Source organism: Perognathus longimembris, chromosome 6, assembly GCF_023159225.1.
Source record: "Perognathus longimembris pacificus isolate PPM17 chromosome 6, ASM2315922v1, whole genome shotgun sequence".
Lineage (NCBI taxonomy): Eukaryota > Metazoa > Chordata > Mammalia > Rodentia > Heteromyidae > Perognathus > Perognathus longimembris.
Window position 1 is genome coordinate 12,698,940 of NC_063166.1, and position 68,662 is coordinate 12,767,601.

The following is a 68,662-nucleotide window of genomic DNA, read 5'->3' on the forward strand; positions in this document are numbered from 1 at the left end:
GGCATGGCCGCCCTGCCCATGGTTTCCATGTGCCTTGAGAATCCAGCCTCCCCACCCACGGCCCCCCAAAGGGGGGATCAAAGGTTAATGGGCCCCAAGGAAGAAGGGCGGTATATAAGGACGGCGGGAGGACAGACAGCGTCCTCTTGGCGCGCTCAGACCAGAGGCTCACAGCTCACACAGTAAGTAGTCACCCGAGGGCAGGGCACAGACGGATGGGTGGCTCAGCCTGTGCCCTAAGGCCGCGCAGGATTCCAGCTGAAACTAGCCCTGTCCAGAACTCTCTGGGGATGGCAGCCCTCCCTGCCACTCTGCTCTCTCCACCTCCCAGCTGGGCCTCAGACCAGGAGCCCTGAGAAGATTCCCAGGGGGCCGAGTTAGTGATGTGTGCACCTGAGAGGCAGGAGAGAAGCAGGTGGGTGCCATTCCTCGCGGAGCAGGGGCTGTTTGGGGGTGATCAGCACCTCTCCAGCAGGCCAGGAGCCCCATTTGGCATGGTGGCTTAGTCCACCTGGCTCTGCCAGGCGAGGGGACGGACGCCCCCATCCAGAGCGGAGCACTCAAGTCCCTGGTGGTAGAAGCGGGGAGCCAGCACCTCATTGTGCTAAGCTCCCACTCCCAGCTTCCCAGAACACAACGAACGAACGTAGTGACATGCCGACTGCCAGTTGGATCAAGAAAATGAGCAGCAATTGGATTTTGCCTTTTTTTTTATTTAAAGTTTTTATTGATTCTTATGGAGCGAATTAAACTGGAACGCTGGAATAGAAAGAGACCTAAGGCATCTCTGTGAAGGAAATGGGACGTCATAAATGTGACACATTTGTCACTGCTGGGAGGGAGAACAGAGCCCAGGGACTCTACAGGGGAGGAGGAACACAGGATGAAGGAGAAACAGGACGGGGCCTCTGTACCCCACCTTCTGCACAGTTCCCACTCCTGGAGTTCTGGTCTCGCTCCAGCCTCCCCTGGGTGACCTTCGAGTGGCTGATGGTCCTTTTAGTCACCTGGGCATTGCATGCAGCTGGGATGGAGACTGGCTGTACCTGGTCTCATGTTCTGGATCATGGAATTTGAGCAAAATGGAGAAAGTGAGCTGAGGGAGAAAAGGGGGGGGGGGTGGCGGGAGAGGCAGAGCAAGAAGAGGAGGGAGTCCAGCTTGGAGGCAGGTGACAGCACAGGGGCAGGGTGCCAGCAGATCCTCTCCAAACGTCGTCTAAGGTGGCGTCAGACAAGCTTGGAGGCCAGCGGCCCAGGGAAGTCCCTCTTTGCCCATGGAATCAGGCTGGATTCACCCCCTCACCCACTACACCGTGGCTAACCTACCCTGGGCTCCCCTGCCAACCCTGGAAGCTGCATCCCTGCCCTCAGCAGTGCTCCCAGTGCAGGACAGTGCTTCCCAGGCCGTATTCAATAGTCTCATCCAGGACACCCTCATCCCCACTCTGTGGGCAGTAGAACCACCCCCCCCCTTCCCAGACCCCTGGAGCCACCACCTGCTCACCTGCTCCCTGCAGGACCTGAGCCCTGAAATCCTGTCTTCCTGCCCACCATTCCATGCAGTCCCGCTTCCCGACATAGGAGGGACTCTCCAGGACTGTCCCAGGGGATCACTGAGGCCAGCAGCCCGCATGGAGAAGGCAACCGCCCTGTTTTTTTGGGATGGTAGCCAACAGATTGCCAGATACACTGGAGCTGGGAAGGTGCCCATCCAGTAGGGTGGGGCCTGCTCTCAGCTCTTAGATGCTAGGTTTTTGCTATCTGGCTCCTCCTCCCCCTCCACAAAGGGAAAAGGCTGAGGACCCTTTGTGGAGGGGTTCAAGGGAGAGGGAGTGGGTAATCTTCCTCTGAGCAGCCAAGTCCCTCCTGCTTCCTGAGGGGCCTTGCAAGTGCCAGGAGACCTCATAGAACAAAGAGCAAGGCCATCAAGCAGAATGACTCTTCTCTGGTGTGGCAGGGGCGGGGTATCCTTTTCTGGGAGCCTGGTCAGTTGCCACTGCTCTAGGGCAGACCAAGTGCTTGGAGCTCATCAGGAAACCCTGATACAAATCCAGGCATTCAAGGCTCACACCTGTAATCCTAGATACTCAGCAGGCTGAGATCTGAGGATCAAAGTTCAAAGCCAGCCTGAGGAAGAAAGTCTCAGAGGCTTTTTATCTCTAATTAACCACCAAAAAGCCAGAAGTGGAGCTGTGGCTCAAGCAATTGAGCATAAAAGCTAAGGGACAGTGCCCAAGTCTTGAGTTTGAGCCCCAGGACTGGCACAAAAAGAAAACAACCCTGGTACAGATCCCCAGTCCCCAGAAGCCACACCTTTGCTCAGGATCACAAGCTGCAGGTGGGGTATGGACCCCATCCGGGCAGGACAGGAAGCCGTCGCAGTGTCTTACGCTTGGCGACAGGAGCCCCTTGTTATTATTCTCCAGTTCTCCAGGATGGTGTCCCGCAAGGCCGTGGCCATTCTGCTAGTGGTGCACGCGGCCACCATGCTGGCTTCTCAAACGGAAGCCTTCATTCCCATCTTCACCTACCACGAACTCCAGAAAATGCAGGTAAGAAACCCTGCTGCCAACCTGGCTACCAGTCTGAAGGAGGCTCTGCTACCTGGCCCGAGGGTGGCTGGTGTCTTTGAAGCACAGGGGGTGTGTGTGTGTGTGTGTGTGTGTGTGTGTGTGTGTGTGTGTGTGTGTGTGCATGTGTGTACTGGGGCTTGAACTCAAGGCCTGGGCACTGTCCCTTCGCTTTTTCACTCAAGGCTGACACTCTACTACTTGGGTCACAACTCTGTTTCTGGCTTTCTGCTGCACGTGCCCTCCTTGGCTGGTTTTGAACCAGGATCCTCAGATCTCAGCCTCCTATGTATCTAGAATTACAGGGGCACTACCTTGCTTTGGTAAACCCCTGTTTGATGACCATGCCGGGGACACCTGTAGTACAAGGGCCAAGAGAATGCCAGCTGTCCCTCAAGCACTATCCTCTCTATCCCTGCCAGCATCACCAAGAGGTGTCAGGAGCTCGCAGGAGTGACATCTTTTCCCACCCCTGCTCATCTTTCTGGGGAAGTTTGCAATCAATAAGCTGATAAATATTTACTGGGCGTCTCTGTGGTGCCAAGCTCCTGTCTTCAAGGAGCTGAGTGGAAGCCCCAGCACCAACGTATGAAAAATTAACTAACAATCGAAGACAAAAGAGAGATGTCACAAGGCGGGACAAGATTAATTTTTCCACAAGGGATGCCAGGGCTAAGTGCTGAGGTTCAGAGGAGGGAGACATCCCAGTGGCTGCCAGGGAAGGAGAGATGAGAGCCAGAGCAGGGCCTGAACAGCTAAGGATAGGCGTGAGCCACTGTCCAGAGGGGGCAGCAAAGACTGCTATCCACGTGAGGGGTGGCATAGCCTACCTCCCTGTGGATCCTAGAGGAAGCCGGGCAGCCCCAGATGGAACTCAGGCAGCAGAGACTAAGAAAAACTGCCTCTTAGCCCAGCGCCAGCAGCTCACACCTGTCATCCTAGCTACTCAGGAGGCTGAGATCTGAGGATCTCTACTTGAAAGTCGCTGAGACTCTTCTCTCCAATTAGTCACCAAAAAGCCAAACGCGGAGCTGTGGCTCGCATGGCAAGTGCCAGCCTTGAGCAATAAAGCTCAAAGACAGCACTCAGGTGCTTAATTCAAGCCCCAGAACCAGCACAAAAGGAAAAAGAAATGGTTTCTCAATATCTTGGACTTCTGAGGATTCTGTTGGCTGTGCAGACATTTGGATCCCTTTAAGCAAGGAGAGGAAGACAGGAACTGGTGCATGAGTTAGCTGCCCTGTGCCTCGATGGCACAGCGTGTCCTTGTCTTTACCCAGTATGGGACACATCTTCATGCTCCCTGCTGAGTGCCGCTGCCCTTCCAGGACACGTGCACATTCACGCGCACACACACACACACACACACACACACACACACACACACCCCTTCCTCCCGCTGATGGTTCTAAGAGCACATCATCACATCCCAGGGGAGTCCCACAGCAGAATCCCAGGCATACCATTAGACACAGCAGGGTCTGCCTGAGCGCAGGGCCAGCCCGCAGCATGCCAGGCAAGATCTGGGGCTGGACAGAAACGGTCAAACTTGGGCTGAGCACACGCCAGCAAGAGACAACCCGAAGACACGTTGCATTAACCTGCGCTGTGGTTTTCTTCCTGGTAATTGCCAGGATCCAGGATTTTTATGAAGAAGCTCCGAGCTCCTTCCTCCGTAACGCATCTCCCTGTCTCTCCTCTTATAAATCACCTCCCAGGGACTCCGAGCTGCGGGCCACCCTGTGGCGCCCTCTCGGGTGAGGCTGTCTCATGATACCTTCTTTTATGGGCTCTCTGCTAGGAGGGCTACATTTTCACGCTTAATATGCATGAAGGACGGCCATTATTCTCAGCGTTTTAACTTAATTAACGGTAACAATCTGGGTGCACATTTTTAAGCACAAAGAAATGAGCTCTTCCTCATAATGGCCTGTCAGAGGGCAACGCCAAGATCACCCTCAAGCCACTGGGCCTCAGAGGCTCTCCCTGCAGTCGCGGGTGGGGAGAGGCACCTGGGGAAGAGAGGTTTCTTGGTCTCAGGGAGCCAGGTGTGGGGGGGCGGTGTGGGTGTGTGGGTGTGTGCGCGCGCGCCAGTACTGAGGCTTGAACTTCTGTCCCTGAGCTTTTGTGCTCGAGGCTAGCACTCTACCACTTGAGCTACAGCTCCACCTCCTACTTTCTGGTGGTTCATTGGCCCTAAGAGTCTCACAGACTTTCCTGCCCAGGCTGGCTTAAAACTGTGATCCTCATATCTCAGCCTCCTGCATAGCTAGGATTATAGGCGCGAGCCACTGACGCCTGGCGAGGGGGCCGTTTTGTGCTATGCAATGCTCTGCCCCTAGGAAAAGGAACGGAGCAACAGGCAAAAGAAATTCCCGAACATCTGGCAGAGGTCTGAGAAAGAGGAGCCCAGTGAGGAAGAAGAAGAAAACTTCACAATCCAGGTGAGTTGGGGTGATGGAGAGAAACTTAGCATGGACATAGTTCCCTAACCTGAGGAGAAGGCAGGGCCCACCCACCACCAACAGGCATGGAATGTTCTAGAATACGGCAGTGAGCAAGGCATACAGCAAGAGGGCCATCCTGGGAGGGGAATGGACTCCAGCAATGAGATCAAGCAATCGTTTTAGGCACCAAAGAAGTAAATAGGGTAGAGAGTGACAAGAGTGGTCTGGGCACCACTTGCCCAGGGGAGCCAGGGGAAGACTTCCTGGAGGAGGCGCCGCCTGAACGGAAGGAAGCCTAGGAGCCACCAGTCAGGGCTGTCATCCCCCAGAGAACAGCTAAGGCCAAGGGAAGGCACAGAGAGGGCCTTCAAAGCCTGCAAGTCACATGACGTGACTTGGAAAGATCTAGGGCAGCAAGCGTGGAGGCAAGGAAGGAAGCAGCCTCCCCTCAGGAGGGGAGGGAGGGCCAGGGCACAGGAACTCGGTGCGGCTATAGCTCCCAGCACAGATCGCCTGCCTGGAGAGAGCCGGGAGAAGCTGGCCTGGGCAGCTTCTAGCCTCGCCGACTCCTCTGCTGCTGCAGCGAATGACCCAGTCTCTACACGTGCAAGGCACTGCGGACAGACACTGGGTTTTTGCACCCAGATACTGGAAGGACTTGGAATAGACAAAGAAAATAATCAAATGCTACAGCATGACAGAGAGGGATGGGTGCTGTGGAGGAAAATTAAGCGGGGCAAGATGAGGCAGGCTTGATTTAAAATAGGGGGAGCATGGCAGGGTTTCATGAGGAGATGGCATTGAATGCAAAGAATTGAAGCGAGCAAGGGAGAGTGAATCGTAACAATGTGTGGGAAGAGGGGTCCAGGCAGAAGTAGGAGCCCATGCAAAGGCCCTGAGGCAACCTCCCCGTGTTCTGCCTAATTCTACCTTTAACCTTTCAGTCTGTTCTTGACCTAGCAAAGCTTGTCCTCTGGAGAGGCTGGAGAGAGACTGGAGTGGGTGGGCAGAGGGAGACAGAGACAGAGGACACTCAGCCTAGCGTGATCAGAGTTGAGGCAGGGCAAAGTGGTTGCATTTCAGAAATATTTTGGTGGTAAACACCCTCAGGGTTTTCTAGAAGAATGGATATAGGATGTGAAGAAAGAGAAACATAAAATCTGACTTCAGGGCTGGGAATGCGGCTTAGTGGTAGAGTGCTTGCCTAGCATGCATGAAGCCCTGGGTTCGATTCCTCAGCACCACACTACCAGAAAAAGCCAGAAGTGGCTGTGGTTCAAGAGGTAGGGTGCTAGCCTTGAGCAAAAAAAAAGGCAGGGACAGTGCTCAGGCCCTGAGTTCAAGCCCCAGGACTGTTTTTTGGTTTTTTTTTAAATCTGCCTTCACAGCTTATGGCCAGAGCATCTGGCGGGGCAAATTTGCTCCCCACTGAGGCAGTGCCACCCATGTTGGGTTCCCACGGGCCAGAGGACCAGCAGGAGATCAGGCTGGCCATGGGTCCTGTGGGAAGCAGGTGGCATCCAGGCAGAGACAGAGCACACGGGCGGGTGGAAATTGGAGTATGCAGTTCAGGGCTAGGACAGGAAGGGGTAACTGAGGCCAGGCCAGGGTGAGCTCCCAGCAGCAGGCTGGGCAGAGGAAAGGAGAGGCCTTGGGTATGTGTTGGGCAGTCCACATGAAGGCACGTGGGAGGTGACACCCAGGGACAGCAAAGGCCTGGCCAAGGCCAGCCAGCAGCGAGGGAAGAAGCAAGCCTGACTCCTCACCTCCTCAGTTCTGTCAGGTGTAGCCATAAGAGTGGCCAAACTGTCACCGCACTCCATGGGACAGGGCTCTTTCTCTCCCCACCTTGCCTGGGAGAGAGCTGGGGGTGAGTCTGCCCCTCAGACCAGCCTTGGCCTTCACCTGGGACAGCACTGGCAGTGAGGACGCACGCACGCAAGCAGGGGGGGCCATTCTTCCTGGGGAAGCCAGGGGGAGGGGCCACATGTCCCTTTGCATCTCCTCATTATGATTGAACAGGGCTGGGAGGTCCTCTCTGGACAAATCTCCAGCCCTTTCATTTTCAAGTGGGGACACTGAGGCCTAGAGAGGCAGAGCCATAGCTAGCCCACAGGGGTGGCACAGGCAGGACTCAAATGAGCCCCATAGAGACATCCTTGAGGCACCTCAGGCCACCCTGAGTGTAGACAGCCCAGCCACTGTCACACCCAGCAGTGGGGGGAAGGCTCTGTGGAAAGGCAGGGAATCTCCTCCCCCACCAAAACAGGTTCACGCAGTAAGACCTTTGGCCCAGGACAGGCTGGGTGTTAGGATAAGATGGGTGAGCACCCTCAAAGACCCCAAACATCCCTCCTGGTGGACAGCCACCCATTCCTATCAGTCTCCTGTGCCCCCCACATATGAAAGGATAGTGATGGGTCTGGGGCCCCCACATATGAAAAGAGAGACGTATATTGGACCCAGACCTTGGAGCCTGGCCTCTGCGTATAACTATTCTCCCTGGGTTGTTTACTACTGGTGAACAACTTAGTTAACTTCCTTGTCCTCAGTTTCTTCCTCTGTAAACTGGGAACCCGAAGCCCTTGCCACATAGGTGAGAGGCTTAACATAGACCAGGCACTTAGAACATGTGGACAAGTGGTGGGGATCCAAGCTATAATTACTGGAGGGTGTGAGTTCCTGCCCCCAGGAGTTCCCAGGTTCTTGGGTACCCTCTTGGTGTCAGCACTCCTAGTGGAGCCCTAGAGGCCCAGAGGAGGAGGGAAGGGGGACAGCAAAGAAAGGGGGGGGGGAAGGAGGAAGGAGAGAGGGAGAGGAAGGGGCAGGCAGGGACAGAGTGGGGCTGTGGCTCCTGACTCCCACATCCACCTGTAGGGCACCCAGGGGTTAAGGCCCTCTCCGTGCCTCTCCCTTCGGTTAACTCTGCCTTATTTCACAGCTGACTGCTCCTGTGGAAATTGGAATGAGGATGAACTCCAGGCAGCTGGAAAAGTACCGGGCCGCCCAGGAAGGGCTGCGGAGGGAGGCACTGCCGCCCACCCAGCCCCGTAAGCTCTGCGGCCACACCTCATGGCTTGAGGAGGGCTCTCTGTGGCGCGGGCCTCTGTCCACCCTGGTGTTAATATTCTAAGAAGCATTTGAGCAGGACTGGAGTCTGGTGATTTCTTTTAAGGCTTTGTATTTGGAACCCTCGGCCTCCTCTGCCGGTCCAGGCTCAGAGGGGAGGTGGCACAGGGAGGGTAGGGAGGGGGCTCTGAAGTCTGCTGGGCTGTCTTAGCCCCCCTCCCCTCCAAGTCCTTCCGGTTTCTCAGCCCCTAGAGGGCCCTGCTCCCTCCCAGGTAACACAGAGGCTGGGGAAGAAAACCTCCTGCTTCAGCTTTTTTTTTTTTTCCATTGTGTAATTCTGCAGCCTATTTGGGCTTGCCCAGTTCAAGGTCTGCCTGAGTTACTTGAGCAAATCTAGATCTTGTCTGACAAACAGCCACTAATTACCTCTCCCAGTCCCTGCAGTAGCAGCAGAGATGGAGGAGGTGGTGTAGAGTTGGAGAAGCTAGGAGGTTAAATGACTTGCCCCAGGCTATAGAGAGCTCCCAGGCCCGGGCAGCGTGCTCAGCTCAGAGCTCAGCGCAGCCTCCTGCCAGCCTGTGGCCCTCCTCCCCGGAGCGGCAGGCAGGTGTAGAAAGCCATTTCCTAAGCAGATCTACCAGCACCATTGAAGGGCAAACCTGTGGTTTTTCCTCCAGCAGCTGAGTGAAGAAGGCTCCGGAGACAAGGTGGACTCCCCCTGGACACTCTGCCCACCTGAGCCAGGCCTTCTGCAACCACCAGCTGCATGGGGACACAGAACCCCTCTCCAACACAGACCCTTCCTCCCGCAAATAAAGCATGACATACACAGAGACGCCTCTTTGATGTAATATTCTAGTTCCTAAAAGGCCAGCTCAGGTCATGAGGAAGCACGGGGGAAGCTGAGGGACACAGCCACACATTAGCAAAAGCCTGCACCTTTGGGACATGCCCAGTGCAAGCATCAGCTAAGGTCTGGGCATGAGCTGAAGCACCTTTCCATTTCAGAACAGGAAACTGAGGCACAGAGACAGCATTTTTGGGAAAGAGGACTGGAATCCTGGTCTGAATCCTAGTGTGTGTGTGTGTGTGTGTGTGTGTGTGTGTGTGTGTGTGTGTGTGTGTGTGTGTGTGTGTGTGTTGGTTGCAGGGCTTGAATTCTGGGCCTGGGCGCCGTTCCTGAGCATTTCTGCTCAAGGCTAGCCCTCTACCACTTGAGCCACAACACCACTTCCAGTTTTTTTTTTTCTGAATGGTTTATTGGAGATAAGAGTTTCGCGAACTTTCCTGTCCAGACTGGCTTTGAACCTCGATCCTCAGATCTCAGCCTTCCGAGTAGCTAGGATTACAGACATGAGCCACCAGTGACTGGCTCCTACTCCATTTTTCTACTTACTGATGAGCTCGAGGTCTAATGGACTAGAGGATTTTAAGGCCTTTGCATTCAACCCCTTGCTGAGTAACTTCTCACCAGCCCTTTCGCCTCAATGAGCCTTTGCAAAAGCAAGGTGGTAATATCTGCCTTGAGAGCGGAGGGCAGAGGCCCCGGTGAAGAGCAAATGACTATTATTATTATCACCTTGTGGCTGCAGGCTCCAGCATCCACAGCAAAAATGCACAGCCAACCCACTTATTTCTGCCTTCTAAACAAAACTGGAAGTTTCTCTCCAATTTAATTTCACATTAATGAATGTTCACTTATTTCTAAACTGGGGCCATTAAGAAATTGCCGCTCCCTCCAGCCATAGGTTACCAGGAATTGGACACCATGTCCCCTCTGTATTGCTACTGGCCCACCTGCTGTGAGAGAGGACTTAGGCACTAAGAGTAGGCGCCAATTGGAAGGACCCCAACTACCAAACATCACTCTTGTTTGGAGTGCTCTGAATTCCCCAAGCCTTCTATGGACCCAGCCACTGCCCTGCTATAATCCCACACATTTGAGGTTCACACTCTGACCAACCCGAGTTGCAGCAAGTTCCTAGGCAATGCCACCAACCCACAGGTGCTTGTGGGGAGGCAGAGGGACAGGCAGGGGGAAAGGAGGAAGCCAGCACTGCAGATACACAGGGAGGAGCTGTATCAAGACTCCTGCTCACCCTTCCCAGCTCCCCCAGGCCAACTCACCCCATTACCTGGCACCGATTCTGAGAAGTAGAAAAACAAGAGGGAAACTGTTTTTGTTTGTGTGTTTCCCTAACTTTTAAGGTTATCTGTATTGTTTATACAGAGCAGTTTTGAGCCAACATGTCCATCCATGAGTACATCTTGATCATTGTCACCCAAGAGGAATATCACTCCTGTCCTTCCCTCATCCCTGATGAGGTCATCATCCCCCATCACCAGCAGAGAGTGAACATTTCTGGGGTGTGTGGCTGGTACCCTTTAGGGAATTGTTCTTAAGAGACTGGTGGTTAAAGAGCAGTGGCTTCACCCCAGCAGGTCTACATCCATCCATCTGTCCAGCCAGCCAGTCAGCACTGGGGTTTGAATTCAGGCCTCCAACCTGCTAAGTAGGTGCTCTGTCACTTGAGCCATTTTTGCTTTACATTCCTTTTCAGGTGGAATCTTGAGGGTTTTGCCCAGGCTAATCTTATATGGCAATACTTTTCCCTATGCCTTTTGTGTAACTGGGATTATAAAAGCGAGCCACTATGCCTAGCTAGTTTGCGGTTTTTTAACTAGGAATAGGTATTTCAAGTACAACCCTTGGGAAGGGTGGAGTGCTGTCTTTCTTGCAGAAAAACTGTTCAGTGCTCAATGCTGCAGCCCAGGTGTCCCAACCCTCACCCTGTGACCTCCGATATGCTTCTTTGTAATGAGCTGCAACAGGGACCCAGCTACCACATCTGTATTCACAGTGCCTGCCACCGGCTTAGAAGTGTCGGCTCCTTTCTTCTCTGGTTTTCCTTTCCTGCCACTATTCGATTGCTACCATCAGCTCAAATAATTCTGTTTTGCCAAGGAGTGCCTCTAGTTTCCAGGACAGCAGACTTGATTGCTTACAGGACATGCTCAGCGCTAGAAGAAATTAAAATTAGGGGGGAGATGGGAGGGGAGTAGGATTCTGTGAGCTGAGCCAAGAGAAAAATGACCATGTTTTCACAAAACAAGGACGATGGTGTTGGTGAAAGCCATAGAATATACGAGCCACAAATCAGCCAGGGTCAGAGACAGGAGAGTGCCCAGGTCAACCAGGAGGCCGGGTAACACCTTTCCGGCTCCCTACCCCTTCCTCTCTCTGTCTCCCAGAGGTTTCTCCAGCATAATCTGCTAGAACATCTGTGATTAGTGGAGAGGTACAGAGGGGTCCTGGGATGGTCTGGAATGTGCTTTTAAGTTAACAGGATCACAGGGCAACCTGATGCTAACTTCACAAGATGGAGGCAAGGAGGTATTTTCTCAGTAACCACATTGGTATGATTCCATAATTACTGAGCTACATGGATTTGCCATGAAATTGAATAGTTAAAAGCAAAGAGTAATTGCCTGATATCTGTACTCTATAATTTAGTATAATCTAATCATGGACAAAGCCCAAAAGAAAATGTTCTGAAAGCATTGCATTTTTCTTCATACACAATTTGTTATTGACATTGGGTAATGTATTCCATGCCTCTAAAGGAACTCTTACCCAAAGTGCAAGCTTGGCCAAATGAGGATTTCCTGTCATTTTCAACAGGCTCTTAGAAGGCTGCAGAATTGCCCATCAAACCTGATCTAGCACTTTTTTGTGACTCTATCTCCCCCTTCACCACCCACCCCTAGACATAGCAAAACCAGATAAGAAAACAAATATGAACCTTAAGTAATACCCACTTTTCAACCACTAAGTCCTCCAGTATCCCCAACCTGTGCCTCGGGAGGATGCCACTGCAATGTGGTTAGAAGCGAGCCCAGAACAGCTGAGGATCAAGGACAGATCCACAGTCCCCAGGCATCTTGGAGACCTGGTAAATGTATGCAGGGCTTTCTGCAGGAGGAAGGAGAACAACATCCACTAAAAGATTTATGGTCCTTATTTTGGGGCTCTGCTGGGACAGAGAGAGGTCAGCAGGAGGGGAGGCGGTATGGTGGCCCTTGGGGAATTCAGAGGGTGCTCCATGCAGCTCCTGCCTCTGCTAAATGTGTGGATGTGGTTACTAAGTACATGTAGATGCTGGGGCTTGTCTTTCCTGGTTGCCTTTAATAAATCAGGAAGACCGACCACAAGCCTGAGCTGGGTACCTTTAAAAAAACCACACAAAGTAATGGGAAGAAGGCCACACAGTGCAGCCAACAACTTCGCAGTATTTCCCTTTTCTTAAAAGATGCCTTCCATTTCTGACTGGCCTGGAAGCAGAGCCACTGGGAGACACAGAGGCAGATTACCACTGAGTAGCCCAGACAGCCTATGGGGCAGTTCCTGACAAGACAGGGGACAGTAGTGACCAAGCAGTGCTAAGTGGCTGCCACAGAGTCACCACACTGAACTGAGTAAAAGGGCTTTGAGGACAGAGAATGTCAGGGGCTAAATCCAGAGGAAGGCCAGGTGCCTGTCTCTCACACCTGTAATCCTAGCTACTCAAGAGGCTGACATATGAGTAAATGTTGAAGTTCAAAGCCTGCTCAGGTAGGAAAATCTCTGAGACTATTGTCTCCAGTTAACCATCTAAAAGCCAGAAGTGGAGCTGTGGCTTAAGTAGTACAGCACAAGTCTTCCTTAGTTGAAAAGCTAAGGAACAGCACCCAGACCCTGAGTTCAAGTCTCAGTATCAGCACAGAAGTAAACAAATCCAGAGAAGGGGCAGGAAGGGAACCAGTAATTTAGGGAAGAAAGTGGGAAGGCAGAGAGGGAGGGACCACAAGGGACCCCGGGAGGTGTTGGAGGGGAGTTGATGGGCAGACCCAGTGTGACTGAGTGGTTGGGAACTGTGTATCCACAGATGCACACCAAGGCTGTTAAGACTCAGAAGACAACAAGGCCACTGGCTGCCAGAAGTCCACATAGAAAGGAAGGGTGGTCCTGGGCTGCAAAGAGCCATGACCACCAGCATACTGGCTCTTAGGCAGGTTCAGGGCAGGTCTGAGGGCTAACTGGCCCTGGGTGTACAGGTAGCAGCAACAGTGACCTCCACACTGGAAGGCTGATAGAGCCCCCACTGAGTACCACTGCTGGGGGTGGCTCCAGTTCCCTATTTTTCAAGTGCTCTGAGACCCATTGTGATGAAATAGACCATCAGTCTGCAGAATGTTGCACTGTTCACTTTGTTTAAGCATCAGTTTCAAGCCCTCTTAGAATATACCAGGCTGGTATTGATGCCGAAAGGCTCATTCTTTATATATTGAACTGCACAGCTGCAAGAAGTTGCACAAATGTTACCAACTCATTTGTCATGCAAACAGTGCTTCAGAAAGAAATAAAATACTATTATGTGGTATATGTGTTAGGCAATCACTATATCAAATCCATGGCAGTCCGTGCAAACACAGGCAGAGAAAAGGAAAACAACACTTGGTGAGAGAAATCACACCACATGGGCGCAGCTAAGTCAGGGAGAACGTGAGGCTAACAATGGAAGCCTGATCGAGCAGAGGCTGTAATTTTCTCAGCAATAAGGCCAGCACTGGATACCCCTAAGGTAGAGCAAGTGGCAGGAATGCAAAACCCTGACAGAAGAATATGGTCCAGGGTCCCGGAGAGGGGAGAGACAGACGGGGAGGTCAGCAATGGGACCGCTGGGTAAAGCTGCCGGGAGGAGGGGACTCTGGGAGAAGGAGAACTGAAGGAGGGCGGGACAGAAACACTAGGTTGGCAATAAATGTTTCGAAAAGGGAGTTGATGAAGGGTGTGAAAGGAATAGAAGAGGTGGAATAAAGCAATAATCTACAGCTCTATTTCCATTTGCTATAGCTCCCCGTAGGGGGTTCCTACTAAGAGCCTTCATGTAACCGAATCACCTGCCCGCTGGGAGGCTCTGCAGCAGCGCTGGTGGCAAAGCTTTGGGTTAAACAGAGATGAGCATGCGCCAGGCGCTGTTCTAAACACTTCTAATCCTCGCCACCGGGGTTTCGGCGGACAGACTAGGGATGTTAATTGGATGTGATGACGCGTCTAATAGTTGTGGAACTGGGATTGGAAATCAAACTTGCTCTGGACCCCGTATCCTAAACCACAGTGGAAGGGGCCAGACTGGGGCTCACGGTGTCCCTCTCCCCATCTCCGTGGTGTCATTCCCACGGCCACGCCAAACGGGCAACTCGGAAACACCTCGTCTGCCCACTGAGCACAGGACTTCGGGCCCTTCTGCCTCCCCTGTGGCCGCCGCGTGGGCCGAGGGCGGGGGCTCACCGAGGGGCCGCGTGGGCCGCGGGCCGGGGCTCCGGAGCTCACCGAGGGGCCGCGTGGGCCACGGGCCGGGGCTCCGGAGCTCACCGAGGGGCCGCGTGGGCCGCGGGCCGGGGCTCCGGAGCTCACCGAGGGGCCGCGTGGGCCGCGGGCCGGGGCTCCGGAGCTCACCGAGGGGCCGCGGGCCGGGGCTCACCAAGGGGCCGCGTGGGCCGCGGGCCGGGGCTCCGGAGCTCACCGAGGGGCCGCGTGGGCCGCGGGCCGGAGGTCACCGAGGGGCCGCGTGCCGGGGCTCACCAAGGGGCCGAGTCCGCTCCGGGCCAGGGCTCCGTGCGGGCCCCTGGCATGCCCCAGGCTGGCCAGCAAGCGGCCCCGCGTCAGGACGGGCTCTGGGAACATCCCTGAAGCCTACTCGGCTCCCGGATAAAGCCCGATCGCACATCGGTGCCCGGACTCCGAGGCTGGCACGTCATGGAGGCCCCAGGCCCTGCTCCGGCTCGTCTTCAACCATTAGGCAGTGAGTCCGTTAAGTCAAGTTTACCGGATGCCCATCACGTTGCAGCGGCTGCGTGAGGACAGAGGCCCGGCGTAAACATGGCTAGAGGTAAAAGACGACGGGGAGAGAGTGGCACAAGCACTGAAAACGAACTATAAACAAATCCTGTACCCCTTCCCTTCCAGGCGGCCCCCACGCCGGCTCAGACCTTCTCAGCATGGCCGCCCGGCCGGTCAGGAGCGACCTTCCCAACATGGCGCCCGAGCCCGACCTTCCCATCATGGCGCGGGGCCCCGCCCGCTCCGCCGCGGCTGCCGGCGGGAGCAGTTCCGGGTGCGGAGCGCGCCGGGGGCGGGCGGGGGGCGGCGTCCTGGCCATGGCCGGCCTGTCGGACCTGGAGCTGCGGCGTGAGCTGCAGGCCCTGGGCTTCCAGCCAGGACCCATCACCGACACCACTCGGGACGTCTACCGCAACAAGCTGCGCCGCCTGCGCGGCGAGGCCCGGCTGCGCGACGAGGAGCGGCTGCGGGACGAGGCCCGGCCGCGGATCCCGGAGCGGCTGCGGGACGAGGCCCGGCTACGCGAGGAGGCGCCGCTGCGCGCCCGGCCCGCCGCGGCCGCGGTGCGGGCGGAGCCCTGGCTCTCCCCGCCGGCCCCGGGCCCGACCTACAAGAGCGCCGGGGCCTATGGCGACTTCGGGGCCTCCGCCGCTTCCTGGGCCGGGAGCCGCGGCCTCGCCCATCCCGCCCGCCCCGCGCCGCTCCGGCGTCGCGCCTCGGTCCGGGGCAGCTCCGAGGAGGACGAGGACGCCCGGGCGCCCGACAAGGCCGTCCTGGGCCCGGCCCGCCGCTGGTGGGGCGCGTCCCCGTTCTCGGCGCGGCCGCCCTCCGCCCTTCTCAGTCCGGACCTGCGTCCCGGCCTGCGGGCCACGCGAGCCGGCTCTGCGGGCGCGGCGCGGGCCCGACCCGAGGTGGGGCGGCGGCTGGAGCGCTGTCTGTCTCGGCTCCTGCTCTGGGCCAGCCTGGGGCTGCTGTTCGTCTTCCTGGGCATCCTCTGGGTGAAGATGGGCAAGCCCTCGGCGCCGCAGGAGGCGGAGGACAACAGTACGTCCCGGACCGGCGCAGGGGAGGGCCCGGGGGGGAGGGCGCGGGGGACCTGTCAGCCGCTCCCCACTGGACCCCCACCTCCAGACCCTCGCTTCCCTTCTTCCCAGCCTCTGCAGTACTTTGTGCCTTCGCTGTCCCCCTTTCCTGCCCTGGCCCTCCATTCTCTGGGGTCCCTTTCCAGCACGTGCTGGGAGCCGGCTCTACCCCACCCTCTTATTTTCTTTTTGGAGGGAAAGCCACACCCCCTGTAGAGATAGGCCAACCCCTCCACCTGGTTTTGATTCTTCCCTTTTGACGACTCACAATTCAGTCCCCTTTTGAAGACCCCGCCCCCAAACTTCGCTGGCCCCCAGGTAGGATTTGGCTGTGTGGTCCCATCTTTCCAATCAAAAAAAGACCATTCACTCCATTTGGGACCAAGGGGCCCTGGTTCTCAAAAGGACTCCAACCCCTGGGCCTGTGGATCCGGTGTGGGAGAAGCGTTTGGAAAGTTAAAGTGCTCTTAGTGAGCACTTTGTCACAGAGGCACTCTTGTGGAGGAGTGAGCTAGGAGAGGGTCTGTGGTTCAAGACACTGTCATCGCCCACCCCCGTCCACATGTGATTACACAACTAGACAACAGTGAGAGGTGTGTAGCTTGCAGTATGTCTCCTGGATAGCTGAGGGTTGGTGTTTCCCCAAAAGGAAAGTTGCCTGTCTGTTGTTAACTGTGGGTGCTAACAAATCACATAGAGATCATTTCATTATAAATTCAAGGCTGAATGACACCTCAGTTCGCAAACTTTTAATATCCTTCTCAAAGTTTGAGTGTGATTAATACTGTTCCCAGCCTGGAGTCAAGGCCACACCTTTTCATTTCTCCCCAGAACAGCTGAAACCCGAGAAAAGGCTGAATTATGTTTTGGCTGTTGTTGCAAATAGATAAGCTGTTTGAGTGGGCCTAGGGTCACAGATTTAGGTGGATACTCCGGTGAGTCTCCACTGTGAGAGCAGTCAGTGAACTCTGGGAGTCCTTAATGAACCTGCTAGAGAAAGGAAGCAGCCTGAGTGTCATGGCACCACAATGAGGATGTCATAGTATGGCATTGGTACTCACTGCTGAGATACTTTAAGACAAGAGTCCTGGGAATGTGTACTGGGCTTTACCTGGGGTTCCTGCCTCAGGATGGGATTAGTTCTTGCTTAACATTGTTTATAGTTCAGAAAGCTTCTGGATATTATTTGGGCCTGACTCCCAGCCTTAAGCAAGGAAGGCCCGTGTGACCCCCATCTTACAGATGAGGAAATAGGCTCTAAGTGGCTAAATTGCCCAAGTACCAGTGGCTGCTCATTTTTAGCTGGAAAAGGACCCAACTATCTAACTTCCTGGAAAATTCTTAACATCTTTCCTGCCACCTTCCAAAGTGCCACATTTAGATGCTGTCTTTCCAGTCCCCTCCCTCTTATTGACAATATTTTACTTCCCCTAGAGTTTGAGAGAGGTCATTTTTCCCCCCTCAACCCACACTTTTAATTCTGTTTCTTTTCTTGGTCTCAGTGAAGTTATTACCAGTGGACTGCGAGAGAAAAACGGATGAGGTGAGTTTGAGTTTTGCTTTTACTGTTCCCCCTGAGATTGTTATCCTCTATCAGGTGGTAAACTTCCCCAGAAGAAGATCCTAATAGGATCATTTTCAGGGAGCACTTCCTGTAATGTACCAGAATCACATCGTGTTCTGCGATGTTTGTGTCACACTCAATTGTGGCTGTGAAGCAGTACTTGAAATACATACTGAGCTCCCAGATCCACCCCTGGGCTTGTTGCGGAAGCTCTCCCATCAATTGCAGCCTCGGGGACTTTGATCTTCTGCCTGAGTTGATCCTGGGAGATAGAAGCAGCGGGTTGCTGAAGGGCCTCTCAAGCTCCCTGGCGCCGGGAGGAAGGGCTGGCAGTGTCTAAGCCTCCATTCTCAATTTCATAGCCTCCTCTCTGGTGGACATGTGTAGCTCTGAAAATGTGTTTCTGATTTGACACCTCCGAGGAGTTAGCTTGAACTGAGTGGCCAGTGGAGTTAGTCCCCTTATCTTAGACTATGTTTCCATTTGTTTTATGAAGCCCTAATGCTCCCTAGAAATAACATTTGGGAAAGGGAGCGGCCCCCTGCATTTATGAATCATGCAAGCAGCTGATTCTGCCAGTAGTCTGGGAAAGATACAAAGCTGTAAATTTTCAGGTCATAAATCTTACCCAGAAAAGTTGTGTGCTGCCAGAGGGCATGACTTAGTAGTCTAATCATTAAATGTGCAGTGCTGGGCCCACACAGCCCCAGGGCCAGGGAAGAAATGACGTGGTCATCGGGCCGCCCCTGCACTGCTGCTTGCCCATGTTAATGAAGGGCATCCTGCTGCAGGTTTCATTTGTCCTCGCTTTCTGATGCGTCATCTTTGGGGGTGTTTTATGACACTCATTTATTGTACTCACCCACCAAAGGTCTTTGCTTTCTAATTGTTTTGCCCAAACAGATTAGTAATAAATTTAATTTGTCTCCCCTCATAAAAACTGCAGTCAATGATGAAAGGAAGCAACCTAGAAACGAAGGTGGCCAAAGGGAAAGCTTGGCCTCTAAAGACTGAAAGCAAAACCAGGACAAAGTAGCTTTTCTGGAAGAATCGTCTTGTCTCCCGATGGTAGTTTTGTTTGCCTTTTGCATTAGGAAAGTGTTTGCTGGTACTCCCTAACTCTGACACCTCTCTCAGTGTGTCAGACCCCGAGTAAATGGTGCATTAGCTCCCTGACCCGCTTCTGAGCTGGACAGACTCATGCTGTACTTGAATGAGCCCAGACAGGCCCCTTTAGGTCCCTGCCAGACACGCTCGGCGAGCAGATGGCTTCTGGCCCCTATCAGACAGGGCTTCAGACTCCAAATACTCCAGCTTTGTAAGCCAGCCTGCCTCTGAGTACACAGCTGAGCCTGGGCAGGAGCCACGTTGGTTTATCGGGCTGACTTCCTGGGGTACCCTTGGCCTTCATGGGACATGGGCACTGGAACAGACAGGTGGGGACATGGTTCTTGGGTGTGGTGGGGCCCTTGCTGAAAGTATCCTCGGGGTGGCCTCTCACCCAGAACCAAGTTGGACATTTGAGTATTCGCTAAGTGTTCTTTCATTCTCCATGACTGAGGGCTCTTACTCTTTCTTTTTTCTTTCTGTGCTTCCTAGAGTGTGGGGACAGGCTGGGATGGGTTGTCCTAATCAGGCCATCTTGTCATCTGGTGCCTTCGGTCCTGTGTCCTTGAGGTGGTGTCAGCCTATGCAGAGTCGTTTGTATGGAAATTCACCAGCTCCTCACTGCTGTCCTTCCTCAGATGGGCCCTGTCGCCCCTCTTCATCCAGGTTCCCCATAAATGGCTAGGAGTGGCCTGACAAGCCCGCAGTCCCTAACATTCTGCCCTGACCAACGAGCTATGCCAGGCCAGGCTGCCATGACTCTTCCCTCTGAGGAAGCTGGGGGGCTGCGCTTGTTGCCCCCCTGCTGGTCTCTACTCAAGTGGCACTGTGCAATAGAGGCCAAGAGCCTCCAGATGGGTCTCTTTTGTCACTGTGTCTGCTTATGGCTGCCTCCACCATCACAGTGTCCTTTTCAGTCACTTCGCCTGATATTTATCACCTCTCTCCCTGGGCCTGAGCTCTGCAGAACTTGCTTCTCTTAAAATTAGATGTTCCTGGCTGTCACAATGGAGGGGGGAAAGCTGACTGCTTGTCCTGTATGCCTTTTCAGTTTTGCCAGGCCAAGCAGAAGGCGGCCTTGCTGGAGCTGCTTCACGAGCTCTACAACTTCCTGGCCATCCAAGCCGGTGAGTGGCGCCAAGCCCCTTTTGAGTCATGCTGTGACCACCATGACTGTCCCAGGAGACAGATTCAGAAGCCAAGCCTCACTCCTGCCTCCACCCTCACCTTTTTTGAGCCTTCTGTTGGGGCAACACATGTTTGGCCCTGATTCTCTTGAAGGCCCCAGGAGCCTGCGGGGCACAGGATGTACTCCCTTCTGTGGGATGCCAGAAGTCTGCATTGGTGGTGGAAAAGGCCCAGGGCCCCGAGTCTTCCCAGAGCTTGTGTTCTCCTGTGGACAGCAAAGGTGAACGTCACCACCCAGATAGACCAGTTCAGCCTAAGGAACGTTGAAAGGTGCCTGCTGTGGGGAATGTCTGAGGGGAGGCTGAGGCCCAGGGGGGTCTCACTGGACACCCAAGGTTGAGTGCCTTGAACTGGGTCTTCCTCAGCATCCTCATCCTTAAGGTTAGTCTTAGGGGTCCTGCTCTGGCAGCTTCTCCTTCCTGATATTAGAGACCAGAGATGGTTGGAGAAGAAAGGTCTTGGGGCTCCTGCCCATGACCACAGTCATCCTGGGGCTCCTCTCTAGCATCCACAAGGGAGTATGCGACCCCTCTACGGGCCAGGTGCAGAGGAGGAGACAGAAATAGGCCCACGCCTCTCATTTGGGTTGACTGAGTGTCTGAACCTCTGTGTCTTGGCTGGGGTCCAGGCGTCACCATCACTCTGCTGGAATGCAGCTTCACGCAGGCCCCATCCCAGCCTGTGGAGTCAGTCAAGTCCCAGGGGATCTGCGTGCACCCTGAGTAGAGAAGCTCTGCTTTGTAAGGGAGCAGCAGGAGCCGTTTCTCATTCCACCCTCTGTGGCCCTGGTCTGTACCAGTGAAGGCCCACAGGTCAGAGGCATCAGGAGGACATAGGTTTCCCTGAGGTCAATGGAAGGGGAATGTGGTCCCTGCCTGCTCCTTCTCCTCTTCCTCCTCCTCCTCCTCCTGTTGGACATCAGCTGTGGCCTAGCACTGTGCTGGCCACGTAGGGTGTGAAGTGACTCACCTGGAGCTGTTGTCAGGAGGCAATGGAGAGAAAGGCACCTGCTGCCCTGGTCACTGGTGATAAAAGGTTTGATTGGACAAGAACTAAGAGGCCGCACATTGCAAGGAGGCAGGATGCCTTCTCTCCAGAGCAGTCAGGAAGGCATCATGGGAGAGGACCTCTGTGCCAGCTCAGTGGGACTGCTCATGTAGATGTAGGCAGGGACAGGCCAAAGAAGCAGGGAAGTACTGGAGTGGGCAGAGATGGGGAAGAGAGGCAAGGAATGAAGTTGGCCAGTACTGGTTGGGCCCCACTGTGGGTAGTCGTGGGTACCAGGCCCCTGGAGCTTGATCTGATGGGCAGGAAGGACCAGGGCATCTTAGAGCAGGTACCGGGAAGACAAATGCAGTAGCAGCTTGAGTGGCACAGTGTCATTTACGCAGACTCATTGTCAAGCTTTATTGACAAAGCACGCAAACTGGGAGAGGACAGAAGGAAGGCAGGTGGGGCCATCAGGGTGCTCAGAGGTGAGGATAGCACAGGTGGGCGCAGAAGGATGGGAGAGGCCACCTTAGCCTGGGGAAAAGGGTGAAGAGACCTACACTGGACTGTGCAGTGGAGAACGTGGCTATGTCAGGGGACAGGCCTGAGTTCATTGTCAGGGAGGAGCTGAATAATACCTTCTACTGCGTTCTCCCCCAACCCACAGATGCTCAGATTGCCAGTTCCCCCATCCAGGTGGGCCAGGTGAAGGGTAGGGAGGCCATGTGTGAGTGTCAGGGATCTTGTACGTGCCTCCCCCTGTGCTCTCCCTGCTCTCAAGGAATCTAGTGAGCCCCAGGAAGCAGCACATGGCTGTAAACCATAGCCATGTAAAGGAGGGCGCAGGGCTATGGCAAGCCCCAAGTTACCTAAAGGAGGGCCCTCCATGAGCTGAGGGCTTGGGCTGGGCCTGGAAGCGTGGGCAGGGTCAAGGGGAGGCTCCACACTGGGTAGAAACTGGTCTCCCAGGGTGCTCAGCGTACCCTGGGCCTACTAGCCTAGGCCTTGCCACCCAGCATGGACGCCTGCTTCCTGTGTCCCTTCTGGACATCTCTCTCCAGGGCCTCTGGAGACAATGGGCTTGGTGTTTCAGGTTGCCAGCCTGTGTCATGATCAGAGTCCCTGTGGTGCCCGTGGCCGCCCTGCTGTAGCTTTTCTCAGGCTATGTTTATTTATAGTGCTGTTCCCATCCCTTCCCGAGCTGTCTGTCTGATCCTTTTAGGGATCAATTGCAAACAGACCTTGGTATTGGGCAGCTTTTTAGTCATTTAATGCAAATCGCCGCACTGCTTTGCAGGTCAGGTTTTAATGATCTGGAATCGATCCAAGCTAAGTGGCTTTTGATCTTGCTGTGGAGTGAAGATGCCCACAGAAGCTGGGGAGCACTGGGCCACATGCTCCTGATTAGAGCTGATGGCTTGATTCTTGCTGCAGTTTTAGTCCATTTCCAAGGGTTTTTTTTTTTTTTTTCTTTCTTCATCTCTGTATTTGAATATGTCTTTTTCTCTTCCAGGCAATTTTGAGTGTGGCAATCCAGAGAAGCTCAAAAGCAAATGCATTCCTGTTCTGGAAGCCCAAGAATACCTTGAAGTGAGTAGGCCCTGGGCTTCTGCATTCCTGGGAGGGTGGCTGCCTTCCTATTGGTCCTTCCAGCCCTGTGGGCGTTTTCTTTTTGTTTTGTGCCTGCCTGCCGGCCCACCTGCCTGCCCGCTTACCTGCCTTCCTTCTTCTTTTTTTTTTTTTTTTGCCAGTCCTGGGGCTTGGACTCAGGGCCTGAGCACTGTCCCTGGCTTCTTTCTGCTCAAGGCTAGCACTCTGCCACTTGAGCCACAGCGCCACTTCTGGCCATTTTCTGTATATGTGGTGCTGGGGAATTGAACCCAGGGTCTCATGAATACAAGGCAGGCACTCTAGCCACTAGGCCATATCCCCAGCCCCCTGCCTTCCTTCCTTCTTTCTTTCTTTCCTTTTCAACTCAGTGGAGCCATAGAGAAAGAAGTCAAACCACCCCTGTTTGCAGATGACATGATCTTGTATCTTGGACCCAAGAAATTCCATCCTCAAGCTTCTAGAGCTGATCAATAGACTAAGTGGAGCCTTAGGTACTTTAAGTTAAGGCAGCCCCAGAGCTGGAGCTGCTAAACAGGAGCAGATGTCACTGTCCTGACCTACAGTCCCTTCCTGCAGCTGCACGGCCACTTTCAGTGGCCCTTGCAAAGAGACCCACTTCCTTGCTTCCAGTTTTCTGGTGTTTAATCAGAGATATGAATCTTAAGGACTTTCTTGCCTCCCTGGCTTTGAATCCTGACCCTCAGATCTCTACCTCCTGAGTAGGTAGCTAGGATTACAGATGTAAGCCACCAGTGCCTGACCCCGGCAGCTTTTAGGAGACACCTTTAACCTGTTCATCCTGCCCCCACCACAGAACTGCCCTTATAACTCCCCTCAGATGCTCCAGCTCTGTTTGATTCTCTGGGTGGTAGAATTTCGGCACTCTGAAGCTGGCAGGAACCTGAGGGTCATGTAGCTCAATCTTCATTTTATAGATGACAAAAACAAGCCGTATAGAGGGTCGGGGGGCATTCGAGGCCACACAGCTGGAACTGGCTGTCAGCCTTCGCCCCATGCCCTTTTGCATTTTACGTGAAGATGAATGGTGGCTCTCTGCCCTCATCCTTCAGACTTGGAGATCACACTGTTCAGGCCACCTAGACCTGCACTGTTTTCCTGGGGATGCTCTGCACCCCCTCTTCTGGCCAAGCCTCCCCCTGCCTCTCCTCACCCAGATTCTCTTGCCAGTTTGCTGTGCATCTAGTGGAATGAGGCCTGAGGGCCTGTGGAGGCGGCCTTAATCCAGCGTGGAAGGCTGTTCTGGCTGTAGGGCCAGAGGCAGAACTGATCTCCTCCCCCACCCCTAGAATGTGACCAGCAGCTCTTCCGCCAAGTTTGAAGCCGCGCTGACCTGGATACTGAGCAGCAACAAGGACGTAGGCATCTGGTGAGTGTGGGCGGGCGTCACGGGGTGGCATGGTAGCAGCCGCCGCAGGCCTGCTCCGCCGGCCTCCCCATCAGCCGCCTCCTGTGCTCAGCACCGGGTCTCAGGTGTGAGCTTCCAGCCTCCCAAGCCATTCCAGGGGCTAGGTTGGGAGCCAGGCTGAAGAGGAGAGAGCATTGGGGTACTGTAACCTGGCATCCCAGCTAATAATCCTGCCTCAAGTAACTTGGGCTGCTCACTTGGCTCGTCATCGGCAGTTTGCCGGAGGGGGAGGAGCTTTTCTGCACTTTTCTCCTGGGGTTCAAGTTTTCATTTGCAGATGAAATGATTCTGCATGTTGGTTTTACTCAGTATGGAAATTGCTTGAGAAATACTGGATTTTATTCTGACCAGGCAGCTTTTGCCCTACTTTTTTTTTTTTTTTTTATCTTTGGCCAGCACTGTTGGTGGAGATAACAGCCCTTTCAGGAGCCTGAAAGGCCTAGTGCGGCTGCTCAGTGGGGGAGGGGCATCCCATCCCACAGCCAGGCAGCCCTGGCCCCTGCCCTAGCCAAGCCACCAGCCCCTAGCCCCTGCCCAGCTCCACTGCCCATAGAACACATGCTTAGAACACATGCTTCCTCTCTAATCCACCCAAATTACTAATTCCATCAGCAGTGCAGCCAGTGGAACCCCTCGGGCAGCTCAGCCTAAAGCGTGGTAACTGGATGCAAGGCACGGTTAAGATTCAGAGGCTTAAAATCCAGCTGCCTTGAGTGCAGAGCCATTTCCCTGTGTTGGAAAAGGCAGCGGGGACTAGGGCCGCTCCAGTCCGCAATGCGCCAGGGCTAGCCCAGAACCACGACACTCACCTTCGCGTGCTGGGCCACTCAGAGGGCCGGTTCTGTTGAAAGCGGATCTTGAGAACTCAGGCTGCCAGATCGCAGCCATTCCAGAGCACAGCCTTGTGCCCCAGCGTGACCGGGCTGGCGGCTGCCATTACCGTGCACCGCACCGGGGCCCCATGATCTTTACACTTGCACAGCTCATGTGCCTGCTCGTCACGGAGGAAAAGCACAACCTCCCAGATCCTGTCTTTGAGTTCTTGCCTTGCCATTGCGAAGCAAGAGATTCAGTAAACATTTCCATTGCGCTATGCTGGGAGGTGGGAATCCAATTTACAGTTTAATCTTCTGCACGCTGAGAGAGGCTGTCAAAGACCCGACAGAGGGGGACTTCACTTTACCGGTAGGGGTTCAAGCTTGCTGCCGACTTTAAAGCTTTATTCTTTCTAAGTAGCCAATGTGGGAAATTTCTGGAAAGAGCACAACCAGGATACCAAACCTATGCTGTAATCTGGTAGAGACCTCTGGTCCCTCCTTCCTTTGCCTTTCTCCCCTCCTGATTGGTGTGGGGCTTATACCACAGCTCCCGTGGGACACATTGGGAGCCCTGTGGCCCGTTTCAGGTTGAAAGGAGAAGACCCATCCGAGTTGGTGACAACTGTGGACAAGGTGGTCTGCCTGGAGTCGGCCCGGCCCCGGATGGGCGTCGGCTGCCGCCTGAGCCGCGCCCTGCTCACCGCCGTCACGAACGTGCTCATCTTCTTCTGGTGTAAGTCCTGGCCACTGCCCTGCCCCCGCCCCCCCGCCCCCCCACTGCATCCAGAGCCCCGCTCAGCGCCCGCCTGGGTATGAGTGATGGTTTCTTCCCAGCTAGAGGCTTCATTTCCGTCTGCTGAACCTGAGGTCTGTCTAATAAAACAGAGCAGATGAACAAGTCCGCCCCTGCCCCGGGCTGTCTTTACCTTTGGAGATTGGTGGCAGGAGCATCCGGATAACTAGAAATGTCCTTAATGTGTGTGGCAGGGGAGACTGTCTCCTTCTGTGAGAGGGAGTGGGCCCGGCAAGAGCCAGGCCATGCTGCTCTGATGGGTCTCCCAGGATCCCAGCATATAGACCAGCTCCAGGCAGGTGCACTGCAGGACCATGGCCTAATTTTCCTCAGTATAAACATCTCCTGGAAAGCCCCAGACACCTGCCGATAGCAGAGAGAACACGGAGTGCTGGGCTGAGCAGGGGAGCAGGTCTTATCTCCCAACATCGAAGCTGCCTTTGAACAGAGACACCTCAGGGTGTCTGAAGACAAAGGGCCCGGGCAGAGCCCTGGGACCTCAGAGATAGCCAGCGCTGCATACCGCAGGCCTCTGTGCACACGCCATGCTCTCCCACACCACCGGGCAGGGAATCATTATCGGCAGCCGTCTTAGAACACAAAGGGCCCAGTGTGTATACATGTATGAAACGCCGGTTCGGGTTTACAGGGGAGGAGATGAAGGATCTGGCTGAGGATGGGAGGGGCCAGCACCAGGATGCCTGAGGATGCCTCTGGTGACAGCTGCAGGAAGAGGAGGATTGCTCTATAGCCTCGCTTCTCCCTGTCACATCCTTCCCTGCCTCTCACCCTGCACCTGACACATGGCAGTGCCCGGGCCCTCGCCCTCCCCACAGCACCCCGTGCAGGGCCCCGGCCACCTGAGCCTCCGAATGGCCAGAGGAGAGGCCCGGAGCTGACAGTGTTCCGTTCCCTCACAGGCTTGGCCTTTCTGTGGGGACTCCTAATCCTCCTGAAGTACCGATGGCGGAAGCTGGAAGAGGAGGAGCAGGCCATGTATGAGATGGTGAAGAAGATTATAGGTGCGTGGGCCCCTGGGGGGAGAACTGCCCAGTCACCGGGGCCTTGCACTGAGCAGTGTGCTCTCTCCTGCAGACGTGGTCCAGGACCACTACGTGGACTGGGAGCAGGACATGGAACGCTACCCATACGTGGGCATCTTGCATGTGCGGGACACCCTCATCCCTCCTCAGAGCCGGTGAGTGCTCCCTAGTTGGCATTGCTGCAGTGGGGTGAGGCAGGGCCTGGTCCCACTAATCTCCCTAGAAGGAAGCCAGGGCCTGGCACCAACAGAGAGAGCCCAGCTCCTCCCAGGGTCCCGAGGAGGCGCAGTATCCTTGCCACCTGCCACTCCTGGAGGAGGCTCAGCTCGTTAGGGGCACCCACAGACACCCCCAGTGTGGATGCCAGCTGCCATGCTCTGGGCTGTGAGTCTCCAGGGTCTTCCGCTATGGAGGGTCTCATTGGTCCCATAAATAGAAGTCCAGAGCAAAGGGTAGGGGGCCAGGGCACAGAGCAGCCAGCTCTGGAGCCCACACCTGTGATACTCCTGACCCCACGTCCGGCAGGCAGGCTGGTTCCTCGTGGTTGCAGGATAGCAGCTATCAGAGTAACGTGCATCCTGTCACAGCTGGCGAGGGAGAGCTAGGGCTCCTGCGGCGTTCCTGCACACTAGAAAGACCTCAGTGGTCTCAGGGCCCTCCCCACACACTTGGGGTACCACAGACAAGTCAGTTTCTTGTCTTTATGAGTCACTCACTGGTAAGGCCTAGGATCAGGAACACCTGGTACCTGAAGTACCGTGGCCCAGCTTCTGCATGTACATGCACATACATGTGCACATGCATGCAATTGAAGGCAGCCGTACATAAGGCCAGGGTGCACAGGGACGGTGCTTTCATGATGTGCGTGAGTCCCTGGGTTGCATGCCCTGCACCACCAAAAATGAGTTTCCTAGCTCTGCTGGGATGTAGCTCAGCACCCTGGGTTTGATCCCCAGTACCAAAAAAAGAAAAGACAAAAAAAAATTAAAGTTTCCTAAACATAGCCTGCTTCACACCTGCCATGCTGCCCACCAGAAGTGACCGGCAGGAAGCTTGGCGAGAGCCACTGTCGGCTAGTGCTGCCTCAGGGAGTGCTTGCTGCCGATCCCCGGGCTGCCGATCCCCGGGCTGTCACGTGGGCTCCAGCTCTCCGGGGAAGCCACTTGGTGCACCTGAGCGCCGACCTGATCCTCAGCCCTGCTAGGCGTCGTGTGGGACCACAGGCCGCTCAGCCTCTCTTGAGCTGTTTTCCTTATTGTAAAACAGCCATTCCGCTGCCTCGCGGAGGCCCCCGGGGAAGTGAGGCTGCCCGCACTCGTGTACTCAAGTGCGCCTGCGCACCACACGCGGTGCTCGGGGGGCCAGCGGCCAGCGGAGGAAGCAGGGCCTCTGCCCTACTGGGGCATCTGTTCTAGAGGGCGTCAGATGATAAGAAGCATAAGGAAAGGTGGTATTAGGGACAGGAGACGGGTGCTGAGGAGGTGGCCCAACTGGCTCAGTCCATGTCTAGCACAAGTGCACTCTTCCAGTGCTGATCCCACACCTGTTTCCCTGAAGAAGCAAACAGGCTGTAGCCAGAACCACCTGCCTGGACCCTTTGGTTTAGTGCAGATGTGGGGAGCCGCCGGCCCTGCATATGGCTGCTGCTGTCTGAGCCCATCCTGCACCCCAGGAGGCTTACCCACCCCCGTCAGCTCTCAGCATCCCCGTCCATCTCCAGACCCGGCTGCCCAGGCTGAGGTCTCGACCCAGAAGGACCTAGCTGGGTGGGGGGCTCTGGCCTTGGAGAGTTTGAGGGGATTTGAGGTGAGCAGGGGCGCCCACCGGAGCAGTTGGCAGCCTGCTCATGGCCGGGAATGGGGCCTGCTCTGTGATGGTGGCCTCGGTGGGCGTCCTCTCCACTCAGTCTCCAGGGCAGTGTGGCCTTGTGCAGGCCAGCCAGCTGCATAGCCTCCAGTGGTAGGGCTGACAGGAGAAAAGCCCCTGCACCCCAACCTCCTGACTGTCCTCTCCAGGTGACCTTGCTGCTCCCCGCCACCGCCCCCCCCCCCATGCTTTCTTCACATGTGGGGCCTGCTGAGGAAAGGCAGCCGCCACTGTGACAGCAAGGCACTGAAGACAGACTGAAGGCAGGCCTCTGCCTGGCCCTGGGCCGCCCATCTCGGCTGCAGGGGAGAGGGGAGAGGGGAGAGGAGCTGTCCTGGGGGAGGCAGGAACCCAGAACCGTGGCAGGGTCCTCCCTGGAGCTCTGCTTCCCACCCCCTCGTTACAGGAGGCGCATGAAGCGGGTCTGGGACCGGGCTGTGGAGTTCCTGGCCTCCAACGAATCCCGGATCCAGACAGAATCCCACCGAGTGGCCGGGGAGGACATGCTGGTGTGGAGGTGGACCAAGCCCTCCTCCTTCTCCGACTCGGAGCGGTAGGCCCCGCGGGGCCTGTGCCAGCCAGCCTGGGCGAGGGGAGGGCACGGCCCTCTGGTGCTGCCTTGTTCACACTTGCCTTGACCGCTCACCCCCCACCCCGTTCCAGAGACCTCTCAGAGGAGATGCGGGCTTCCTGTAGAGGTGGCAGGGAGAAGCTGGGGTGAGGCCCGGCCCCTCTGCCTGCCTCGCTAGCAGAAAGGGGGAGAAGAGCGGCAGTGGTGGGACTGCTGAGCAAGCGCAAGGCTGGCTAGCTGGAGCCGGCGCTCCTGCCAGTGGCCGCTCAGCTTGGAAGGTGGGTTGGGAGCAGGGCATAGGGGAGGGCTAGGTCTGTGTGCCTCTGCAGGTGCTAGACAGCTCAAGGGCAATGGGAGAAAGCTGTCCTCCAGTCAGATGGGCCACTTTTGCCCTAGAGGGAAGATGCTAGAAATTAGAACCGGTGACCACAGGACCCCTCAGGTCGGAGGCTTTGCTTCCCTAGCCAGGATTGCAATGGACTCCTGTGCAGGCTGAGAACAGGAGGGTCGGCCTGCCTTGCAGCCACCAGCTCCTCAATGGTGCTTCTCACAGAAGTGAATTCAGGCCAGACCTGCAGCCACACGTTGCATCGAGCCTAGAATGCCCGTTCCAGGGCCCTTAGAGCCCCAGCTCCCCACCTGTGTGGAGCACCTCGTTTTACTGTGACGGCCTCCCTTCCTATCCAGGGCTGCTTTAGGGGAACTTGTAGCCCTGGCAACTTGTAGGCGGTGGCCACACATCGCCCCCTGCTGGCTGTATGGAGTACTGCTGCCTGCCACTCAGCTCCACCTGCGGGGGCCGCCCCATCCAGAACACCTGGTCTGGGGCCTTAGTTACGTGCTGAGCGCCTCCAACTCCCCTCATCCCACATGGCCTCCTCCAAGGCGGGCCGGAGAGGGGAGCACCCGAGGAGATGCACAGCTGCTTCCAGAAGACCTTGGGCACCCCTTTCTGGACTTCCTGGCATTTTAGTTTCCTAAATAAAGCTCCAGTCTCCTCATTTGAGCAATACTCTTCATTTCCTCTGATGTCTGGACACTCCGCTGAGCTGGAATCCGCTCTGCCTGTGGTGAGGCCTTGTTCTCATCATCAGGCTCCAGCCAGAAGGAGAAACACGGCAGCAGACTTCAAAATCAGGGCGGAAACTTGGATAAATAAACTATTTATTAAAAACAGCTGTTTTTCTTGTCCACGGTGTGTCTCCCCATCCCTCCCCCCCCCCCAAACAAGCAGCACCGAGCACTGGCCACAGATGAGCTGCAGAGCCTGGCTGGAAGCGGGCGGGGCAGACAGGCTGGCAGCGTGAAGCAGTGTGGCCACCACCCTGCAAAGTTGCTGCAAGGAGTCTGGGTGGCCAGGGGTGAGAGCACCCTCCTTCAGCTCCACTCCTGTCCTCAGTACCCTTGGGGTACCCTGGGGTGCTTGGCACCAGCTGATGGGGGGCATCCTAGAAGTTGGCCATGTGTCCAGGAACAGGCCTCTCACCTCCAGGCTCACATGGTTGGGCTGGTGTGGGAGAGGAGGGGGGAGGTGAGCTGTAAGCATTTGTATTTGGCACCAAGACACAATGAGGTCATGGTGCGGGACCCCAAAGTCAGTAGCCCCGGGAAGAGTAAGCAGTCCCCCAGCTGTGCCACAGGGCACTCTCTGGCCCCCTGTGGTGGGTGGGCACCAGCCTGCTAGCGCTCCCATCAGTGCTGTGGATGCTTGGTGGGCACGTGGTCGAGGGCCCAGGAAACAAAACCCCAGCTTTCCCTCCTCGCCTCTTAAGTGGAAGGTTTTCCCCAGCCATATTTTGTCTGGAGCTGAGGGGGGAGCTCATGCAGGAAGATTGCTGGGAAGCTGTGAGCCAAGATCAAAACAAAATAACAAAGGCCCGCACCCCTGCGCCCTCCTTAGTCTGCTAGAGCTGCAGACATTTCTGACCAGCCTCACAGCTCCCCTCGGCTCGGGGGAGGGGGTGGGGCGTGCCTTGCTTTCAGCAGCTCTCAGTAGGGTCTGTCCAGAAGGGGGGAGCTGAGAGCATCTTAGGACCAGCGCTATGGCTGAGAAGTTTCCATAGCACTGTCCAAGGCTCTTGGACAATGTTCCAAATGTTCCCAGGGCTGCAGGCCTGTCGGTAGTGACAAATGGGCCCCCTGGAAAGACACCAGTACAGGGGCTTGTGGAGGAGGAGAGACTGGACCCCACAAATCTCAGCGTGGATGTCCACCCAGAAGCTCATGCCACCCTCTCCAGGCTCCACCCAAAAAGATGGCAAACACGGCCATTTGTCTCTGACTTATCATAAGCGCGGTGGCAGCAGCTGTTCCCCTTAATTAAGGCACCATTGACTTTGAGCCTCCACAACTCCCATCACTGCAGCTTGTGGATTCAAATCCGTTATCCTGTCAGCCACCCCCAAAAGGAAGGGGCAGGGGCGCGGTTATAAGTCTCCCAAATGTCCCCAACTGTCCTCCCAGGACAACCTGACTGCTTCTCCGCCCCGCCCCCAGAGAAAGCTCTAGAAGGGAGGAAACTGCATCAAGCCTCTCATAATACACCAGGGACAACGGAGGCTGGGAGCAAATCTCTCCACAGCTGCAAGAAGAGGTACTATGAAGATAGAAAGGCCCAGCGCCCATGGCTCACACCTGTAATCCTAGCTACTCAGGTGTGAGGATCTCGGTTCAAAGTCAGCCTGGGCAGGAAAGTCTGTGAGACTCTTTTCTCCAATGAACCACCAGAAAACCAGAAGTGAAGCTGTAGCTCCAAGTGGTAGAGTGCTAGCCTTGAGTGAAAAAGCTCAGGGACAGAGCCCAGGCCCCGGGTTCAAGCCCTATGACTGACAAAAAGAAAACGATGAGACTCGACAGCACATGGCAACATTATGGAAGCAAGTGGAAGCTCCCTAGGCCTTCGCAGCAGCCCACACGGGGTAGGTGCTGGGCGGCCATGGTGGGAAAGACCACACAGTGGTCTGTGAACCAGACAGCCTGGCCGCACTTGGCAGGCAGAATGAGCCTCTCTCGAGTTTGCCGTTTAGTTAGGCATTTGCCAGAACCCAATAAATCTTCCTTCCAGAAGGGGGGCCAGCACCTCTCAGCGGCAACTTCAGGCTCAGGGACCTGCCTCTACCCCAGGACTCACCTGGCCTTTCCTACTCCTGCTCCCTGTATCATTCTAGAGAGGCCCTCCCTCCTTGCATCCCTGGCCTTCACCATCTGGCTCCAGCCCCAGGGCCTTTGCACTTGCTCTCCCTCTGCTCTGTATCTCCCCAGATCTCCACAGGACTCACCCCTTCTCTCCTTCAGTTCTTGCTCTGTTCTCACCCTTCCTGTCTGTGACTATATCTGTACCCACGTACTGCACATCTTCTAAGGTCCTCCTTTTTCTGCACCCTAACACCTGACTTGCTACCTGTTTTATTTGAGGCAACCTCCATCCCAGAAGAGAGTGAGACAGGCATTGAGTCTCTAAGGTCTGACTCCCTCTTGTTTCTGTTCAGACTGCTTTTAGTTTCCCTCTTACTCTTACTGAGTAATTACATCCCCTGCTCTGACCCAGGGTGGTCCCCAGTATTGTGTGCATCACCCCTAGGCTGCCTCCAGGAGGGGTCTGCCCCCGTCCCCCACCCCCCCACCGTAGAAACAGCCTCCTGCCCTAGTCATAGACAGCTAGGCCGCAGTGGATTGTGGGAGCAGCAGGAACCCCCTCAGCCCCGGCACCGTGCCTCTGTGGGGACGGCCAGGCCCTGCGATCTGTGTGAGACACTGGTGGGGCTGAGGCCTCCAGAAGGCACCTCCCCACCAGCCCTGGTGAGCAAGAGCTTGGAATAGATGTTTCTTGATTGCTAAGAAAACTGATTAGGTATCTCCTTGCCAAGAGTGAGGCCCACCCAGTTCCTGGTCAATGCCCCTGATAGAGCACTCATCTCAACATCACGGGGGTGTGGACAGCTGCTTTGCCCAAGACAGTGCTACCCACCCACTCCTCTAGCTGGGTAGATGAGCCACAAACAACAGCACTGCCAAGCTGGTCCTGAGAAAGGGGAAGAGGGGAATGGCAGGCTCCGAGGAGCCCGGGAAAGGCGGTAACCCTGCGATTACACAGCCCAGCTCCAGAGCTGCTTGTTTCGGAAGGAGACAGGGGAAAGTACAGTAATTTTCTTCAATGAAAACAGGCAACAGAATTCCCTTTGCCTCGTTCCCCTTGCAATTAAGCCCTTCTCTGCAAATGAAATGATTTGGTTTTCATGGGGACTAATTTAAGCACACTGGAAGGACCGCTGAACTTTTTGATTGCAAACACTAGCATATGCAAAACAGAACCTGGCAGTGGTGCCAGGCTGATGAACCAGCCCTGCCCATGGAGACAGGGCTTTGGCGGGCAGCCCTGCACCGCTCCTCCAGCCTCCCTCCGTGTGTCTGACCCTCAGTGCTCAGCCTAGTCCCGGAGGGAGGGAGGGAGAGAGGGAGAGAGGGAGAAAGTAGCAATGTCCGTAGCTTCTGACATCCGTGCTTGCTTAAAGACGTCACGCGCCCTTTGCCACTCTCTTTTCTAAGGTTGGATCGATTTCTTCTGTCTTGAACCCGCCCGCTCCTCAATTGGTTTGATTGTGGACCGTGGCCAGGACACTGGCCGATTCCCATTCAAAACCTCAAGAGACCTTGGCTCCCTCACTTTTGCCCTCTTGGACCTAAGCCAGCATAGAGAGTGGTCTGGCTGCCCTGTAGGACAAACCTTGGGGGTAGAGTTACCAACCAGCCTACAGGGCAGCCGAAGCTGACCTTGAAGTCTCCATTATCCTGCTTCTACCTCACCAGCTCTGGGATTGCAAGTATGGACTGCGGTGCCCATCTGACAACTTTTAAAGTTGAAACCATTTAAGGACTGGAGAATGTGCAGATAGCACCATCACCACAAAAACCTGGGTTCAGGGGCACGGCTCGCGCTGTAGAATGCATGCCCCCGAGTTCACATCTCAGTATTGCAAAAAACAATTAGACTTCCCCAATCTTTGAAATTAGACATGGCCTTATGATGCTGTTTAAGCCAAAGACATAGAATGGCACTTCAAGGCAGAAACCTTATTCACTTGTACATGATCTGCTGTTTTCTTTTCTTTATTTTTTAAGCCACGATGGCCTGATTCCCAAAGCAGTGACAACAGGAAACAGGATCCCCATCTGTCCCTTAGGGAAGGGATGTGAGCAGAAACCCAACCAGTGACCAGTCACCATGAACGTGGTCCTGTTGGTTACCGCAGCACTCGCTAGCCCGTGCTGGCTCTGCAGGTAACTAGTGCCTACCCCAGCCTTCCCCACCAAAGGACACATGGCTTGAGTTGAAATGGGGGGACAGCACAGGAGCTTACCTGAGTCTGCTACACTCTGCATCCAGTGCCGGGAGGTGGAACTGAAAGAACCCCAGAAGGGCTGTGGGAGGCCCTGAGTTTTCTGCCTCTGCTAAGCTGTGGAGTGGAGGCCAGGTCAGTGCTGGGCGGACTCCACAGGGAGGAGCTGCAGCCGGCTCCCCCTGTGGTGCGATTACCACCAAGACAGGATCCCCTGAAGAGAAGCATCAGAGAAGCAGCACCCAGCAGGAGGATGGCCAAGAAGGAGGCCTCATCTTGTGCAGCTCTAGGAGGAGCAGCCACCAGCTGTGCAAGCACCAAGCCTTACCTGCTTAGCCAGCCGTGAGGCGGGGCTACCCTGGGACCTGGGTGGGGCCAAGGTTCAAGGGTCCACTGGTTATTCTGGCCCCAAACTTAGTTGGTGGAAGAAACCAGCAGAGAGCCTGGCCAGGTCAAAGGTGATCGAAATGGCCACCCTCCTTCATCCCACTCCCCCACTCAGGACATGGGTGGCAGGCCCCTGCGGGACCAGATGCCAGGCTCCCCACTGGGGTCTTGAAGGGCCAGGGCAGATGAGGGGAGGGAGAGAAGAGCAGGCCATGTGTGCACGCGTGCACGTGCCTTTGCTCCCGCCTCTCCTAAGAAGAACTTCCTCTGAGATGAACACGCTCCGTGTACTTGATCAAATTTTCAGATGCCACACAGCTGGGGGGGGGGGGGAGGGGGTGATGGCGAATCTGCCAGATGACAGAGCTGGGATCTAAAGAGAAGTTGACAGGCCGGAGCGATCGGGTGAATCTAACGAGATGAAACTTAACAGGGACAAACGTGTTTATTTCGTCTTATTTATTTGTTTCTTGCCTCAGTATGCAGGAGCAAAGGAGGGAGGGACTGCGGCTCATGGGAGGATGTGAAAGGCGCCTCTCTCTCTTTCTCTCTCTCTCTCTCTCTCTCTCTCTTTCTCTCTCTCTCTCTCTCTCTCCCCCCACCCCCCCGCACTGCTGATGCCTCCAGAATCTGGTGCCCACTGGCAGGTTGGGGCCATAGCTGGCAGGAAAGCCCCAGGTAACTCCTACCCTGCCAAGAGCCAGAGTAGACCCGGCCAGCGCACCTGCCGGGCCCTGGCCAAGAACTGGGGGGGCGGAGGGGGAGGGCGGGGGCGGGCACAGGATGGAGAGGTGGCTCTCTCCCCGGCCTAGGCTGGCCCTCGGTACTTCCTAGAGGAGAGGTCAGGTGCAGGAGATGGGGAGCTTGGCTGTGCAGCCCCAGGGCCTGGTAGGGAAGGTAGAACCCACCTGCCATGGGACACCTGGCTTCCCAGCTGTGTTATAACCGGTGACGCGCTTCTCTGACCCTCCCCTTTTCCATCTGTAGAATGGTTAGAAAGGATCTAGTAAGCCAGGAATGGAGGCACAGACCTGTAATCCCAGACCCCTGGAGGCGGAGGCAGGAAAACAGAAGGCTCGAGGCCAGCCTGGGCCCTGCTTCCCCACAGATAGGCAGACTCGGTTTCGAAGGCAGTAGCTTGATTCATCCCCACAGGTACCCCCAGAACACAAGCCTGGGGAGTCAGCCACAAGGAGGGATGGGGGCTCCTTCCAGGTGACCCCAAAATCCCACCTGAAAGATCCATTCCCTCAACCTTTTGTCTTTTTTTTTTTTTTTTAAGTACAAACCTATCAGTCTCACCTGGGGGAGAAAGTTTATGACCGAAGATGAGAGATGACACAGAAGGCCCTGGGGAAAGAGGTGGCTGAGATTTCCTTCCAGAAAGCTTGGCTTTTGGTTGTTGTTGTTGTTGGTTTTTGCCAGTCCTGGGGCTTGAACTCGGGGCCTGAGCACTGTCCCTGGCTTCTTTTTGCTCAAGGCTAGCACTCTACCTCTTGAGCCACAGCGCCACTTCTGGCTTTTTCTGTGTATGTGGTGCTGAGGAATAAACCCAGGGCTTCATGCATGCTAGGCAAGCACTCTACCTACCGCTAAGCTACCTCCCCAGCCCAAAGCCACTTGGCTTTGACCATAACTTAGCTACTTCAGGAGATGGAGGCTCAGAGTCTCCCATTCGTGCCCAGAATGAGAATGGCCAAATCACCTTTGTGCTCCTCCACCTGAAGGCCCCATTCACCCAGGCGTGTGACCTTGCATGCGTGTAAATGTGAGCGCACACTTGGCATGGAGTCCAAGAATCTGCGGAGGGAGGGAGGGGCACAGTCCACGGCCCCCTCCCAGCACCAAGGCCAGCACCTCCCCTCGCTCCCCTAAGTTGCAGCTGGGAGCTGTGGCTCCCCCTTTCTTGCTTTCTGACTTGGGGAGGCAGCCTGCAGCCCATGCGGAGTGCCTGCAGGAAGCTGCTGAAGGGCCCTTGTGATTGCAGAGAGGCAAGCCATTAACCCATTAGCGGGATTGGTTCCTCGCATTAACATCTGTGCTGACCTCCCGCAGGCCTGGCTCTGTGTCCTCAGCCCAGCTGCCACCCACCTGCTCGCAGGCACGGGGCACAGGGCAGTGAGGACACCTCCCTTTGAGGCTGGGGAGGGGGCGGTGCGGGGCAGCAGGAACCAAGGCACTGGGGGGCCCCTTCCTCTCCCTCCCTCTTTTTCTTCCTCCTGTTTGGTGTTTGTTTTTTCTTCTTCTCATACTAGGGCTTGAACTCAGGGCCTGGACACTGTTCCTTAGCCTCTTTGCTCAGGGCTAAGGCTCTACCACTTGAGCCACAGCTCCCCTTCTGGTGCTTCACTGGAGATGAGGGTCTCCTGGACTTTTCTGCCCAGGCTGACTTTGAACTGCGATCCAGTCCTCAGAACTCAACCTCTTGAGTAGCTAGGATTATTGATGTGAGCCACGAGTGCCTGACTTCCCTGGAATAATAATAATAATAATAATTATTATTATTATTATTATTATTATTATTTTGCCAGTCTTGGGGCTTGAACTCAGGGCACTGTCCCTGAGCTTCTTTTGCTCATTCTACCACTTGAGCCACAGCACCATTTCTGGCTTTTTCTGCTTATGTGGTGCTGGGGAATCGAACCCAGCGCCTCATGCATGCTAGGCAAGCACTCTACCACTAAGCCACATTCCCAGCCCTTCCCCGGGAACTTTATGTACAGGGTCATCCCCCATATTTTCTGCACAAACCTCAAGCCTCCTCTCAGTGACCACAACCTCTGGAGATCTGACCACTCAGGTTCCCAGGCCTACCGACCCCTGAGGTTGCAGGTCCCCCATCCTCCACCCTCCAGGACTGCCCCCACCATGTTCTCGTCTTGCTTGGCTTACTCCCTCTGTATGGTGGAGACCATCCTCTAAGAGCCTTCTCAGACCACGGGCCTGGGATGCTCTCTTCTGACTCCTTTGTGGTAAATTTTAAACAAACCCACTCTCCCTCCTTTGTGGATCTAGCAGGTGGCAGCTCAGCTAGGGTAGGTCTTCATCTTTCTCTGAAGTTAACGGGGGGTTGGGGGTGGTGGTAAGAACTGGCCAAGGGGAGCGTGTGAAAGTCATGGCTGCAGGCTTGGCCTTAGGTGCTGGGCTGCCTCTTACACTCTTCCTCTTCTACCTATGAGAATCTAGATAAGGCTCCAGCAGGTCCCTGCCTCTAGAAAAAGGGTGCTGGCAGCTACTAGCCCCTCCAGTGTGAGAGCTTTTTCCTTCCTTCCTTCCTGCCTTCCATCCTGCCTGCATTCCTGCCTGCCTGCCTTCCTTCCTTCCTTCCTTCCTTCCTTCCTTCCTTCCTTCCTTCCTTCCTTCCTTCCTGCCTGCGTGCCTTCCTTCCTTCCTGCCTGCCTTCCTGCCTGCCTTCCTTCCTTCCTGCCTGCCTGCCTGCCTGCCTTCCTTCCTTCCTGCCTGCCTTCCTGCCTTCCTGCCTTCCTGCCTTCCTGCCTGCCTGCCTGCCTTCCTGCCTTCCTGCCTTCCTTCCTTCCTGCCTGCCTGCCTCCTGCCTTCCTTCCTTCCTTCCTGCCTTCCTGCCTTCCTGCCTGCCTGCCTGCCTGCCTTCCTGCCTGCCATCCTTCCTTCCTTCCTTCCTTCCTTCCTTCCTTCCTTCCTTCCTTCCTTCTTTCCTTCCTGCCTTCCTGCCTTCCTGCCTTCCTGCCTTCCTTCCTGCCTGCCTGCCTGCCTGCCTTCCTTCCTTCCTTCCTTCCTGCCTGCCTGCCTGCCTGCCTGCCTTCCTTCCTTCCTTCCTGCCTTCCTGCCTTCCTGCCTGCCTGCCTGCCTGCCTTCCTGCCTGCCATCCTTCCTTCCTTCCTTCCTTCCTTCCTTCCTTCCTTCCTTCCTGCCTGCCTGCCTGCCTTCCTGCCTTCCTGCCTTCCTTCCTGCCTGCCTGCCTGCCTTTCTGCCTGCCTGCCTGTCTTTCTGTAGTACTAGGATTTGAATTAGGGCCTCCTACTTGCTAGCAGACACTCAGCCACATGGAGTCATGCCTCCAGCCCTTATGTGTTAGATCATTTTCAGTTAGGGTCTTGAGGTTTTGCCCTGGCCAATCTGGACCACAGTCATCCTACCTCTTCCTCCTGTGTAGCTGGGGTTACAGGTGTATACTACCATGTGCAGCCCTAGCCTTTTTCTAGTTTATGTTGAATCCCTTGACAGCCAGTCCTTCCCAGAGCAGAAAAAAGCCAGAGTTGAAACCACCACCGCTCTATCCCTTTAATCTCTCAGAGGTAGACACACACCTGTTTTTTCTTTGTGGTTTTTGTTTGCTTTCTTTTTTTTTTTGGCCAGTCCTGGGCCTTGAACTTAGGGCCTGAGCACTGTCCCTGAGCTTCTCTTTGCTCAAGGCTAGCACTCTGCCACTTGAGCCACAGCGCCACTTCTGGCCATTTTTTTTCTGTATATGTGGTGCTGGGGAATCGAACCCAGGGCCTCATGTATAGGAGGCAAGCACTCTTGCCACTAGGCCATATCCCCAGCCCTGCTTTCTTTTTTTTGTTTTCCAGTTATGGGGCTTGAACTCAGGGCCTAGGCTCTGTCCCTGAGCCTCTTTGTGCTCAAGGCTAGTGCTCTACTACCAGAGCCACAGAGCCACTTCCGGTTTTGAGTGGTTTATTGAAGATGAGTCTCACAGCGACTTTTCTGCCCAGGCCAGCTTTGAACTGCAATCCTCAGATCTCAGCCTCCGCAGTAGGTAGAATTACAGGCGCGAGCCCCTGGCACACGGCATCCCTTGTTGTTTTTTTTAGTCAGGGTCTTGGACAGTGTTTCATCCATCATGTGGACTAGCTGCAAGCACATCTCTGATTTAATAAATCTCAGAGGACCCAGCACGGTGTCCAGAACACAGACTCTCATGAATGAAAGAATGGAAGAGCTACAACCCTGACATGCAGGCCCCTTCCTTACTCCTGCCCCTGGGCCTTTGCTCTTGCTGAGCCTTTTCCTGCCAGCTTCTCCCCAGTATTTACACACCAGCAATCTCCTCTCCACTTCAAAGATGCCTCTGTGAAGCCTTCCCCAATCCTCTTCTTTCAAACCAAAGCCCCAGTCTGCCCCACCCTGTCCCCGCTCTATTTCTGGCTCACCCACTCACTACCATCTGCCCTCTACTTGTTTTACTTATGTTGTCTGCTGTCTGCCTCCCAGACAACATCCAGGAGTTTTGTCAGTCTGGGTCCTGCTCAGCCCCCACCGCCCAGATCTGCACCTGGCACCAAGAGGGGGCAGGGCTGCCAGTTCAGTGAAACGTGACTGACTGACTGATGGATTGATTCAATCATATCCATCCCATGGGTCCTGCTGAATCTTCTCAGGAAGACAGGTGCCAAGGACCTGGCCAGCTCGCAAGGTGAAGCAGATGCCACCACGGGACACGTGGTCAGCACCGCAGAAGACAGGCAGAAAACTGAGGTCTGGGGCCAGGTACATACTGTGCCCCCATCCCCACCTCCCACCACCCAGCTAAGTCCCCCGGGGACGTGCTTACACAAGAGCAGTCGTGGCTATCCGGGATTACAAATGCAACAGGGATCTGGTGTTTTGCTTCCTGGCCACTCTAGCTGTAGAGACTCTTTCTGAGGGCAGCTGGCATTCTAGAGCCAGTATCCACCCCCGGCCCTCCCCGTCAGCGTCTGCTTGCCCTCGCTGGCATCTGCACTAGGGCAGTGGCCCTGGCCCAGTCCAGGAAGGTGACCTGGCTTCGTGCATTCCCGGACTAATTTGATCCTCCTTGCAAGGGGTGCTTTGGAAACCCAGCTAACTTGAGCCTTCGAGCTGCCTCCTCCTGCCTCAGAACTTGAGGCCTGCGTCTTAGGCCCTGACCTTGCCCCCACACGGGCTGAAATCAGGCCACAGGGAGACGGAGAAAGCCAGAGAGGGGCCTTCGAGGGTCTCTGAGGATCTGGACCGACCCTTACAGCCAGGTCCGTGTCTCACCTGGACAGAGTCTGCCGGCCCCTCATCTCTCCCTCCCCACCCCCAGCATCTCAGAGCCTCCCAGGGGCTTCTCAGAGCCACTTGTGGAGCCAGGAGCCTGGGCCTTAGGTTTCCCACCTGTGAACTATGGGATAGCAGCCCTTCCCTCTAGGCTACTGGAGGCCCAGTGGGTCCACAGACCCGGCCGTTACAACAGTGCCCAGCACCCAGGGACGGCTTTACTGTGTCTTCCAGTGTCCCCCTTCCAAATGTTATGATTGTCTGCCAGATGCTGGTGGCTCACGCCTGCAACCTAGCTACTCAGAGGGCTTACGATCTGAAGATACCCAGGTTTTGAAACCAGCCCAGGCAGGAAAGTCTGTGACACTCTCATCTCTAATTAATCACACATTAAAAAAGCCAGAAGCGGAGCCGTGGCTTAAGTAGTAGAATGCTACCCTTGAGCAACAAAGCTAAGGGACAGTACCCAGACACTGAGCTCAAGACCCCAGTACTGGTACACTCACAAAAACAGTCATGATTTGAACCTCTGGCTCTTGCCACTGAGCCCCAAGCAGCCCCTGATCTTCTGGGAACCCCCACTTCCTTCCCTCTGTTATCTACCGCAGCCTCAAGGGCCTTCCCAGGGTAGAGATGGAGGCTTGATGGGCCTCCCTGAGAACAAATCCCCTGACCGCCAACCTGCCCCAGCCTGGGGACAGTGCCCGGGACCGGGCGGGCCCAGATGGACGGATGGCTGTGCAGCCCCGCTTGGCCAGCTCAGCAGAAACCAGGGCCGGCGGTAATGGGCTGGCGGCCCCCAGCTGCAACCAACTTCATTTTCTGCCACAATTAAATGATCGCCCGTGTTTGCTCATGCTCACTTATTCAATTACCTTCGCGGCCCTGAAGGACTCTCAAAGAAACAACCATAAATAACCCGCCCCCACCGCCCCCAAGCTGTCACCGCAGCCATCCCTCCCTGCCTCAGCCCCAGCCCTCCTTCCAGGGGTGGGGTGGGCTTCTTCCCAGTGCACCCCAGGAATCCTCGCTGCTCCCGCCACCTGCACCTGACAGTCTAACTCCCCGCCAGGGAGACTCGGGGGCCACCCAGCCCTGGGCCTCCCTTTCCCCATTCATGAAACAAGAGGAACGGTCCTGTGAACTGTGAAATGTGCCTGATCAAGGGGCCATGGTCCTGGCACCACCGCTGACACATGGCCACCCCCCAGGAATGGGGGAGGGGGACGGGCAGAGAACCTTCCTTCCACCTGCACCCTAATCTGTCCACCTGTCACCTTCCAGAAACACCTTGATCTCCTGTGTCCTGCTGTTTACTTCCTGTCTGGAGGACGCCCTATACAACCCTTCATAGTCCGGCTTATATACTGCCTCTCCAGGCAGGCCTAAACCCCTTTCCTTATGGCAAGTAGATTAGGCTCTCCCAAGACAACTGACTCAAGGGACAACCCCAGATTCAAATTCTTCTGGGCTGGATGCTGTGGCGCACACCTGTAGTTCCAGCTACTCCAGGAGTAGAGATCAGGAAGACTGTGGTTCAAGGCCAAATGGGGGAGAAAGTTATCCAGACCCTATCTCAGAAAAACAAGCCAGGTGTGGTGCCCTCTCTCTCTAACCCAGCTATTTGGGAGGCTATAGGTAGAAGAATCTTGGTTCAGGCTGTTCCTAAATTAAAAAGAAATTAAAAAGATACACTAACCCCCCACCCCCCCCACACACACAAAAAAAAAAAATTTTAAAGGGCTGCGAGTGTGATTCAATTGGTGGAACACCTGCCTAGCAAGCACGAGGCCCTGGTGGCTTATACATCTGTAATCCTCACCACTCAGAAGGCTGACGATCAAGGTTTGAAGCCAGGCGGAGCAGACCAATCCTTGAGACTCTTATCTCCATTGAATCAGCAAAAAGCTAAAGCCGGAGGCATGGCTCAAGCTGTGAATGGAAAAAGCCAAACAAGAGTGTGAGAGGCCCCGAGTTCAAGCCTCAATACGGGCACACCCAAGAAGTCAAGGCTGGAATGGTGTGTGCTCTCCCCAGGAGCGGCCCTGGGCAAGAAGGGGCAGCCTGCTGTTTCAGGGCAGGCTTGAAGGGCAAGTGCAGTGGTCTGGGCACCTGCAGTGGGCACTGCGGGGCTGGGCAGATCCCTGCCAGGCCCCTTCCTCTGAGGCCTCTTAATCACTACTTGTGGCTCGTTGAAGGAGCAAAGGAGATGCGCTGCAGTATCAATGGTGTGTAATTGGGTCCTCAGTGCCACATATCGGCTCTTCCATGGATTAAAAATCCATAAACCTGCCTTCCTGAGAGCTGTCTTGGGTTGGGAGGTTGCAGGCCCAGCGCCCCGCACCCCTCCCTGGTGTGGTCCTCTACACCCCTCCCTGGTGTGGTCCTCTACACCCCTCCCTGGTGCGGTCCTCTACGGCCCTTTCTCCACACCTCTGCCTGATGTGAGCTAGGGGAGGGGATTGTCTCCACCCCGGGCCTGGGGCCCAGCCGCACCTCCCCTCCTGCCTGCCTTCCCAGACCCAAAGGTGGCTGCGTTGGGCGGAGGAAGGGGAGGAGTGGCTCCATGGGCCCCCCTCAGCGGTGGCATGGTGACTGGGGGGTGCCCAGCGGCAGGGTGGGGCTCGAGGGCGGGGCGCAGCTCTGCCATGAGGAGCAGTGGGAGGCGTTCTCTGGGCCCGGGCTGGGCTGTGAGTTGAAGGGGCAGCAGCCGCACCTCTGGGGGCTTAGGGAGAGTCCAGTGAGGTCCTGCGTGTGAATCCTTGAGGGCAGAGCCCCCTGCAGGCCGGCTGTACCCACGGAACGACGGCTGTGGGGGCGGCGTGGCTCCCCTCAGCATCCCCTCTCCTTGTCAGCCCCCACCCCAACCACCTTTCCCCTGGCTTGCTGGGCAGGTGCTCTGACATCACCTGGCCTCACCCCTGCTAAGGGTTCCCTGGGGCAGCTGGGGAGAGCAGAGCTGGGACCAGCTGAGCCATCAACGACCAGAGGCCTTAGCTCTGCAGCTCCGAGGGAGCCCGGCAGGAGCCCTGGGACAGAGCCCCGCACAGGGCCCCATAACTCCGGTGGGGCCAGGTCAGGCCAGGCCAGGCCTTCCTGGGGACAAGGCAGGGGGCGCTGCAAGCTGCGGGCCTCTGTGGAGGCTCAGTGTGCTCCATCCTGCCTTCCTGGGGCAGAGGCAGGGTGAGGTGGGGAGGGAAGGAGGAGGCGTGCCAGGCTGGGGTGAGGCAAGAAGGGGAAGGTCAGCTGTGTCTGTGGCAGCCACCCATGCTTACATGAAGGGGGGGGGGGTGATGACAGGTTGTTGTTGCCCTAGAGCTGGAACACTGGGTTATGGGAGCAAGGGCAGAACAGCCACAAGAGAGGGACACCATGGGCCCATGACCACCTAGCCCCAGGTCTCCAGTCCTCTTTCCAGGGAGAGGAAAGGAGACCCCATTGTGCAAAGCAGACATTGAAAGGCTGGTTGGAGAGCCCATCCATCCATCCATCCATCCACCCACCACTCATTTCCCCATCTCCCATGGGTAAGCTGGTGCTGTTAGGTGCTGAGGACACAGTTGAACAACAGAACCAATTTCCCATCCCTGAGGATAGGCAAGGGGACAGCCACACACAGAAGACGATCACCACATCTGCCCGAGAACCAAGGCATATGTGGTGGGCTGTGTCAGAGAAGTCAAGGAGGCTTCACAGGGGAGGTGACGCTTTGGCTCCACTGAAGAGTGACGAGGGGTTGACTGAGAGGAGAGGGGAAGACACCCAGGCCGGAAAGAACAACAGAAAGGGTGGCTGCACCTTTGCAGTGAGGGGCTCCTGCCGAGGAAGGCAGGGCTGAGCCCCGGTGAAGATTTGGAGTGTATTCTAAGGACAGGGGAGACATTGAGGAGTGTTGAGCTAACACCTCCCCGTGGGGAGGATGGAAGATAGCAGCAGGATTGAAGAGAAGAGGGAAGGCCCCTGAGGAGTGAGAGGAAGCCTTGCGGGACCAGGGTGAGCGTCAAGGTAGAAGGAAAGGCAAACAGTACAGCAATGTTTGGGACCTGGGAGGTCCAATCTGAGGAGGGCACCCATGAAGGGGCTGGAGGGGAGAGGAGAGCTGGAGGAGGACTAGCCCACGCCTTCAAGTGACCACCCCTAAATGTGTGCGAGCCCCACCTTTCAATGATGCTGGTCCACAAAAGAGCCCAGGCTGGCTTCCCAGCGCAGGGAGATGGGAGCCAGGGTGGAGGGAGTTGGGGGTGGGCAGAGGTGGGGGTCCTAGACGGGGCTGTGGAGAGAGGCTTAGCAGCCGGCATCTTGGAAGTGAAGCTAGGCTCTGAAAGATGACACGGAGAGCATGTGGCCCCACGGGGACAGAAATAAAGTCCCGGGAGGACTCGGTGAGGGTGGCCCCCATGTGCTCGGTTACTGCCGTGGGTCTGGCACACAGTAGGGGCTCAAAACCGTTGTGAAATAGGCAGGTGAGAAAGAAGCCAGATGGAAGCAGGCACTTTATAAACAACAACAGAAAACAACGGGACGGAGAAGGAGGCACCGGCTCTGCCCTCCCAGAGACCTGGGTTCCAGTCCACGCTGGGCCATCCTATTCACGTGGCTTCCCTTCCCTTCCGGGACCCCCAAGAGCTTCTCCCTCAGCCCTGGGTGGCTCCCAAGTTCCAGAGCCAGGCCTCTGAGTCCAGCCAACTGGGAGGGGGGCAGGCAGAGGAAAGCAGGTCACCCCCTCTTCTAGGCCAGGTCACCAGAGCTCATGGAAGCTTCGAGCTAGAGGACAGGCTGAGCTTTTCCTGCTGAATGTGACTGCCATCTGAGCTGGGAACAGGGAGGGGCATGCGTAGGACCCCAGCTCAGTTTCAACCAGGGGATTCCTGCCATGGGGCAGGTGGTGCCCGGCCTGGGTACTGGGAGGCCTGTGCCAGTTTGCAGTAGAGAAGTCAGCATGGAGGTGGGGTGCAGGTGGCCCCCACATTTGTGGCATCAGCTTCCCCACACACCTGGGCTCTCTCTCACACATCTGTTGAGCAGCTCCTGCCAGGCGAGGCCCAAGAGGCGTTCACTGGGTAGACAGTGCCCCCGGCGAAGGCCAGGATTGCTGGGCTCTCAGCCTGCCATCGCTGCCGTTCTGCCTGGCAGAGCAGCGAGGGAGGAGAGGCCACATGGAGAGACTGCACTGTGGGCCCCTGCAGAAGTGAGCAAGGGCAAGCTGGCACTACACCTGCCGCTCTGGGGGACATGACGGGGACAGGATTCTGGGGATGAAGTCCAGAAGCAAGCGAGGCCCGGGACCTGCCGGGCAGAAGCTCTGCCTGAAGAGAGGCTGAGCCTCAGAGGCCACGAAGGGACAGGCGTGGCACCAGCCCAGTGTCAGAGGAACTTTGGCTACAAGTCTGGGGTTCTTGAGCCACCCCCAAAATGGAAGCTAATGCTGGTTGAGGGTCACCTACACTGGAAGCCGGGCCTACCCTCAGCCCGTCTGTCCTGGTTCTCCTTGTCTCAGCAGCTCAGGTGCCCTCACCCTCTCCCCACCAGGTAGGGCCCCCTGGAAGATACCACCCAGCACCTTTGATCCACCCTCATTTGCAGGGCCAACCTCCAAACACACCTGGGCCCGACTTCCTGGCATGAGGTGAGAAGGTAGCAGAGGCTGCCTAGGGCCATTTCCTGCCCACCCCTCATTTCTCCCCAGTCCTCCAGCGTCCACCCTCACTGCCACCCCTGGCTCTGTGCTCTTCTCCTGGCTACAGCCCTCTCACCACTCCCCACCAGCCCTGTGACCCCCATGTCTCCAGAGCTCGCCGATGGTTACTTCCTCCATGTTGCCCTCCTTGCTTGTCCCAGATGGGGTGAGCTGCCCTGCCTGCGTCCTATGTCCTGGAATTGCCACTGGCTTGCTGAGTCCCCCAAGTTAATCCCTGACAGCAGGGATTTATCTATTGGTTCTTCCTCAGCCCTAGCAAAAGGTCTTGATGCCCACAAGGGTCTCCAATAGTGCTGTGGACAGAGTGACTGCTGATAAACTGTCTGCCCCCCACTCCTGAAGGTCTTACTGCATGACCTTCCTTCTCTCTGGCAGCCATAGCTTGAGACAAACTAAAGTGAGCTAGTTGGGAATGGGATTGGGGTGAGGTGGGGTGGTGGGGAGGGAAGGCTCTAGGCCTCTCCAGGACAAAGCCACCACCCTAGCCTTGACCTTTCCTTCAGAACGAGAATCAACACATAACCACAGAGATCTGGGGCTCAGAGGGAGAGCAAGTGTTTGACATACCCTGGCCCTGGGTTCCAGCCCCAGCACCAAGTAAGTCAGTCAGTAAATAAATAAATAACCAGGGGCCCTACGGCAAATGATTCTTGGTGTCCAGCCAGCTAAGCTGAACTCTCCTCCCCTGCAGACTCCTCCCCCTCCCTCTCGGCCTTCTCCCTCCCTCCCAGACCCCTGGCCCTGTCCCAGAGCCGAGGAACACCCAGCTGGCAGCAGCACAAGCCGGCCCCAGTCAGTCCTTCTCCAGAGGGTCATCTGACCCTTTCTCTCCAGGCCACTGGCTGCCCAGACCTCCTGGACAGACCTCTTCACCCAGGTCCCAGTGGACAGAAGGCTCTGAGCTGGGACGGTCAGACCACAGACACCGAGAGACAAGATTCCTGCTCACTACACCCGCCCCCAAAGGAGGCCTTGGTGAGTACTGCTGGGGGTAGGGGTGGAGGGACAGGCAGGGGCAGCCTTGCTGAGCCCTTGTGGTGTCCTGGTTACAGGCCTGCTCCCTCCATAAAGTCTCACCTCCCTGCAGGACTGGCTGGGAGTTGCCTGGGGAGGAGCTGGGGTCTGCATGTCTGCACGTGTGTGTGTGTGTGTGTGTGTGTGTGTGTGTGTGTGTGTGTGTGTGTGTGTGTGTTGGGCTGGGGAGCTGGTCTGTTCAGCCACATGGAAAGGCTAGCATTGTCTCTGCTTCTGCCTCTCCCCTTTCCCGTAAGGTAATTCCCCCACCTTGCCTCTAGGGGCAGCCTGGAGCCCTCTGCCTGGCCCCCACTAGGAGGCAGGGAGGTCCCGGAAACCAGGACTGCGAGGAGGCTGTGGGCAACAGGTGCAGGGACTCGGAGCCAAGCATTTCTGCTCCACACTGAGTTAACCCTTCCCAGAGGCAGGCATCCAGGAAAAGTCCCCAGCACAACCCCAGTCCCAGGATCAGCGTGTCCCAGCCAGGCAGCCCCACCCTTCGAGGGCCAGCTGACTTCAGTGCCCGTGGGCAGTAGCCTGAGGCCTGGGGGCAGGCCGTGCCCTGGAGAGAGTGGTGGTGGAGGTACTTAGACCTCGAAGGAATTGTCACCAACAGGCCCGGTGGCTTTCCCTGTCCACCGTGTCTGGGTGTTGGGAGGGGGAAGGGGCTTCCCATGGTCTTCTGGGCCCCGCAGTGAACTTGAACCAGTCCTGGGGGGCCTTGGGATCCCTGAGGGCCAGAAAACCACCCAGCCAGGCTCCTTCCCCAGAGATTGGAGGCCCAGGGAGTGAGATCTAGGCTTTTCTACTTTAATTTTAATTTTTATAGCTATCAGTTGTTTAACCTTTTTATTATGAAAATCCCTGCAGGGAAAAATAGAAAGAATGATGTCATAAACATTGGCTCAGCCTGCACCTGGACCTAAATGGCTGTCTTGAGTCTTGCTGTACTTGCTTCATCAAATACCCTTGGGCTAAAGGATTTTGCAGTGATTTTAAGGACATCACAACACTCTCTCCTCAAACCATTGACCCTCTAACAAAATAAGCAACCCCCCCTTTCCTCCCCGCAAGAACATGGGCATCCAGCCCATCTTCTTCTTATTTGCCTAACTCATGCTTTGTTAGACCCAAATCCAGTCAAGATGTGTTGGGTCAGAGCGTCTCTTAAGTCTCTTCCAATCTGGAGAGAACTTGCCAGGAGACTTTGCCACCTTGGTACCACATGCTCATTCCCCCCATCACCCCGACTTTGCCAGCCACTCCCTCCTGCTTTAAGCCAGGCACTTGAGTAAATTCATCCCAGGCAGAAATCTGTACGATTGCTGTCTTGTTCACTAGCAGCCGCTGGGAACAGCAATAAACTTTATGAGCATCAGTTGGTTGGGGCAAGGAAACCTGTGTACTGGCTGGGGAGCTGGGAAAGGGGGGTCCTAGCAGGGCTGGGAAGAGTGCCAGGGATAGGGCTGCAGGGGTGCCATGTCTGCCAGCTTTCCTTATACTCATTACTCTTTCTCATTGGGGTGGGGAAGGCTTGGTTGGCAACAGAACTGAGTGTGGGCCTTGCCTGCCTGGTTTGGGGCCTGGGTGGGACTCAAGCCTGCCTTCCTGCCTGCCTTCCTTTCTTTTTCTTTCTTTTTTCTTGTGCTCGTCCTAGGGCTAGAACTGGGCCTGGACACTGTCCCTGAGCTGTTCTGCTCAAGGCTAGTGCTCTACCACTTGAGCCATAGCTCCATTTCAGGCTTTTTGGTGCTTAATTGGCTTCAAATGATGATTGTCAGATCCCAGTGTCCTGAGTAGTTAGGATTACAGGCGTGAGCCACAGGCACACAGGTGTGAGCCACTTCTGCTTGCTCACACATAGCCCAGTGCCTAGAGCAGGGATGTGGGGAGTGGTAAGAGGAGGTAGAGCATAGGTTGTGATGGAGAGAGAATTCAAGCTTGATCTGACTTTGGAGCTCTTAAGCCTGAATCAGCCTAGTAGGGGAAGAACAGCTCAGCTGGCATCTGTGAGCTCACAGACAGGCCTGGGCAGAGCTGGAGAGTTGTGAGAACATGTCCCCTGGTGGCTGGGCATGGTGATGGCGTTAGTTTTGCAGACAGTGTGTGTCTGTGGCTGCCCTCTGCTGGGGAGAGGCCTTGCTGAGTTCTCCCTCAGACTAGTTCTTGAGATTGGCCAGCGTGGAGCTTGGATGTAAAGAAGCATCTCCCCTACCACACACACACGTACTTCCACCACCAACTCCACCCTCCACCCTACTATTGTACCCTGATCTTAAAAAGCCATCATATGATCGGATAATTGTCAGGCTAACCACTGGCACAATCCATGTCTCTGACTTACAAGTATCTTGCACAAGACAGAGAAAGGCAGCAGGCTTGGGGAACAGGGTCAAAGGCTAGAAAATGTGTAGGTAGATCTGGGTGTTTAGCAAACAGCCAAGATTCTGGCTGTAACCTCAGAAAGCAAGGTCTCAGGCAGCAAAGCCTGCTGGGAGGGTATCGCTGTCCATTCCCCAGGTCCTGGAGCTGCCCAGAGGCCAGGAGCCACCGCAGGGCAGGAGGGAAGAAGCCCTCTACCTAGGCCTCTCACAGAAAAACCCTTCCAAGGCACTTGACTTCTGGATCATCTTTCTGTCATGTTTCTCCTGCCTTGACAGCAAGATCAGAACATTGCTAGTGCTGCTAAGTACATTTGTCAGTGGCTGAAGGGCTTCTAAACTAATCATCGCTGTATTAAAATCGCATTTGGTCTTCAAGCTGGAGAAACGTTGGGAGATTTTAAATGTTAAGAGAAAGGTATAGGGGGAAAATCCTCTTTCAAAGGGTAAAAGCAGCTCTGAAATAAGTTTCTGTGGCTGAGGCATATGAAGTATTGCTCTGTGATTCTGGGGCTCCTGGCTTTCTTAGGAAATAGACTGTCTCCGAAGGCACATACTTCAGCCACAGCCGGCAGGGGATGTGTGAGATCTCCCGCCTCCCCTCCCCCCCCCCCCAGTACTCCATATTGATCCCACAAAGCCGGGGAGCCATGCAGGAAGCGCCACCCAGTCCTATAGCCCTTGAATTGTTTTTACAGTGGATTTTTAAATGCCATTTTTCCCTCCACTGGAAAAAATAAGCCTGTGCCTTCCCAGCGTGGATGATCCCAGATGATGTACAGCCTTCAAGCCACGTGAGAAGCTCCAAAATTCCCTTGCCCATTACAACCTAAGCGGTTTTAAATGGTTTTCGGGCTCTTTCATCTCTAATAGATTAAAAACGGTTCCCTTGGGCAATCACAAGGACATTGAACGGTACTTGTCCCGAACCTCTGGCTCCGAGAGCCCTGTGAAATGTACGGGAGAATTTCAGAGGCGAGAGGGCAGGCCATAAAGCATGCTGCTCGTGAACCGTGCTACCTGCCACAGTTCCTACTGCCGTCTTCTTCCGCTACAAGCTCTTTCTTAATTATCTTCTTCCCAGCAGGGACATCCCTCTGTCACCTAAGCTGTATCAGAGTGTGGTTAAAAATGGGGAGGTAGTTTTGACACTGGTGATTTCAGAGGATCGTCTCTTCCCCAGGCTGAGCAGGGGTCCTGAGTGTGTCCTCTGCCGGCTGGGCTGGGCTCCCTCCACGGCCTCTTCCACTGCCTGCGGTAGCTATCCGTGGCAGTGTGAAGCTAGGCAAACCCAGCCCCCAAACCCCCATCCTTCCTGCTCCACACCCTCCCCTCCAGTCACCCACCCCTGCCGCACCCTGCCCTGTTCTACCACTTCTTATGTATCTTCACTCTTGAAGGGGGCCTTCCCCAAATTCTCCAAGGCTGAACCCACTTCCTTCCTGCTCCTGAACCCCTTCCTGAGTGAGGACGGTAACCCCCCTGGTCCTGCCACTGAGATTTTTTTTTTATTATTATGAATACATATTGATTGTATAGACTGGTGGTGGAATTCATTGTGATGTGTTCATGCCTGTATACATAGCATACATCGATTGTATCTACCTTCCTTTCTTCTACCCTCGCCTCCCTTGGCCCTCCCTCCTACGGAGTATTTGGTTTGGGTTTTGTGCTGATCCTGGAGTTTGAACTCAAGGCCTGGGCTCTGTCCTTTAGCTTTTTTGCTCAAAGTTGGTGATCTACCACTTGAGCCACAGCTCCACCTCCAGCTGTTTCATGGCTAATTGAGAAGTGTACCATGGACTTTCCTTGCCAAGGCTGGCTTTGAACTGAAATCCTCAGACCTCAGCCTCCTGAGTAGCTAGGATTACAGGTGTGAGCCTCTGGCATCCATCTATTGTCTTTCATCAGCAAGTTTGTTTGCTTTGCTGGGGATGGATGGAACTCAGGGCCTTGAGTGAGCTAGGCAAGTGCAAGCTCCACCCCACTTCCCAACCCCTAGGACTCGTTTTTCAACATAATTTTCCCCCTACTAGTTCCTATCTGACACTCATTATACTTGGAGTGTCTGTTGATTGAGAAAATAGATGATGACAAAAACCTCTAGGAATTCAATAATACCTTTAAAATGAATTTATATTTGGTGATCACCAGAACGCATACCTACACTTGAGAATTTGTCACACTCTTTAGGTGTTGTATTTCCTGTTGGTACATCATGTTGTGCTGGTGTGGGTCTGAGTGAGGTCCTGGTCAGGCTGCAGGTGAAACCCCTCAGCTGTGGCCCTGTGGACCTACGCTGCAGTCTGACTCCTGGTTCTTGCTGTCTGCCAGGGCAGCTTCCGGAAGCTCCCATCCCTGACACGGGTCTCAGAGGCACGTGGCATGGAGAAGGACCCTGGCAGGAGAGCCTGACTTGTGTCTCAGGAGCATAGCTTGGCAGGCAGAGGACTGAATGGCAGGATGTCAAACTTTAGGGTGATGAACCTTGTGTCTGAATCTCAGTTTGGACTCTCCCAAGCTTTAGACCCTGGGGAAGTTTATCCATGATGTTGTTTTTCCTGAAAATGATTACCGCAAACAGAGGTATGATCCTAAGACTACTAGTTCACAGTTGATGCCTAATAGGCATGGCTGTTATATAAGATGAATTTGTGCAATGAAATATGAGAGCACCTGAATCTTCATGAAGGAGGGACTTTCAACTCGAGTCCCACACTGGGTGCTGGCCATGAGTTGGTGAATTAACCAGGATGAACTCCAGGTTTTGCTTCATAACAAACAGCCCCAAATGTTAGTGGCTCAATATAGCAGAGATTTCCTTTGTCATGTTATGGCTCTGGTATGTGTAGTTGCTCAGAGATCCACACACTCCCAAGGTCAGGGAAAGAGAATGCGGGAGAGGGTCTGCAAGCTATCACCAAGAACTGCTACATGGCACTCTCCTCCATGTCTATTGGCCAATGCATATCACGTGGCCACAGTGACCTTCAACGCTGCCATCAAGCCACCTGTCCAGGGGATACACCGGGGCCTCCATGGGCAGCCCGGACCATGACCAGGGCCAGCTAATTCTTTCCAGCTTCCATAAGACATCATCCATGATCAGCTTGTTCCAAGTTTGAAACTTTAGATGTGTGGTTTGTGGTTTTATATGCTACCTTGTCATTTTCAACAAGCTCAGGCTTGAGGGTAGAGGTCAAGCCGGGGGCCCCAGACCCTCTCAGCTGAGTGAATGGATCCTGAGACCTTATGTCTTAATCGCTGGTATCCCCATTTGTCCTTGCACTGAAACCAAGTATAGAGATGGCCAGAGAACATAGTGCAACGGGGGGGGGGGGGGGGGGGAGGCTGGATTTCCGGCATCATGGTACTATAGGGCAGGGCTTGTCCTGACACAGCCAGCCACCCCCCACCCCACCCCGGGCTTTGCTCAGTGGCTGCACCCTGCAGTCCTTGAGTCTCTTGGAGTTGTCGCATTCAGGATGTGAACCAATCAGAGAGCAGGAAGACACAGGGACCTGGGGCTATCTACCCACTTCCTGCGGGTGATGACCAGCTTCTAGCTGAGCTCTTCTGGCTCTCCCCATTCCCCTCTGTCTTATCCTTGCTCCCTCTCAGGCCTCCCCCTAAGGAAGAGTGCCAGGCAAGGGTCTCGTTTGTGGGGCTGTGGGGAGAGGTGTGGGCTGGAGTGAGGGACATTTCTCTCCCTTTGAAGCAGTAAAGGGAGCTCAAGGTTTTTCGCAAGTGTGTCAGAACGGGGGTGGAGGCCCTCCTCGGGCAGGCGCCCCACCTGCTTTCCCAGCACCCCCGCTGACTCACAGTCCTCTTGAGAAGAGCCCACGCAGTGACAATCCTGAGTGGTGAAGATGCATAAAAAGAGGGCTCCACAAAGGAGGCCTGCGTGTCCTGTCATCGGAGGCTCATGACAAGGCCGAGGCAGCGGGCGGAAACCAGGGTGGGGCGGACACCCAGCTCCTCCCAGTTCTCCCCACAGGCAGCTGGGAAACAGCAGGGCCCAGGGGCACCCGTGCAATGCCCGAGGCAGAAGGGCTGCAGAGCCCAAGGAAGCTCTGGGCTAAGGAAGGGCCTGTCAGCCAGAGTCACTGACGTGGGGCTTCCAACAAGGAATGGGAAGGATGGAGCCTGCCCTGACTCAGCCTCGCAGAGTTGAAGGCAGAAACAGAGAGCAAACTCGAGACTTCCTTGTGAACCCGAGGTCAGCATCAGACAACCTGGCAAAGCCCAGCCAGCTCCTGCTCCTTTCCCTCCCCCGTCCTCCCCTCCAGGCTGTGCCAAAACTGCAGGCCGCAGAGCTCAGGAGCAGGAGGACCTCGGACACCACCCTACCTATTTATTCCCTAGGGTGATCTGCAGAATCAAGAGCCTCAGTTTCCCAAGCTGCAAAGTAAAGGCTGGCCCCCTATAGACACTGATCACTGCCCCTGCACAGGGAAGGGACATCTGCACCGCTCCCACTTGTGCTCTGAGAAGGCACAGCAGGGCCCTGCCAGCCACTGTCTGCCCTAGGGATATAGGAATACATGTCAGAGCCATGACAAGCACCAAGCGAGTGTCAGGCACTGGTGGCTCACGCCTGTAATCGTAGCTATTTGGGAGGCTGAAATCTGAGGATCACAGTTTGAAGCCAGCTCAGGCAGGGAAGTTCATAAGACTCTGGTCTCCGCCTAACTACCAAAAGGCCAAAAGTAGAGCTGTAGCTTAAGTGATAGAGCCTTAAGTGTAAAAGCTAAGAGACAATGCCCAGGCCCTGAGTTCAAGCCCCAATACTGACACACATACACACACACACACACACACACACACACACACACACACACACACACACACAGGGGGGCGGAGCGGGCTAGTGCTAGCCCTTCTTGTATATGGATCTGGCTGGCTAACCTGGACAGAAAGTTCTAGATGGGTGCTGCCTGTGATGGTCTCTCCCCTCTCCACCCTATTGCTTACCAGGATATGCACTTAATGTCATGAGGTAGAACAGGCTGAGGAACAGGCTCAGGGGACAAGACAACCTGTCCTGGAACTGCCAGTGGCTTGCTGATGGCTTTGATTGAATCTCTTTGGGACTCAGCTTCCTGACTCAGAGTAGCTGGATCACAACCCCCAGCTCTGTGCAACATGGTTGGTGAGTGCACGTGGCTGGCCAATGGACCTGGTTCGAGTCCTATCGCTCCCCACTAGCTGGGGACACAACCCGTGGCTCTGTTTCTTCGTGTGGAAAGTGGGCTGGCAGGGCAGTGGACGGGCTAGAACACCGTGTGGTGGGCACCAAGCACTAGGAGCACGGCCCTCTAGCGCTTTCATTTCTTCCCTGGGCCTCCACAGCAGGGTGACAGCAGCGAACTCCGAGGAGAGAAGCAGCAGTCTGCCCAGTGCGGAGGCACAGGACCTTCGTGGGGCACGGCTGGAGTGCAGCAGCAGGCCTGTCCAGGCATTCGAGGCCAGGCCAGTGTTGTGCAGGCGTGGGCCCTAGAGAGACAAGCACAGGGACAGGAGCAGCTATAAATGGATGTTCCGGACTGGCTGTGGCTGTCCCTCTAGTTACCAGAAATGCAGCTGCCTGGGCTCAGGTCATCTGGCAAAGGCCAACAATGCCAGAGAGCATTGAGAGGCGGAGCTCCGCTTTCCTCCCCCGCCCCACCACCAGTGCCCAGGGGACTGGGCACGGCTCCTTAGTGTTTTTGCTCAAGGCCGACACTACCACATGAGTCATGTTGCCGCTTCTGGCTTTTCACTGGTTAACTGAAGGTAAGATTCTCATAGATTTTCTTGCCCAGGCTGGCTTTGGAGCGCAATCCTCAGATTTCAGTTTCCTGAGTAACTGGGATTATAGGCGCGAGCCGCTAGTGCCTGGCTTTTCTCTTCTCCCTTTCCTGCTTTCTCCAAATTCACAAGCAGGCTCAGGTTTGCCATGCAACTGTATGGGAGGGTGGTCAGCCTGAAGTGATGGCCGGCTTGGGAGACCCCTTCCTCCTTCTCTACAACCACAAGACCCTTCTCCTCTCCGTCCACAGCCAGCTTGGCTTCTCTTAGCTTCTGGAACAGCCCCTGTGGCTGGCTTTGGGACTCCTTAGGGCAGAACTGTGGAAAGACCTCCGAGGGCCCATCCCAGCTCCTTTCCTTAGCCTCAGGCCTCAAGCCTCCCTCTCTCCCAGCCTCCCCCAGTCTGCCCGTGTAGGCTCTGAAAGTCCTACCTTATACCTGAGAGCAGGTGCACAGGCACCAGAAAGACACCCCCCCCCCCACTCCGGGTATTGTGTGGCCTGCAAGACCAGAGCTGATAAGAAGCCCTGTGCAAGAAAATGAATGGGCCAGGCAGGCAGCTGGCTGAGCCTCTCCAAGCCAGGGGCCTGTGCAGATAGATGGAGCCAGTCAACCATGCCCAGGGCTGGGACTGTGGGTCAATTAGAGGGTTAATCATGCCCAGTGCCGCCCAGCCTGCAGCATCGTGGTCAGGAGTCCAGCGGAGGGAGCGGGTATTAATAACTCGGTGGTGATGGCACCGCTGTGGGAATGTCCTCTCAGGACACTCAGGCAAGGGCCTCCCTGCACAGTGTCTCCTTGGCTCTCCCAAGACAAAGTCACAACAAACTTATGGCTACCCCCCACAGTGTTCCAGCACTCATCTAAGATAAGGCAAGCCCAACTTTGGGGGGCCGGGGGAACAGGACCACTTTGCAAGTAGCAGCAATAAAACCTGCCTTTCTCACAAACCAGAGCTGTAGCGGAAGTGTGCAATGCAGGACAATGAAGTGATACATTGACGGAGGGCTTTGCTCTGGGCACTGGGTGGACTTCCCACAGTCCTTATCTCCATTCTGTCCCTGACCCCATGAGATGGGCATCATTATCAGACAATGAGTGCTCCCCAACAGCAGAGGCTCCGCTGGCTTCTTGTCAAATCTGGGATTGGTGTGCCAAGAAGAAAGAAGTTAGGACACAGGCTCTGAACCCTAGACACGTACGGCGATGCATGTTTGTACTGAGAATATTTCAATCCTTAAGTCCAAAAGATAAAAAGAATTTACATTCTTTCTCTCGCTCCTGCTCCATGGAAACAAATAAGGACTGTGGCCAGTTTCTCATGACAGATTATTCCAGGAGCAATCAATGCACATATAGGGTCCTGTTTCAGCTCCAATTGGGGATGGCGACTGTATGGATCCTTCGGAACAAAGTCTCCCTTCCTTACTCTTTCTTTTTTCAAAATAAAGGGTTTGGCACGACTAGAGTTGAAAGTCAGGGCCTCAGACTTGCTAGCTAGTTTTTGCCTTTGATCTATTTTCAGGTAGAGTCTCTTGGTTTTTGTCCCAGCTGCCCAGATCCTCCCGTTTCTGCCTCTCATGTAGCTGGGATTATAGGCATGCACCACCACGCATATAATTTTTTGTCTCCGCTTTCCAGAGAGCCAGCCCCCGGGACACGCCTGTGCTGTGACAAGAGTGGAGGCCAAGAGGGGAAGGCTGAAGATCCCAGGCCAGGCGGCGCTGTCGGGCTGCCCCTGCTTCCGGCCCTCTCCTTCCACTCGGGGACTCCGAAGTACCATGGTTTCACAGGACAGCACGGAGGCTGAGGATGCCGGGGCGGGCGTGCAGCTGGAGCCATTCCTGCACCAGGTCGGCGGGCACGTGAGCTTGATGAAGTATGGCGAGCACACGGTGTGCAAGCCCCTCATTTCCCGGGAGCAGAGGTTCTACGAATCCCTGCCGCTGGCCATGAAGCGCTTCACCCCACAGTACAAGGGTAAGTGGCAGCTGCCAGGCTGCTGGGCCCGGCCCCTACCCACCCGCCTTAGAAAGGCTCAGGGCTGCCATGGAGACAAGGCCCCTCCCCCTGCCCACCAGCCTCCTGGTCCTGGCCCCGCCCAGGTCTGCAGGGTGACCCCACCCACTTCCCTTCCCATTAGCTCAAGCCACTCGGGAATTGAGAAGGGATAAAAATGACACCCAGCGGCACTTGGTCTTGAGAAGCCATTCTGGCCTGTGCCTTGGGAGGGGGTGGGGGTGTCATGGCTGGTTGTGTGACTGTGATTAAACACAGGCCAGGTTGAGGCCTCCGAACCCCTCTCTCTGGAGGTCCAGGTAGCTCGGGAGGCTTGGGCTGGGACAGGGCACAGAGAGGCTGCATGTGACTTATTTGCATGACCAGGGGCAAGCAGGCTGTCACTGTGGAGCATATAGCAGGGAAACTTAGCCCAGGTAGAGTACTTCCTGGAGCTGAGCGCCAGTTGGAGTCTGGGGAGAAGGGACACTCACTGGAGAGCCTACTTATATCCCAGTGGCAAGTGGGAAATAACTGGGGAGTCAGGAGAGGTGCCTCATACCTATAACCCCAGAGGCAGAGATCTGGAGGATGTGGTTTGAGGCCCGGTTAGGCAAAAAGTTTTCAAGAACCCCATTTCCACCAACAAGCCTAGTGTGATGGCACCCATCCACATTAGCATTTCTCTGATTTGGGGTGGAGGGGGGAACCAGCTTTATCAGGATCACGTGGGAGGCGTGTTCACGGGTTCTCAGGCCCACTCCAGACATGCAGACCAAGATCCTGGGGTGTGCCAGGGCTGGGGCTCAGTGCCCACGTTTAACATGGTCCCAACTGAGAAGCAATGTTAGGGGGTGACCAGGGCCTTGAGGCCCAGAGTTGCTTCCAAGCACCATTTCCCACATCGCATCATTCCCAAGGACTTCAGCCGGACTTCTAGACTGTTCTGGAGAGTGAGACAAGTCAGGCCAGCAGCTCACCCTGAGAAGGCCCTTCTCACCCGGCCTGGCTTTCCTCTTGTGCCAAGGCCTCAGGCCGGTGTGGCGGAACCCTTTGCGGGTCACCGCTCATCTGCCCAGAGCGCTCACTGGAATTAATGTCTGTCCACTCGCAACCAAAATGAATGTAGCAAGGGGGCAGAGGGCCCTGGCGTGGGGTGGACTACTCTAGAAGCATTTCATGCTTGTCTGGCACAGCTCCAGAGCTGAGAAAGACAGCCAGGACCGCCGTGGGCAACGTGGAGGAGGGAGAGGGGCCGCTCTGGTGTGCAGGAGCCCTCCCCTGTGCCTCTGCCTTGCACCCCAAACCAATCCTCCGGCCAGGTGACGGGGCACGGGGCACTGATCCATCAATCATCGCCCGTCTCTTCCTGGTGTCCCTCTTTAGATCTGCCAGCCTGGGAATACACCCTGGCGGCTCTGCTAGTTCAATGAATGTATACGTCCTCCAACTTTAAGAATCGTGAAGTCAAGTGCACTGACTACCTCTGGCCCCACAAGCATCCTGGCCTAGCAAGGCCAGGCACTGCGGTGTCTGGGGTATTCACACCCAGCATCCCAGGAGGGGATGGGGCAGCATAACAGTGACCCCAGAAAAGGTCAAACAGAATAGTCAAAGGACACCTCCTGCTGCGTGCTGACTGCTCTCCTACAGCCACGATGTAGGGAAATCTCAAGTCCGATACCCGCCTGGCCTGCGGGAGGTGGGGACAGCCTGTACTTGGAGTCTGGAGTCAGAGTCAAGTGGACGCGGGTGTTTCTAAACACCTGGAGGGGACTGAGGACCGGCCCAGACACAGTTTGATGAAGCAACAACACTGGTCCCCTTACTGACTGGGACGTCACCCCGTAGCCCTGGAGTCCAGGCAGCACTTGTAAGGAGACACTAGAAAAATAAACCCAGAAGCAAGTAGGACTCTTGAGTTGGTTCTCCGATGCCTGGGGGGAGAGGGCTGGGAGCTGAGGACAGGGTGAAGATGGGGAGGCTCTCAGGACTCCCAGGCCATATGGCTTCCGCATCCTTCTCACAAAATCCTCACAAACCTTTATTATCCTTCCCAGATGAGAACCCAAGGCACCGAGAGCTTGCCTGGCTTGCCTGGGGGCACACAGCACTGAAAGGCAGAACTAGGATTCGAAGCCCTGAGGGCTGGCTCCCAAGAGTGGGTGCCTAACCACACAGGCCCCCTACGCTAGCTAGACTGTTCCTAAGAGAGTGGAGTCCAGGTGTGGGCTTGGGGGGGGGGGTCCTCTAGCCTGAGAAAGGGGACACGATTTGTCCAGGGTCAGACAGTGACCTTGTGTAACATGGCTGTTACAAGAATCGCTCTTCGTCCTTGGTATCAACACCCCTGGGAGGGAAGGCCGTTTCCTGAAGTGGCTGTTGCCTGCCACAGGGCACGTCCTCTCACTTCTCACAGCCAGCCCCCTGCCCCCCACAACAGGGATGGGGAGAGTCTTGGCAGGTGGGTGTCCCGAAGGGCAGCCTCCTGTCTCGGGGCCACGTCCCTCACCCCCCGCCCCCCCCACCCCCCACCCCCACTGCTGTGGGCCTTGGGTGAATGAGGACATACACTCAGGTCCAGTTGGCTGATGGTTCAGCTGGATTAATATTACAGGCAGTGGCGAGTAAATGTTCTCATAAGCTTAAAAATAAACACATGATAGGATATTCACCAAGGCTCAGCCAAACCCAAATTGCTGAGATGCTCTGGGCATGCCAATGGTGGCAGTAAGCACTCTCGTCTGCCCAGCTGGCGTAGACTCGGGCGGAGGTGTATGGGGAGAGCAGGGAAGCAGGCAGACGGGGGGGGGGGGGGAGGGCGGGGGGGGTCTGGCTGGCCCTGAGAGCTCTTGGCCGGGTGGCAGAGCCCAGGGAGCCTGTGGGTCTCTGAGGCCTTATCTCTACTGACACACAGGGTGAGCTGAGGCGGGGCGGGCAGGCAGGCTCCCGAAGGGAAGAACAACCCAAGCCACAAGGAGTCCGGGATATTCTGGGGTGCTGCTCTCTCAAGGGCGGGCAGATCAGGACTGTCTTCAAGGGGGCGGGGGGGGGGGGCTTTCTGCTGTGATCTCATTCAGTGGGTTGGCTTTGGAGAGGACTGAGCTGAACCCCAGGGGGGCAAAGGGGTGAGACGGAGGAGGGGAGGGAAGGCTGGGAAGAGGAAGGCAGCTAGGAGATGGAAGTGTGCAGAAAGATGGAGAGGGGAGAGGCCTAGACAGAGAGCTTGCAGTGTGGCTCTGACAACATGAGCAATGAAAATGACTTTTGAGTTTTATTGGTTTGAGTTGTTTGCACCTCCGCTCATCTCCATTAACGCAGGCACTCAGAGCCGATGTGATCAGACAGGAGCTGGGGGCCTGCAGCAGCGGGTGAAGGTCACATTTCTTGTCCCTCTTAGGAGGCCTCTTGGGGCCTGAACTCCCCAGGACTGTGTTCTGGCAGGCCTGTCACCATCACCCCTCAAGTAGAAAAGGCCAGGGGGTGCCAGATGCTAGCATGAACTTTACAAGACCCCAAAGGGCTCTGCTCTTGACTGGTGCACCTTTCTGCCCCACATGTCCTCCCAGACAGTTGGAAGGCCTTGAGCTCCCCAAGGACAGGAGGCCTCTGGGCCCTTGTCGCACAGGGAGGGATGGGCCCTGGGCATCTAGTGTTGGCTTCAAGAAGGTCCATTTTCCTGAAAACATGCACAATGACCTTCCTACCCACAGAGGCAGTGCCTGACAGGCCTCCTCCTGGGCGGGGGAGGGAGGAGAGGGGAGTCATGATTTCTCCATCCCTCCCATAGAACAGAATGACCACAACTGCTATGACTGGGAACCCTGCAGGTGTGTTCCAATACTGACCCTGTCAGCTCCACAACAGTCCTGGGCTCTGTGTCCCAGCCAGTTCCCTCTCCCATGCCTGCGTGTGGTGTGAGCCTCTCAGAGGTCTTTCTTTTACTAGCTGTGCAACCTTGGCTCTTCAGTCTCCCAGGGATTCATGTGTACCACACCGTACCAACGTGGGGCCCACGTAGGGTTACACATGGTAGGCAGAAAGGCATGGTAATGATGCTTACTGGTTTGCTTTTGTTTTCATGTTGGGACTAGGGCTTGAACTCAGAGCCTAGGCATTGTCCTCTAGCTTTTTTGCCCACAGCTGGTGTTTTAACACTTCAGCCACAGTTTTACTTCTGGCTTGTTTGCTAGTTAATTGGAGATAAGAGTCTCATGGACTTTTCTTGCCCAGAATGACTTCAAACCCTGATCCTCAGATCTCAGCCTCCCCAGTAGCTAGAATTACAGGCATGCCTGGATGTGATCAGTGTTGTGGTGATGTCCCTAGCCTGCCATCAGCCTCTTGTTCTCATGCACAGAACACCAGGGTGGGCTTGGCCCAGGATGAATGCTGGTGTCATGTCAGCTCTGTGATGCCTGGCTTTGGAGAAGCATTACTGCTCCTGTCACAAGTACTTCACAGGATGCAGGAGACTGGGATAAGCTGAGGAAAAACAGAGAGAACTGAATGTCCCTCCTGAGCTGCAAAATTAGGGCACTGGGAAACCGAGAGGACAGGACTGGCCCAGGGAGACCGCTGAGCTAGGCAGACGGCTCTGGATTCAGCATCATGCTGAACTGCAGAGCAGCCCTGGAAACGAGGGCCTGCATGAAGCAGCCTGGCGAATGGGCAGGGCAATCAACAGCCTTCGCTGCCTGCTCGGCACAAAGCACCACTGACACTGGGAAGGGGGCCAAGTGGCAGGGGGCGGGGCGGGGGGGAGGAATGAAGAGTGAGGAACACATACCACACATGGCCCCTTTCCCTCAGCCAGGGTCCCCGCAGTCATGAGCAGTTCATTCACGAGAATTTCTCCAACGGTCTATTTGCAGAAGTGTGTACAGGCTAAAGACAACAGCCGGGAACAGCACTCTCAGGGAGGACAGCACTAGAAGCTGCGGTCCCCCAGGCCTAGAGGGCCAGAGGGAGGGAACAGGGTCATGGACCCAGCAAGAGAGGAGGCTCTAGGGAAACCTAGTGGTGCGTGACACAGGTCCACCAGGATGATCTACAGAGGAACTGTGGAATAAGTACCCAACCTTCCTCTCCCTCTCCTCCCAGACCTGCAGGGCAAAGTAGCCACTGGGAAAGGTGCACAGCCTAGGGTCAGCCCTGCCACACAGAGCACAGGAAGAGCTCTGTCCTCCCTATAGGACAGCTGCAGGCAATTACAGAAAGGGCTCCATGGCTGGGGGGGGGGGGGGAACCACACAGCACAAATGTGCTGGTCCAGCCAAGAGAATCCCAAGCACATATGTTAAATCTGTTTCCCTGGCTCTTTATCCACAAGGCCACAGCTCTTCTGCCTTGATTGGAATGACTGGAATGGTAGGGGGGGGGAATTGCAAGTTGAAGACACACACCAAGTCTTAGTTTCCTCAAAGAATCTTGACCACCAAAAAGCTTCATGTACCGATGTGTCGAAAGGCAGAGACGAGGGCTGGGGATATGGCCTAGTGGCAAGAGTGCCTGCCTCATATACATGAGGCCCTGGGTTCGATTCCCCAGCACCACATATACGGAAAATGGCCAGAAGTGGCGCTGTGGCTCAAGTGGCAGAGTGCTAGCCTTGAGCAAAAAGAAGCCAGGGACAGTGTTCAGGCCCTGAGTCCAAGCCCCAGGACTGGCAAAAAAAAAAAAAAAAGAAAGAAAGAAAGGCAGAGACGGGGAACAGGGGAACATGGATGGAGCAGGATAGACAGTCCTGGGCCCAAAAGGCCACTGGGGAAAGGCCACAGATGAGGACCTATGGGGGAGGAAAGAAGCTTCCCTTATCTGCCGCCCCCTGGAGGTGGGGAGGAGCCTTAGCAGAGGACCAGCTCTGACCAGGATGGTGGGTCGGTGTCTGTTTGGAGAGAAACTCTTAATTTGGGAACAAAAGGCACAGAACTGCTCTGTTTAAAGTAGGAAGAAGCAGGGAAATAGGCACAGCCAGAAGTATGTGTTGAGACCGGCCTGAGGCCCTTTTCTGCTGGCCCTGTGGCTCAGGGCACATTCAGGGAAAGAATGGGGGTTCAGACAAACCCAGGTAGGTCCCCTAGCTCTTCCTTGAGGGAGGAGTTGGGGAAAGAGGAAGGTCACCTAGGGCCCATGTCCCCTGAGAACCCACCCATGTGCTTTCCCTTGCCCTCCCTGTGTGTCCTGCAGGTACCATCACCGTCCACCTCCGAAGAGACAGCAGGGGCCACCTCAGCCTGGTGGCCCCCCCTCTGAAGGAGGCCCAGGAGTCCTTCCAGGTCTCCCCGGGGTCGGCGGTAGCCATCTGGCAGACGCTTCAGCAGACCACCAGCAACGGCAGCGCCCACCCCCTGGCCCAGCTGGCACAGTCCCTCAAGGAGAGGTGAGGAGGGCTGGGAGGGCGACCGGAAGCTAGGCGGCTGGCCCTCAGCAGGGATTAGTGCCTTCCCCACTGGTGCCTGAGGCTAACTGCTCCACAGTAGGGCTGGCCTGGAGAAAATGAGACATCCAGACAAAGGCACTGCCTAGAATAACTGATGGGGCCAAAGAAAGGAAGTCTTTTCTCTCCCGGGCTTCTAGGCAGGATTACTATGTATTTATCTCAAAAGCTGATGCACAAAGTGCTATACAGAGCAGGTATTCGGTACTTATTTGTTTAATTAAATGCCTGTTTCACTGAGACCAGGAAGTATCTCTGGAGGATAAAGTACGAAACAGAAACCCTCGAATCGTTTTTAGAAAGGAAGTACGGCTAATTTCTCTCAGAAGTCAGCCCTTGCTTAGTGGTACAGAAGGGAGAAGGAGAGAGGTTCATGTGGCTTTTGGTGGGTCCCTGGAGTCCTCGGAGAAGTCTCCACAGCCCACCAGAACGGCAGCTGACCTTTCTCAGAGGACGCCATCTCTGGGGACTTTTAAAGCATTTGTGGGAAACCAAGAAGAGCTAAGACAACAGTATCACCCTTCCCTAAGGAACACAGGCCTAATTAAGTTCTTAGCTTAGCATTCAACAGTAGCACCCTACTTCCATTTGTACTTGGGGGGGGGGTGAAAGATGCAGAAATGGGAGGACACTAAGGGTGGATCAAGGATGGGGTAAGTCACCCCACTCCTTGGGGCATTTCGTAAGCTCTAGACATAATGATAGGGCAGGTATCAGATTCCAGGTAGCCTGCTGCCCCCCACCTTCGGTTTCATCACCGAAATAGCAGGATTGTTAACAACCCAGATCATTTACAAGTGGACTCACATCACCCCATTCCTCTGAAGGGTGACTTAAGGAGTTATCTAGGGCGTAGAGAGCACACACACACACACACACACACACACACACACACACACACCCAGGGCTGCTGTAAAGTCACGGTGGCTCTTGGGCCCCTGCAGTGTCTCTGTGGCCTGGTTAGAGCTGCCTGCACAGCAGCTGGACAGCCTTCTCAGAAAGCCGTCCAGAGAGCCGGGGCAGGCAGCAATACCCGTCCTTCCCCGACCACCACTGTGCTTCCTTTGCCCCCAGCCCAGCCAACGTACTTCTGAGGTCCGAGTTCCATCTCAACACCCAAGTCTCCTCCATGGTGGAAGACCCCAGTGCAAAGCAGATGGAGAAGAAGAGCTTTAACCCATGGGGCCTGCACTGCCATGAGGCCCACCTGACCCGCCTGTGCTCTGAGCACACGGAGGACGAGAGGCACCGTATCCTTGTCGTCCCCACCACACGCTAACGGGCAGGAAGGGCTGCCTAGCAGGGCTGCCCCACTGGGGGCAGAGACAGAGAGAGATCAGACAGAGATACTTGAGGAAAAGGGTGGGCTAGGGAGACAGACATGCACGCGCATGAGCACTCAACACACACACACACATACACACACACACACACACACACACATCTTGTCCACAGTGAGCAAAATTCAAGTTTGAAATACCCCCTTGCCACTGCCAGGTTCCTTCCCACGAAGCGGAGGCTGGCACCACAGTACTGACAAGACACATGTGCAACCCTAATCCCTAAGAAGCTTTTGCAAGGTAATTACTCTGCTGAAATTAATATTCCTGCAACTCATCTCCAAAGCGAACATCAACCTGCTTCTCCCAAAAGGTATTGGCCTACTCAGTGACTGGAGATTTTAGCCTTCTGATTTTCTGCCATAAAATGTAAATTGAGCATGGCCTGCCAGGGATTTCACGGCCTGCATTTAAATTTCAACCTCAGAGCAAAATGGGAAAGGGAGAAAAGCTCACAGACTCATAAACTCCCCCTAAATAAATGGACTTATTAAAGCAGTCTGCAAGCTAATACCTTGTTTTCTTAATAGCCAGGGCCCATCTGTGGGAAGGAAGGGAAAGGAAGGAAGGAGTTCTGGCTGGAGCCTCTGGGTATCTTTGGAGGCTGCTAACTTTCTCCTGCGGGGCCTTCCTTAACTCGGCATGACCAGGGTTCTTGCTACTGGAAAATGTGGTGTCACAGTACACACATCCCTGCATTCTGGACCTGAAGATGGGGACCCGGCAGCATGGGGATGACGTGTCAGAGGAGAAGAAAGCCCGCCACATGAGGAAGTGCGCACAGAGCACCTCAGCCTGCCTGGGCGTGCGCATCTGTGGCATGCAGGTAAGTGCAAAGGGCCCGCTGCGAGAATGAAGATCCTGGCACCCCCTGTGTGGGGCAAGCGGGTCTCCTAGTCCCTCTCTCTCTACAGAGATCAGCAGAGGAGGCAGGAGACCCGTGTGTGTGTGTGTGTGTGTGTGTGTGTGTGTGTGTGTGTGTGTGTGTGTGTGTGTGTGTACCAGTCCTGGGTACCAAAGTCTTGGCCTAGGCACTGTCCCTGAGCTTTTATGCTCTCAAGGCTAGTGTTCTACCACTTGAGCCACAGTCCTACCTCCAGCTTTTTGGTGATTTATTGAATGTAAGAATCTCTTGGATTTTCCTACCCAGGCTGGCATTGAGCCGTGATCCTCAGATCTCCACCCCATGAGCAGCTAAGATTACAGGCCTGAGCCACTCAATGTTAGAGATCACTTTTCATAAAGAACTGAATCTTTCCATTTATGACACACTGGGGGGGTTGGTTTTGTTTTTGCAGTGCTGGGAATAGAACCCGGGTCCTTGTGTATGCTAGGCGAGTGCTCCGCCACTGAGCTACTACGAGCCACATGCTGGGTTGCTGTTTTTATTTTTAAGTGCCTTCTGGAATGGTGTCAGAAGCCACATTTTTTTTAACTCAGCCTCACAGTCTTTGGCATCTGGAACTTTCCACAGTGGCCCCCTAGGTCCTGCCCATGTTGCAGGAGACCTTTGAAGACAGTGTGTGGGCAGGGCCTGGAGAAAGAACTAAGAGAGGGTACACCACATGCCCTCCTAGTCATGCATCTTCTTGTGTGAAGAAGCTGTCCTCTGATGCTATATGACAGCTCACTCCTTGAATTCCTATTAGCCATTTCCTCTTCATTCAGCTTTGCTGCAGCTCTTTATTTTTCTCACCTTTGGTGCCAGTATTGGGGCTTAGACTCAGGAACTGGGCACTGTCCCTGAGCCTCTTTGTGCTCAAGGCTAGTGCTCTACTACTTGAGCCACAGCACCACTTCTGGCTTTTTCTGAATCATTTATTGGAGACAAGAATCTCATGGACTTTGCTGCCTGGGCTGGCTTCAAACCTTGATCCTTAGATCTCAGCCTCCCTAGTAGCTGGGATTATAGGCGTGAGCCACCAGAGCTTGGCTTTTACGCTTCTTTATTGCTGCTTTTCGAGACTGTGGCAGGGCTTCAGGGGAATAAAGGGGGAACACACTTCCTCCACTCCTTCCCTCTTACCGTCTGTCTGCTTTGATGGTAAGCGTTATAGCTTTCCTTAATTGAAACTGCCACCCCTTGAAGCTGGAAGTTGAGTCTATAAATTCATCGCACAGATGTCTCTGGGAAGGCTTGGAATGCAGTCCTCAAGAGAATAGAGTGTGATGATTTGTGGTGTAAATGGAATCTCTCCCTGGACCTCAAACCTTCTGAAATTGATCTGATTTATTTAGAAAGTGATGCCTGTCATATATTTATGATGGCTAATTCAGCAGCCGGTCTCCAACCCTGCAAAAGGCAACAAACACTAAGCCTATCATAACTTTCTGGGATTGTTTTTTGTTTGTTTGTTTGTTTGAACTCTGCTTTTCCATAAACACAGCAATGTAACGTGGAGGCAAGGAAAGACCAGAGAAAGTAGTGGCCAGGTGTGTGGCCCTACCCAGTTAACCCACCTTCCCCTAGGCCATGCCAACCACGGGCCTTAGTTCAGACTCTGCTTCTGCCAACTAAAAGAGTGAGGCTGCTGCTATGCTTCCCCCCCCCCCCCACCATACATACCCCATCAGCATCTCTCTTCCATCTGCTCCCTTCTGGTGGCCAAGACATGACAGGGGTGGGGAGGGGAGACAGTGCCAAGGAGGGGAGCCACCCTCCTTCCTTCAGAGAGGCTGAGGAGCTGCTTCCTCCCCCCACCCCTCCCACCCCCCCACACACAGCTGCACTGGCTGCCTGTGCACTCCATCCACATCTCATCCCACCAGGCTCTTTATCTCCAAACAGTTCACACAACCCTTCCACCCCAAGACCCGCTGCGGCTGCCCTAAAATCCGCCAAGAAAAGGCTTTATAAACTTTACTGGCGGGGGGGGGGGGGGAGAATGTAATCAAGCTGGTTTTCCAAGACCTTTGGCTGTGGTTCAGATTCCTACTGATGCGTTCTGGCTGGAGTTTGCTAATATCTGAATTGAAAAGGCCCAGAAACCAGGACTTAAATGATGATTTGGGGGTTGGCGCTGGTAATCCGTAAGGGAGGAGATTCAAATCTCTGCCTTAGGATGGTAGTCACCTCTGAAGAGCCAAGGGTCACTTTTATAGGGCACAGTGTCTTTGGACTTTGGATTACAGAAAGTGCTTTAAAATGTGCAGCTGCGCTGGGGCATGATGGAAGATCATCCTCTGCTTGTTTCAGTTGCTCTTGCCCTGCATCTACTGGAAATCCGCTCATACATTACAATGTGATGTTGCAATTGTAGCGGTGACAA

At 55.2% G+C, this 68,662-nt stretch overlaps 3 protein-coding genes across 4 annotated transcripts in view; all 3 read left to right on the top strand.

Annotated features, from left to right (window-relative positions):
* The first annotated feature begins 944 nt into the window (after window positions 1-944).
* Mln (motilin) lies at window positions 945-8,167 on the top strand. 2 transcript variants are annotated; one of them, XM_048347315.1, is made up of 4 exons: window positions 945-1,091; window positions 2,403-2,552; window positions 4,913-5,014; window positions 7,959-8,167. In XM_048347315.1, the coding sequence occupies exons 1-4, from the start codon at window positions 1,083-1,085 to the stop codon at window positions 8,148-8,150; spliced, it is 453 nt and encodes a 150-aa protein (XP_048203272.1). In that variant the 5' UTR covers window positions 945-1,082; the 3' UTR covers window positions 8,151-8,167. The 2 variants fall into 2 exon arrangements, with proteins under 2 accessions (XP_048203272.1, XP_048203271.1); XM_048347314.1 differs by lacking the exon at window positions 945-1,091 and having other exon boundaries at window positions 2,298-2,552.
* A 7,082-nt stretch (window positions 8,168-15,249) lies between these two features.
* Lemd2 (LEM domain nuclear envelope protein 2) lies at window positions 15,250-30,204 on the top strand. Its single transcript, XM_048347946.1, has 9 exons — window positions 15,250-16,013; window positions 17,554-17,594; window positions 19,774-19,849; window positions 22,414-22,490; window positions 23,819-23,898; window positions 25,343-25,488; window positions 26,469-26,570; window positions 26,644-26,746; window positions 28,864-30,204. The coding sequence occupies exons 1-9, from the start codon at window positions 15,287-15,289 to the stop codon at window positions 29,012-29,014; spliced, it is 1,503 nt and encodes a 500-aa protein (XP_048203903.1). The 5' UTR covers window positions 15,250-15,286; the 3' UTR covers window positions 29,015-30,204.
* A 17,128-nt stretch (window positions 30,205-47,332) lies between these two features.
* Window positions 47,333-68,662, top strand: part of Ip6k3 (inositol hexakisphosphate kinase 3) — a 22,956-nt gene continuing 1,626 nt past the window's right edge. The window contains exons 1-5 of the mRNA XM_048347947.1: window positions 47,333-47,406; window positions 57,258-57,596; window positions 63,804-63,996; window positions 65,128-65,303; window positions 66,044-66,219. Of these exons, the coding sequence (XP_048203904.1) occupies window positions 57,398-57,596; window positions 63,804-63,996; window positions 65,128-65,303; window positions 66,044-66,219 (744 nt within the window). The 5' untranslated portion in view covers window positions 47,333-47,406; window positions 57,258-57,397. The remainder of the gene's footprint in view (window positions 47,407-57,257; window positions 57,597-63,803; window positions 63,997-65,127; window positions 65,304-66,043; window positions 66,220-68,662) is intronic.

Bases quoted from the DNA above. Each gene is read 5' to 3' on its own strand.
- Mln (XM_048347314.1), top strand. From the start codon at position 2,346: ATGGACCCCATCCGGGCAGGACAGGAAGCCGTCGCAGTGTCTTACGCT. The intron at 2,553-4,912 runs GTAAGAAACCCT...CTCTGCCCCTAG, and splicing joins ACGAACTCCAGAAAATGCAG to GAAAAGGAACGGAGCAACAG. The intron at 5,015-7,958 runs GTGAGTTGGGGT...CTTATTTCACAG, and splicing joins AAGAAAACTTCACAATCCAG to CTGACTGCTCCTGTGGAAAT.
- Lemd2 (XM_048347946.1), top strand. From the start codon at position 15,287: ATGGCCGGCCTGTCGGACCTGGAGCTGCGGCGTGAGCTGCAGGCCCTG. The intron at 16,014-17,553 runs GTACGTCCCGGA...TCTTGGTCTCAG, and splicing joins GCAGGAGGCGGAGGACAACA to TGAAGTTATTACCAGTGGAC. The intron at 25,489-26,468 runs GTAAGTCCTGGC...GTTCCCTCACAG, and splicing joins CGTGCTCATCTTCTTCTGGT to GCTTGGCCTTTCTGTGGGGA.